Raw genomic sequence first — 72,089 nt, 5'->3', positions numbered from 1 at the left:
TTGCCGGTACATTACAATCATGAATTTTTAATAGATAATTGGTCATGTTTCTTTCATTTCTCTAATGTTTTATTTAATTTTAATCAATTAAAACCAAAAAATTGCTGCATATCTTACTCAACTTTGCTAGGTCCCCTTTTTCATCTTAAGAAATTATAATTATTTTCATACCTAAAATTATTGATTAGTATATTTTTATTCTTATAAAATTTTGTATGGATATAAATTATTTTTTTGCTTATAATTAAATTTTATAGATGTTTTCTGTGCTAGTAGTAATAAATTGAGTGATGGTGCAAAGGAGTTTGAATGGTTTACTTATTTTCTGAGAGTTTTCTATTCTGGTGTCACAGCACTTTACTGTGCTTTGTACCACTATACTTTACTGTGTACCATTTAGCTTTAATAAATGATAATTTCCTGTGGACAGGTGGTCACTTGGAGTTGCTCACTGTGCCTTCTGCTTCTGATTCAGTTATACCTTCTTGTTTTCAGAGGATTATGAACTTGAACAGCATGGTTATTTCTCCCCTTTCACCACAAGCCTCCTTCTTTTTCCTCCTGTTTATTTAGATGTGCTTTCAACATTGCTCCTCTGGAACTGTACACTTTTCAGTTCAGGCCTTTTCGTTTGAGCACGCATCTCACTCATTCTCCGTATTCTTTACCCAGGGCAAGAAAGTACCTCTGGGGCAGTTTTATTCCACCACTGTTAGGGCTCCTTTACACGTCTTTCTCTCTTTGCAATATTTTCTAATCTACAGCTTCTCAAAAATGTGTTCCATTTCTGTGTCTGCTATTTATAAGTGTTGATTTTCCCAATTGTATGTAAAATGAGTCTTGTATAGTGTCCTCTGCTTATTGACTATCATTTAGGATGTGTGAAGAATTCCTGATGTAAGGTTGTTAACATTATACATATACCAAGAAGTCTCAAGACAGTGTTTCTTAAGTAATTACAAGTCAATGGAATTATAAAAAGGCTTCCCTGGTGGCTAGGATGGTAAAGAATGTGCATTCAATGCAGGAGACCCAGGTTGATCCCTGGGTCAGAAAGATCCCCTCAAGAAGGGAATGGCCACCCACTCCAGTGTTCTTGACTGGAAAATTCCATGGACAGAGGAGAATTAAAATATATGACCCTCTCCTAATATTTTTAATAGATTGATCCATGTAATAAAGAACACTTTGATAAAAACTGCTGCTGCTGCTGCTAAGTCGCTTCAGTCGTATCCGACTATGTGCGACCCCATAGATGGCAGCCCATCAGGCTCCCCCGTCCCTGGGATTCTCCAGGCTAGAACACTGGAGTGGGTTGCCATTTCCTTCTCCAATGCATGAAAGTGAAAAGTGAAAGTGAAGTCGTTCAGTCGTGTCTGACTCTTAGCGACCCCATGGACTGCAGCCTACCAGGCTCCTCCGTCCATGGGATTTTCTAGGCAAATGTACTGGAGTGGGGTGCCATTGCCTTCTCCATTGATAAAAACTAGGAAGAAATAAAAACACATATTTCTCCTGGGAGTAAAGATAAAAACTTAGATTTTTGTAAGTAAAGTCTTAGTAGTTTTTGCAGGAAACAGATTTCATGTGAGGTTAATTAGATTATAGCCAATCTGAAAGAACTGAAGAATAAAATAATGCCTCATCTTTCATGATTTATTTATTTATTCAATACTAAAGGAAATCACTATTTTGCCCTTTTATGATATATTTTTAAATTAAATAACACATAGCAAAGGTTATCATTTATTGATTTTCAGTACTCTAAGCCATAAATTTAGTTACTTGGAGTTAACAGTTCTAACACGTGTTATACACTTGCCTCCTGAATTAGAAAGGCACACATCTTACATTATAGATATATCAGTATAGGAAGTATTGTTATCATTACCCTTCTTTTTTATCCTTCTATTCTTTTCTCTTTTTCCTCCAAATTCTTTGTCTTATCACATATGCATGTCTCCTGTTGAAAACACAAAAGTAAATTACTTTGGAAAAAAGATTTTACATCATATGGGACTGCTGTTAAAGACATTCTCATAACCTTTCCTTATGTACTTACCCTGCCTGAAAGGAAAAAATAAATAAGTTCAGTTAATATAAAGAAACCTGGAAAATATAGCTATTGAGCATGACTCTTATGTGCACATGCCAATTATGTGCTTAACTCACACTTCAAGGAGCATATAAGGAACGTAATTTCAGGAAGCTTGCTCTTTAGGTGTTTCATTCTAAAAGACTCAGCAAGGTCTATAGTAATAAAGCATCTGTCTTTCCCTGCTTGAATGGAAGTAAGAAATTGAGAAAAACTGGGAAACTATTCTTTGAAACTCCTTATATTTCAAACAATAGTCTGAATTTTTTTAAGCCAAGTTTCAGAGATGCTTTCATTTCATAACAATGTGCTTTGGTTGGACAGTCATTGCAAGAGAAATTTATTTGTTTATATTTCAGTTTATCAGAATACATTTAAAAAGCATTGATTGACTGAGTGAAAAACCACAGGACCAGGGGTCAAGAGTGTGTGCATTTGTTGGTGGGAGTATAAGGGGTATATAAATAGGTTGAGGAAAACAAAATGTCTTTTCCTTTTCCTGGGGGAAAAAAAACAAAGCAGAAGACAAAGTTACTAGGATGAGCAGTTTTACCAATATTTGCCTAGATTGGATAATTTCTACATCAACATTCCGTTAGTTTTATGGAAAATTGCTATTTACAAATGTTTTTCTAAACAGTGAGCACCATTATACAATAAATTATAGTGGTATTGAAAACTTCAATTATTCTAAAGAAATATTAATTAAAGCCCTGATCCCATGAAATTTCCATATCACTGAATTAGAGAATCAAAACAAACAACAACAACAAAGCAAGACATGAATAAGGCAATGCTTTGTCCAAACAGTTATGAAGAAACTACTTTCCACACAGTTTAGTGATGCATATGCAAATTTGAAATGCCACCAAAAATTTTGCTACAGTTGTAAAATATACATTTTTTATTATTTAAGTCAGTTATTATGCTCTTGATTATATGAATATCAGCATCTGTCAAGGAAAAATACATACAAATATATACAAATATAAAAATCTACAAGTGTAAAAATATGTTTGATGTCCTAGGAAATGGAAATATTTCAATAATTTAATGTGCCCTCAGTATTACATGCTGAAGACACTTAAAAATAGTTTTTAATACAAATCCTGTCATATGATATATATAAGTTGACAGGAAAATATGGGAACTACACCAAATGCTAACATAGAAAACTTTATGAGCCTTGTTTATAAAATTTCTGTATTTTCTGTATTTCAGAAGTGTGATTATATTACATATGAGGTTAAAATATTGTTTTTTTAACTCTGGGAGCCGAACCGTGGATGCATTCAACAGTAGCTTCCACCATTAAATTACTATATAGTTATGTTGTGAACTTTACATTTCCTTGTGAACATGGTTTCCCTTTGAACATCCTTGTGGGTACTTGGTACCACCATATAATTTTTCTTATGAACCTCTTATGTGTGGTTCTTTTGCAGATTAGATGACATTACTGGCCATTTTCAGTTGCTTCTTTATTTCTCTAAATGATTTAAACATTGCAGTTATATAAATTTAGTGTCAGAATTTCTTGGGCGTATGATTCAGCTTTTTAGTTTTTCACCCTTACCAACTTTTTTCTGCAGTCATGTTATACTCTGTGTGTGTGTGTGTGTGTGTGTGTGTGTTTATGGGCGCGTGCACAAGCACGTCTTGACCTCATGTTTGTTACCTGAATGTTTAAAATACTGAGGGACTTGGACTGAAGATCTCTTCAGACATTTTGCTTTACTTCTACAAGTCACAACTTGCTATCAACAAAAAATAATTTGTTGAATTAATAATTTGCTGCTAGAAAATACCATTGATTTGGCATTTCCTTCTCCGGGGAATCTTCCCAACCCAGGGATCAAACCCAAGTCTCTGACATTTTAGGAATATTCTTTACTGTTTAAGCCACCAGGGAAGCTCAGAATGCAAGGAGAGTCTTATTTTCCTACCTTTCCTTCCTTTCTTCTGTCTTATCCTTCCATCCTTTCTTCATTTTCTTTCTATTTTTAAAATGTTCTTTCAATATCAAAATATTTAGTTGCTTTTTGTTCCTGCGGTTGATTTTTTTTCACTGACACATACTTCCTATGAAGCTATATCTTTAGCCAGAGGACCTATGCCTCAATGCACACCTGGAGCCAGTCCACACCTTGCCGCCTGAATCCTGACTGGCTTTTCACATTAAGGCTCTATGTTCCTGTTGTCACCGTACACCTTTGACATATTATGGGTTTTAGTTCAAGCTTATCACTGTGGAATTATGCTTCCTCTTTCTCTTTTAGCACTAGATTTATCTTATGCATCTGTGAACATAACTTGATTTTATTTATGTTCATTATCCTGCCCATCAAAAACTTTATTTCCAGTGAAGGTTTTAAGAATTTCTAATTCACCATTTTGTAGGAAGAGGAGGGCACAAGCTTATGTATAACTTCTGTATTGTTTGACTTTCTCAAAGAAATATTATTACTTTAATATTCTGAAAAAGTAATTCTCTCCTAAACACTAAATATAGAATAAAATGCAAGTTTTCTAATGTGGCAGATAGACTTTTTTTTCTTATTATTTATTAAGACTTTTTAATCAAAGTTTAAAATTGATGGCAAAATTAAGGGGGAAGTATAGAGATTTCTTTTATATCTTTTGTCCTCCCGTATCAGTTAGGCTCTGATAATAGCCCAGGACATTAGACTCTGGTTAACTAGTTTGCCTGTTCAAGGCAGGTCCAGTTAAGAACAGAGTGCTCTGGACACTGTCACTTTGGTTCCTTTTCTCTCCTCCCTGCCAGAGGCAAGATGAGACTTTTATATTTACTGTAGGCATCTGGTTGAGCTCCTGGAGGTAAATATTGTGGGATTCTCTCTAAGACTGGGGTACCCTATAGTTTTAACTCTCAGAGATAATCTCACTGAGCATCCAGCCATTTGTCAAATATAGTTCCCATTTTCTTCCTGGGCATTGGTTGCCACAGCAGTTTTCACTCATGAGTCTCTGCTGCAGTAAATGTGATTGCCTGTATTTTCATGTCTCTCTAATCTTGGGGCGGTGGTTTGTCTTGTCTCCTCCCATACAAGACTTTAAGAATTATGGCCTATAGCTCATTATTGCTTCTTATCTCCCTGTCCTTGAATGCTCCCCTTTCTCCTTACATTCTAAACCTCAGTAATATTAGACTATATATTTTTTAAATGCCTAGAGTACTCATAATTCAACTTAAAAATAACTCCTTGTGATACATTTCATGAACTGTTTAGATATCTAGGCAACATCTTCTGACGTCTACGGGGAAAATTTTGTTATTTATTTAATTTCATTTGAAAGAACACAAGAGCTCTTATTTATTATATTATGCATTTACCTAGTTATTTTTTTAAATTTTATTTTATTTTCAAACTTCACAATATTGTATTGGTTTGCCAAATATTGAAATGAATCCGCCACAGGTATACATGTGTTCCCCATCCTGAACCCTCCTCCCTCCTCCCTCCCCATACCATCCCTCTGGGTCATCCCAGTGCACCAGCCCCAAACATCCAGTATCGTGCATCAAACCTGGACTGGAGACTCATTCCATATATGATATTATACGTATTTCAATGCCATTCTCCCAAATCATCCCACCCTCTCCTCCCACAGAGTCCAAAAGACTGTTCTACACATCAGTGTCTCTTTTGCTGTCTCATATACAGGGTTGTCATTACCATCTTTCTAAATTCCATATATATGTGTTAGTATACTGTATTGGTGTTTTTCTTTCTGGCTTACTTCACTCTGTATAATAGGCTCCAGTTTCATCCACCTCATTAGAACTGATTCAAATGTATTCTCTTTAATGGCTGAGTAATATTCCATTGTGTATATGTACCACAACTTTCTTATCCATTCATCTGCTGATGGGCATCTAGGTTGCTTCCATGTCCTGGCTATTATAAACAATTCTGCGATGAACATTAGGGTACACGTGTCTCTTTCCATTCTGGTTTCCTCAGTATGTATGCCCAGCAGTGGGATTGCTGGATCATAAGGCAGTTCTATTTCCAGTTTTTTAAGGAATCTCCACACTGTTCTCCATAGTGGCTGTACTAGTTTGCATTCCCACCAACAGTGTAAGAGGGTTCCTTTTTCTCCATACCCTCTCCAGCATTTATTGCTTGTAGACTTTTGGATCGCAGCCATTCTGACTGGCGTGAAATGGTACCTCATAGTGGTTTTGATTTGCAGTTCTCTGATAATGAGTGATGTTGAGCATCTTTTCATGTGTTTGTTAGCCATCTGTATGTCTTCTTTGGAGAAATGTCTATTTAGTTCTTTGGCCCATTTTTTTGATTGGGTCATTTATTTTCTGGAATTGAGCTGTAGAAGTTGCTTTGTATATTTGACAAAGGAGGCAAGAATATACAATGGATTAGAGACAATCTCTTTAACAAGTGGTGCTGGGAAAACTGGTCAACCACTTGTAAAAGAATGAAACTAGAGCACTTTCTAATACCATACACAAAAATGAACTCAAAATGGATTAAAGATCTAAACGTAAGACCAGAAACTATAAAACTCCTAGAGGAGAACATAGGCAAAACACTCTCTGACATACATCACAACAGGATCCTCTATGACCCACCTCCCAGGATATTGGAAATAAAAGCAAAAATAAACAAATGGGACCTAATTAAACTTAAAAGCTTCTGCACAACAATGGAAACTATAAGCAAGGTGAAAAGACAGCCTTCAGAATGGGAGAAAATAATAGCAAATGAAGCAACTGACAAACAACTAATCTCATAAATATACCTAGTTATTAATATACAGTGTCTTCTTATTTGTGGGTATGTATGTACAATTCTATGTATTTTTATGTTTGATAAGTTTATGCTTATGGAATGATCACAAACACCAAACCAAAAGAATGAGGAGAGTTGAATGAGCAGCAACTAAAGATGATCTTGTTAGTGCAATCACTTGGAGACGTGCTGGAGTCACGCATAAGGGAGAAATAACAAATAGTGATTTTGTTGTTGTTGTTGTTATTTTATTCATAGTTAATCCCTAGGTATTTTTTGAGAAGAAAACTTGGCCTAATACCAACTTCTAAAAGGAATGTATTGTAAACAAAGTAAAAGGAACAGTGTTGCTCATCACCGAGAGCTATAAGGATTTAGCCATTAGCTATTATTGCATTTGCTGAAGGACACTGTACACCGAGAGGAATTCAGGATGTGGCATTCTCTGCTTTGGGTAAACAGCCCCTATGGAGAGTTAGATGCATATCTCAGAAAGAATTTTAATGAACCCAAATTTTTGCATCTTCCCATACATAGAAAAGCACTGAAATCATTATCCTGAGATACCTGTTCGTTGAAAATAGCAGTGCTATTTTTTACCAAGATGCATGCTTGACTGCATGTATTCCCTAGCCAAAAAATCACAGATAAACTGGCTTCTCTCCTACCGATTCAGACTAGTTTTCTCAGAGCTACTGAGAGGCTGTCTCCCGGGGATTTCATACTCAGTAAGATCCTAAATAAAACTTAAACTCACAACACTTGTGCTGTGCATTTTTCTTTAAGTCAGCAGTATCATATGGATCCTATTCTCAGGGTCATTGCATCTGAAAATGCACAGTATCTTCAACTTTAAAGCTGAAGCTATTTTTCTTTTTTAATGTGTAACATTTAAAAAAAAAAAAAAAAGAGAGCTTCCTATGTCAGACCACGATAGGTTTGCATTTATTTTGTTAAGAGTTTGAAAACTTACTTTAGTAAAAGTGTATGCCCTTGATAATCAAACTTAAAATATGGAGAAGAAAACTTAAAACCTGCAACAATGAATTTTTAGCATATTCTACTGACTACCAAATATAATTTCAAAAAATGAGTTTTTGGCAGGAACTTAAAAGCAGTTGGCTCAGCATCGTGTCCCCTGGCAAATGAGACATACATGGTTTCTAGTCCAAACATAAAGATGGAAAAGCTGTCATTCTATTTTTTGAATTAAACAAATTCATTTTATTTCACTTCAGAAAGCCAACCATATAATAGAGTTTCTCTATAAAAGTAGCTTATGGTGAGGACAAATTTTATTACATCAATTAGTTTTAAATTTGTACAGATGTCTAAAATAAATTTTCCCCAGCGTTTTGTACCATAAATCATGAGAAATATTTTTATTAGGAAAATTATATTATCAATTGTCAGTTGATATTATCAATTAACTTTTTAGTCATACAGGATAATTATTATGAATCCTAATTTTTTATGTGGTTGTGTGTGTACATATATGCTTTTGAGTAAGTCACATATCCACTTTAAAAATAGACTACAGAATGAGTAAGTTAGACTTGCACACTGAGTTATTTGTTAGTATTTCTGTAATTCTAAATAAGTGTTGTTTTACATAAGAGCACCAACCTGAGGAATATGTCAAGGTATTAACTACTAAGAGAAGCTGTGGCTGGTAAGTGGTTTAATTACTCTTATATTAAGATAGTTTCTCTAAAGTCACAAAACATTTATGTATCCCCTTAAGTGTTATGCATTTTGTGAAGTAAAATTTCCCCTAGAACTTTTGATGTGTTCTATTATTTTCTGAGTTTCATCTTCTTTAATTCTTTATTTTTATTGTTGCTGTTGTTTTTATTCCCCTAACTTTTATTGACTTACTAATTTTAGAGTGAGGACTTTTTTTTTCTTTCTCCTTGACCAAAACCTAAAAATCCACAAGTTGCTCTTCTAATTATAGGAGACCTCAAATCAACTTTAAAATAACTGAAGGTTTTTAATTGAAGTAAAACTGATTTTCACCCAACTGCTTTAACAAATGCTTACTACCTCTTGCTTTAAAGGGCTTGTGTCCCTCTTGCCCTCATTTTCTCATGATAGAAATTGCAAGATCTGCAGGGTCTTTCCTCACCCTAAACAGAAAGCTGTTAGTCATCCAGTTGTGAAACCATGAAACTGGTCCAAACGCATAACAATGAATAGATAGCAAACCTTTAATGCTTTATGTTGCAACACGAAAGCTGATATACACAGAGCCTCACTGGTGTCTAATATTGGGAGATAACAGATGTGTTAAGCATTTAGCCTTCTGGGATGTAGGAATAGTTGATGAAGAGCAGTTGAATGACGATTAAAATGTTCCTCTGTGAATTCTTTTAAAAAAGTTAAGTATCCTGTGTTTTCTTTTTTCTTTCATCATTACCAGCACAGGTGAATTTTTTTTGTTAACAGCATTTATGTTATGCGAAGAGTTGACTCATTGGAAAAGACTCTGATGCTGGGAGGGATTGGGGGCAGGAGGAGAAGGGGATGCCAGAGGATGAGATGGCTGGATGGCATCATTGACTTGATGGACGTGAGTCTGAGTGAACTCCGGGAGTTGGTGATGGACAGGAAGGCCTCACGTGCTGCGATTCATGAGGTCGGAAAGAGTCAGACACGACTGAGCAACTGAACTGAACTGAACTGATACTTTCAGATATTTTCATTTAAGGAGACTGCGTGGTTGAAACTACTGCTAGTGTGTAGCTGCTTGCATTATTTTTATCAGTGTTCTTTTTATTAAGAAAATATGTTGAATTGTTCAACCTCTAAAAAATCAAAAAACAATTTCCTTCATGATTTGAGCTATCAATTGAGCTTTTCTAGGGCAGTAAGCCACTAAAAATAATTTTGCAACCTAGAATAATTTAGGAGTGGTAAAAATTATCAAAAGCAACAAAAAGCTCGATTCCTATTGTTGACACTATTTTATAAAAGGGCAGTGGAAAATTTGCCTTACAAAATCATAGTCTCAAGGAGAAAAGTAATATTTGCTAGGTTCAAGTATGGAAACATTAATAAGGCATTTTGCAGTGAATTTTTAAAATTTGGTGACTCTAATCTGAATAGTATATCTATCATCTTTAGTTCAGTTGCTCAGTCATGTCTGATTCTTTGTGACCCCATGGACTGTAGCATGCCAGGCTTCCCTGTCCATCACCATCTCCCAGAGCTTACTCAAAGTCATGTCCATCGAGTTGGTGATGCAATCCAACCATCTGATCCTCTGTTGTCCCCATCTCCTCCTACCTTCAATCTTTCCCAGCATCAGGTCTTTGCCAATGAGTCAGTTATTCACATCAGATGGTCAGAGTATTAGAGTTTCAGCTTCAGCATCAGTCCTTCCAATGAATATCATCTTTAAATGGTAATTATAAAATATATAGTCTTTTAAGTGGTAATTTAAAAATCACTTAAAATATCTCTGCAAAAACCTATTGATAACTACTGAGCAGAGAATTCCCAAATGTAAGTTAATGGGCAAAGCTCTTTTGGGCTTCATCGAGAAATTCATGAACATTTCATTAATTGCGGAAAGGATTCACAATGTGATCAAGATCAAAGTGCTTAAGAAAGCTTAAAAGTCCTCTGCAATTGATTTGTACAAGCACTTCAGTATAGGAACTAATACATTTGCATTGTTCTAATACTTTTTTTAATAAATGAAATTAAAACTTAAGTCAATTATGAAGTGACTGCTTATTGGCAAATACTATCCTTGGTTAGATAGAAACTTTTAAATAAATAGCTGTACTGCTGTCTTCCTGCTTTACAAAGTCACTTCATTAGAGTAATATTGATTATAGCTTTTTTTTTATATCATTTGAAAAATAGATATTTTCAAGAGAAAATACTTTTGCTTCATTTCCTTTATCCAAAATCTTTATTACTTTCTTATTAATGTTTGATACAGTCTTAATTCATATCTTGCACTAAAGGGAAAAAGCGAAATTTTTTCTGGCCAGTAATATTAAGGTTTTATATAAATAAATTATATTGTGTTTCTCATATTTCCAAATACTTAGTCTTCTCTAGTGGCACAGACAGTAAAGAATCCTCCTGCAATGCAGGAGACCCTGGTTCAATGCCTGGGTCAGGAAGATCCCCTGGAGAAGCTTTTCATATCATTATTCAGATATTTTAACAGTCTCTTTTATTACCAAGTTGTTTGCCAATTCAACTTTTACTTCTATTTATTGTAAAAGACTTTTGCAATTAATATTTTTATGAATACCTTGAAAGATATTTTATTTAAAATCTATGGTATGGCTCATGCCAATTAAACCTCTTTGAACCTGATCATTCTGAGGTTATTCAATATTTCAAGTAACTCAAAGATAATTGCTTAATGAACTTCCTTATTATCTTCAAAGGCTTAAAAACCCATATAGCTTTAAAATATGTAATTTGCTCTGAGCAAGACTGCATCTAATTTTCCTTAAAATTACATTTTTTAATGGATAGAAGTAGCAAAATGCATTTCTTAACAGCAGACTTCAGTAAGGTATTCCAAAGAAGGCTAAAAATCTGGACATTTGTAAGAATCACTTATTTATGAGTTGCTGATGGTATTCTTTGGTGACCATTCCATTAATTAAATCTATGTTTTGCAGTGGTTTTAGAGCTTAGTAATATTGCATTGTATGTCTCATTGATCTCCCTCATAAATATTAAAGCAAATGAACTCTTTCCAGTTTGTTAACATAAATAATGTATCTTTGGAATCTGGAAATTTACTGGAAATTTCCTGCATTTTAAGTAAGGCACTTCTAAACTTAAATAGTTGGACACAGGTTAGGAGAACAATTTTCAGATGAACTGTCTTAGTCCAATAAAAAAACTTAATCGCTAGCAAACTTAATAACTTTGATAAATGAAAAATAATGTATTTTTATTCATACATTTCCATTTTTATTAAACCAGTTTAAATTTTTATTGGTGTATGCAATTTCAAGACCAGGTTTGGAAATAGGATATCAGAAATTTATTGAATCTAGACCAGTTCCATTATATGTGTGTGTGTATAATTATATATGTATATATATATATACACATATATACCATATATGCACTAATGTATAGCTAATGAACTTTCAGAAATTTTAGTTCTGTGAATTTAGGAAACTCAGAAGTATTCTTAATATGCATAGCAGTCCATCAAATTTACCTTGAAAAGATAGTAGGGTGCTAATGTACTCCTTGGAAATCTGAACCATGATTCTTCCAATTTGAGTTATATAGAACAAAGATCATAATTTCCAGCAGGTTTTCCTTTACCAACTTCTAGATGAAAGGTAGTGTCATGATGTATCTAACCCAATCACTCTTGCAACACCATATCCGAGTAGTAAGGAACTTTGAATCCTAGCTCTATGTGACCTTCAGTAAACAACTTAAATGTTCCAGATTTGTCTTTTTGCATATGGGACACATATAATGGCTCTTCGAATCTTCTTAGGATTAAATTTAAAAATCTTGTATTTTGCTTCCAATGCATTATAAACACAGTACTTTCCACCTGTTTTTATTCTTTGTGTCTACTTTGAAGGACAAAGACAAATATCACATGATATCACTCATATGTGGAATCTAAAAAAATGGTACAAATGAACTTATTTACCAAACAGAAACAGAGTCACAGATGTAGAAAACAAACCTATGACTGACTGATTTTTAACATCTGATATCTCTACTCTAGGAAGGTCAAATACAAAAAATTGCACTGTTTCTGGTAGCATAACTTTATTTTTGCCAATAGGAAAATTGTTCACATTCTAGGACAATATTATTAGCTTTACTAGATTAGAAACAAATCATAATTATGAGACATCATTAATGAGCAATGTAAAATTATGTAAAATTTTTTCAAAAAGAAGAAAGTTTACCATCTATATACTTTAATTAGCACTTTCTTTTCAAAACTTTTTTTCCTTATGTTGACTTTTCAAATCTTCTGGCAAAGTGTCAGTTGCATGTCAATTTAGCTACCCTGTATTCATTTGCTTTTCTTAAAGTTTCAGTCATTTGTATGCTTTATTTTTCAACTATCAATTTATTTCTCTGTGTGTATATATATATATATGAGCTACTTAAGTACTTAAGTCTACTTAAGTCTAAGATGAGCTACTTAAGTCTAAGAAGGGAAGAGTTTAAGGCTTTGAGTTTTAAAAGTTGAACAATCCAATTTTTAATCAGAGAGCAATAAGGGCTTAAAATATTTGGTTTAAAAAAAAAAGACATCTTTAATAAACACTCAGTTGTTACCAGTCACCCTTCTAATTTGCTAATCCAGAAAACCATTATAACCTCCCCTTTAAAGTTATTCTTTTTTTCATATTTACCTAATTACCATTTACAAAGCACATAACATTCTTTATAAGCCTGATTCACATTAGAAAGAGATGAAGTGGTTATAACTTCACAATAAAAATCAGTCCTGATAATTACAGTATTCAGCCTGAATACAGGGGTATTCATGCATAGCTGGCAAATAATTGTGGACAATTCAAGAGTTTGTAGAATTCATAAAGACTTACTAATGCGAAGAAAAAGTTCAGGAAATAGGAAAAGCCCAGGCTATTTGAATGATGCTATCTGCATAATCTTTCAAATTCATATCATTTCTAAATGAGCATCACATCTTTGAGGATATATACTGTCTGCTTTGGTTTATCATCCTTTAGGCGGAGACTGTACATCAAAGCAAGAGAAAAAGTGATAATCATTCACATTCTGTTCAGTCAGTAAAGAGCTTTACCAAATGATATGTAGGAAAAAAGATTGAATTTTTCTATAAAATGAGCAGTACAATCATTAAGGACAACAGTATTAAACACTTCATGAATATTTATGACTCTTCTCTATGTAGTTTGATTAATAGTCTTTGAGAGGTCTCATTATTTAGATAATTTGTGGAGGGTGAGGTTCTTTTAAAGTCAATAATTCTTTTTTTCTAAAATGTATAAAAACTCTCAGGCTGGAAGTTACATAGTTTCCTGCAATTATAAAAACATTGCTGGCAAAACTCAAGTCAATGAAACATCTCCTAAGTTTCTCGTGTATTTCAAGCACTGTTGTAGATCAGGGTGGAATTAGGAGTAACAGGAATTTTTATGGAATCTACAAAAAGGGCACTACAACCCCTAAAGAAAAGAAATCTAAAACATGTTGGGGAATAATAACAGATGTTTCAATGAAAATTAACCAGAAAAGATAAACTAAAGAAGCAAAGCACTATGAAAAACTTGTGAAGTTCAGATTGTATGCATAAAGTATTAAAAGCACTTATATTATGTTCAGTTCAATTCAGTCAATTAGTCGTGTCCGACTCTTTGCAACACCATGAATTGCAGCATGCCAGGCCTCCCTGTCCATCACCAACTCCCAGAGTTCACTCAGACTCACGTCCATTGAGTCAGTGATGCCATCCAGTCATCTCATCCTCTGTCATCCCCTTCTCCTCCTGCCCTCAATCCCTCCCAGCATCAGAGTCTTTTCCAATCAGTCAACTCTTCGCATGAGGTGGCCAAAGTACTGGAGTTTCAGCTTTAGCATCATTCCTTCCAAAGAAATCCCAGGGCTGATCTCCTTCAGAATGGACTGGCTGGATCTCCTTGCAGTCCAAGGAACTCTCAAGAGTCTTCTCCAACACCACAGTTCAAAAGCATCAATTCTTCGACGCTCAGCCTTCTTCACAGTCCAACTCTCACATCCATACATGACCACTGGAAAAACCATAGCCTTGACTAGATGGACGTTTGTTGGCAAAGTAATGTCTCTGCTTTTCAATATGCTATCTAGGTTGGTCATAACCTTCCTTCCAAGGAATAAGCATCTTTTAATTTCATGGCTGCAATCACCATCTGCACTGATTTTGGAGCCCAGAAAAATAAAGTCTGACACTGTTTCCACTGTTTCCCCATCTATTTCCCATGAAGTGATGGGACCGGATGCCATGATCTTCATTTTCTGAATGTTGAGTTTTTTTTTTTTTTTTAGAAATGTAAGTTATTTATTAATCAATCCACTTACAAAGCAGGTGGCTTAATGCAAGCTTATCGACATCTTCACATATGATCCATGGGAACATGTCTTCCACATACAGACAGTGATGTTACTGACTGATGCATTTGCAATCTGGGGCATATTAAGCATATTTAGACAAATAAAATTAGGCTATCTTGTATATGAAAGTATCTTGATAATATGCATCCTGAAGTGGATTAAAACTTTCTCCAAAAGAGAAATGTTAGTACATTAGTACAACATCACTTTGAATGTTGAGTTTTAAGCCAACTTTTTCACTCTCCTCTTTCACTTTCATCAAGAGGCTTTTTAGTTCCTCTTCACTTTCTGCCTTAAGGGTGGTGTCATCTGCATATCTGAGGTTATTGGTATTTCTCCTGGAAATCTTGATTCCAGCTTGTACTTCTTCCAGCCCAGCATTTCTCATGATATTCTTTGCATATAAGTTAAATAAGCAGGGTGACAATATATAGCCTTGATGTACTCCTTTTCCTATTTGGAACCAGTCTGTTGTTCCATGTCCAGTTCTAAGTGTTGCTTCCTGACCTGCATACAAATTTCTCAAGAGGCAGGTCAGGTGGTCTGGTATTCCCATCTCTTTCAGAATTTTCAACAGTTTATAGTATGTTGGGGTATTATTATTCTAAGAAGTCTGTAAACTGGTTGAAGGATAGCTACCTTGTTGCCTGTAACAAAGGATCGAGTACTTCCATAGAAGAGACAGACCTTGGTTTCTAAAATTAAGGTAAGTGTCTCTTTCCTGACTTTCCATAACCTAACCATCCATATATGTCACGAATTCTGAAATGTCAAATCAAACCTTAACAAATAGTTAACAAAAATGATAAAATGTTACAACATAAAAATTGGCTTTCTATTAGTAAAATTAACCACAAAATTATGTTTGTTTGTTTGTTTTTTTCCCTTCAAAAGTGAGATAGCTAAAGCCTCCAAGTACCTATGATTTAACATTCCTGGTATTATTAAAACACTGTGAAATACAATTTCTGTAAATATTTATTTATCTTTCTATCTAACAGGATGTGCCGCTTTAAGAAAAGTCTGCATACTATCTACTTGAATCTCTGGTAGCCGTAATTTGATAAATTGTGATGATTTATTACTCTGTCAATTTAGTCAAGCTACAAACTATATGGGGGCTCTCCAGTAGGCGCTAGTGGTAAAGAACCTGTCTGCCAATGCAGTAGATGTAAGACACACAGGATTGATCCCTGGGTTAGGAAGATCCCCTGGAGGAGGGCATGGCAACCCACTCTAGTATTCTTGCCCAGAGAATCCCCATGGACAGAGGAGCCAGGCGGGCTGCAGCCCACAGGATTGCACACAGTTGGACGTGACCAAAACAACTTAACATGCACGCACAGCTACGTCGTTCAGAAATTTTTTACTACATGGCTTCAAGTTACTTTAGGCCACACTACAAATTTCTGTGAGATTTTAAAGGCAGAAATGAAGTGAAAGTGAAGACGCTCAGTTGTGTCCGACTCTTTGTGAACCCATAGACTGTAGCCTACCAGGCTCCTCTGTCCATGGAATTTTCCAGGCAATAGTACTGGAGTAGATTACCATTTCCTTCTCCAGGGGATCTTCCCAACCCAGGGCTCAAGCCCAGGTCTCTCGCATTGTAGACAGATGCTTTACCGTCTGAGCCACCAGGGAAGTCTGTGAGACTTTAAAGGCAGAAATGAAGTAGCAGCTATATATTGACACTCTGAAGATTGAGGGAGGGTGCCAATTACTTTGGCAGTTTGATATATTTTCACTAATGTATTTAGTCATCTTATTGGCATGGGGAATCATCTGGACCTGTAGCTTCTCCAGCCCACACTCTATCTTCTTCATCTTCTGTTCTTATGGGCCAGGATAAAGAATGCTGTATGTTCTTCTAAGAGATCCCAACTGCATAGGGCCTAAACTATGTGATAATTCCATATTCTGTTGAACACAAGCTTCCCTGGTGTTCAGTGTTAAAGATTCCACCTGCATTGCAGGAGACACAGATTTGAATCTTGAGTTGAGAAGATCCCCTGGAAAGGAAATGACTACCCACTCCAATTTTCTTGCCTGGGAAACCCCAAGGACAGAGGAGCCTGGTGGGCTATGATCCATGGGGTCACAAAGTGTCAGACATGATTGAGTGAATAAACACACATATTGAATTCAGGGTGGTTTTTGCATCTCTATGAATAAAAATTTATAGTTAGAAAAATAGGTATAGTAAGAGATTCCAAAGGAAAATAACCTTAAAGGAGGTTCTCTGAATTAGTTATGGGTTATCTAGAAATGATTCCCTGATCTGATTATATTTAAAGACATTGATGACACAGTTTCCAGTGGCAATGTAGCTATTGGTAGTGTATTGCATGGATCAGTCAAGAGGTTACTTAAGTGATCACTGTAGACACTTGTATCAAGCATATATAGGAAACAAAACCTTGGAGGATCAATAAGCTGCTATTATAGAATAATTTCATGAAAATAAGTAGTTTAATTGTTTTGCTTAGATTTTTTATATTTGCTAAGTTCACTGGGTGTCATAGGCAAAACTCTAAGATGATCCCCAGTTCATACCACCTGGTGTTCATGCGTTGTATAATCCTTTCCTACTGCATGCCTGCATAAGTTGTGAATGTTACAGGATATCCCTACCATGAATACTTCATCAATCAATTGGTCTTTAATCAAACAGAGATAATAAGGGGTTGTTTTTCTTCAGTCGTTGTGTCTAACCCTTTGCAACCCCATGGACTGCTGCACTCCAGGCTTCCCTGTCCCTTGCCATCCAATCATCTCATCCTCTGTCACCCTCTTCTCCTTCTGCCTTCAGTCATTCCAAGCATAATGTTTTCTTTCCAATGAGTTGACACTTCACATCACATGGCCAAGCTATTGCAGCTTCAACTTCAATATCAATCCTTCCAATGAATATTCAGAGTTGATTTCCTTTAGGATTGACTGGTTTGATCTTGCTGTCGAAGGGATTCTCAAGTCTTCTCCAGCATCACAGTTCGAAAACATCAAGTCTTCTTTGCTCACCCTTCTTTATTGTCCATTTCTCACATCCGAACTTGACCACTGGAAAGACCATAGCCTTGACTATACAGATCTTTGTCAGCAAAATGATGTTTTTGTTCTTTAATATACTGTCTTGGTTTCCCTGGTGGCTCAGATGGTAAAGCGTCTGCCTGCAATGCGGGAGACCCAGGTTCGATCCCTGGGTTGGGAAGATCCTCTGGAGAAGGAAATGGCAAACCACTCCAACTCTTGCCTGGAAAATTCCATGGATGGAGGAGCCTGGTAGGCTACATCCCATGGAGTCGCAAAGAGTCGGACATGACTGAGTGACTTCCCTTTCCCTAGGTTTGTCATAGCTTTCCTGCCAAGAAGAAATTGTCTTCTAATTTCATGGCTACAATCACCATCTGCAGTGATTTTAGAGCTTAAGAAAAGGAAATCTGTCACTGCTTCTACCTTTTCCCTTTATATTTGCCATGAAGTGATGGGACCAGATACCATGATCTTAGTTTTTATAAATATTGAGTTTTAAGCTGGATTTTTCACTCCTCTCTTTCACCCTCATCAAGAGTCTCTTTAGTTCCTCTTCACTTTCTGCCATTAAAATGGTATCATTTGCACCTGAATTTGCTGGTATTTTTCCCAGGAGTCTTGATTCCAACTTGTGATTCATCCAGCTCAGAATTCCCAATGATGAGCTCTGTATATAAGTTAAATAAACAAGATGATAATAAACAGCCTTGTCATACTCCTTTTCCAATTTTGAATCAGTCAGTGGTTCCAAATGAGGTTCTAAGTGTTGCTTGTTGACATGTATACAGGTTTTCTCAGGAGACAGGTAGATGGTCTGGGAGCAGCAGCTGAGCTTTGCTGGAGCAGCCATGAAGAGAGACCTCATGTCCGAGGTAAGAGAAACCCAAGTAAGACGGTAGGCACTAAGAGAGAGGATCGGAGGGGAGACAGACTGAAACTACAATCACAGACAACTAGCCAATCTGATCACATGGACCACAGCTTTGTCTAACTGAATGAAACTAAGCCATGCTGTGTGGGGCCACCCAAGATGGCCAGGTCATGGTGGAGAGGTCCTACAGAATGTGGTCCACTGGAGAAGGGAATGGCAAACCACTTCAGTATTCTTGCCTTGAGAACCCCATTGAACAGTATGAAAAGGCAAAAAGATAGGACACTGAAAGATGAACTCCCCAGGTTGGTAGGTGCCAAATATGCTACTGGAGATCAGTGGAGAAAAAACTCCAGAAAGAATGAAGGGATGGAGCCAAAGCAAAAAACACCCAGTTGTGAATGGGACTGATGACGGAAGCAGGGTTTGATGCTGGTAAGAGCAATATTACATAGGAACCTGGAAAGTTAAGTCCATCAATCAAGGCAAATTGGAAGTGGTCAAACAGGAGATGACAAGAGTGAATATCGACAATCTAGGGATCAGCAAACTAAGATGGACTGGAATGGATAAATTTAACTCAGATGACCATTATATCTACTCCTATGGGCAGGAATCCCTTAGAAGAAATGGAGTAACTATTATAGTCAACAAAAGAGTCCAAAATGCAGTACTTGGATGCAATCTCAAAAACGACAGAATGATCTCTGTTCATTTCCAAGGCAAACCATTCAATATCATGGTAATCCAAGTCTATGCCCCAACCAATAACGCTGAAGAAGCTGAAAGTTGAACAGTTCTGTGAAGACCTACAAGACTTTCTAGAACTAACAGCCAAAAAAGATGTCCTTTTCATTATAGGGGACTGGAATGCAAAGTAGGAAGTCAAGAAACACCTGGAGTAACAGGCAAATTTGGCCTTGGAGTACAGAATGAAGCAAGGCAAAGGCTAATAGAGTTCTGCCAAGAGAACGCACTGGTCAAGCAAACACTCTCTTCCAACAACATAAGAGAAGACACTACACATGAACATCACCAGATGGTTGACACTGAAATCAGATTGATTATATTCTTTGCAGCCAAAGATAGAGAAGCTCTATACAGTCAGCAAAAACAAGACTGGGAGCTGACTGTGGCTAGGATCATGAACTCCTTATTGCCAAATTAATACTGAAACTGAAGAAAGTAGAGAAAACCACTAGACCATTCAGGTATGACCTAAATCAAATCCCTTATGACTATACAGTGGAAGTGAGACATAGATTTAAGGGACTGGATCTGATAGCGTGCTGGTAGAACTATGGATAGAAGTTCATGACATTGTACAGCAGACAGGAATCAAGAACATCCCCATGAAAAAAACATGCAAAAGAGCAAAATGGCTGTCTGAGGAGGCCTTACAAACAGCTGTGAAAAAAAGAGAAGTGAAAAGCAAAGGAGAAAAGCAAAGATATAACCATTTGAATGCAGAGTTCCAAAGAATAGCAAGGAGAGATAAGAAAGCCCTTCTCAGCTATAGAGGAAGTAGAGGAAAACAATAGAATGGGAAAGACTAGAGATCTCTTCAAGAAAAACAGAGATACCAAGGGAACATTTCATGCAAAGATGGGCACAACAAAGGACAGAAATGGTAGGGACCTAACAGAAGCAGAAGATATTAAGAAGAGGTGGCAAGAATACACAGAAGAACTGTACGAAAAACATCTTCAGGACCCAGATAATCACGATGGTGTGATCACTGACCTAGAGCCAGACATCCTGGAATGAGAAGTCAAGTGGGCCTTAGAAAGCATCACTATGAACAAAGCTAGTGGAGGTGATGGAATTGCAGTTGAGCTATTTCAAATCCTGAAAGATGACGCTGTGAAAGTGCTTCACTCAATATGCCAGCAAATTTGGAAAACTCAGCAGTGGCCACAGGACTGGAAAATGTCAGAATTCATTCCAATCCCAAAGAAAGGCAATGCCAAAGAATGCTCAAACTACTGCACGATTGCACTCATCTCACACGCTAGTAAAGTAATTCTTAAAATTCTCCAAGCCAGGCTTCAGCAATATGTGAACTGTGAACTTCCTGATGTTCAAGCTGGTTTTAGAAAAGGCAGAGGAACCCGAGATCAAATGACCAACACCCGCTGAATCATCAAAAAAGCAAGAGAGTTCCAGAAAAGCATCTATTTCTGCTTTATTGACTATGCCAAAGCCTTTGACTGTGTGGATCATTACAAACTGTGGAAAATTCTTAAAGAGATGAGAATCTCAGACCACCTTACCTCCTCTTGAGAAACCTGTATGCATGCCAGGAAACAACAGTTAGAACTGGACATGAAACAACAGACTGGTTCCAAATAGGAAAAGGAGTACATCAAGGCTGTATGTTGTCACCCTGCTTATTTAACTTATATGCAGAGTACATCATGAGAAACGCTGGGCTGGAAGAAGCCCAAGCTGGAATCAAGATTGCCAGGTGATATATCAATAACCTCAGATATGCAGATGACACCACCTTTATAGCAGAAAGTGAAGAAGAACTAAAGAGCCTATTGAAGAAAGTGAACAAGGAGAGTGAAAAAGTTGGCTTAAAGCTCAACATTCAGAAAACTAAGATCATGGCCTCTGGTCCCACCACTTCATGGCAAATAGATGGGGAAAAATTGGAAACAGTGGCTGACTTTATTTTCTTGGGCTCAAAAATCACTGCAGATGGTGATTGCATCTGCAGTGAAATTAAAAGACACTTACTCCTTGGAAGGAAAGTTATGACCAAGCTAGACAGCATGTTAAAAAGCAGAGGAATTACTTTGCCAACAAAGGTCCATCTAGTCAAGGCTATGGTTTTTCCAGTGGTCATGTATGGATGTGAGAGTTGGACTATAAAGAAAGATGAGGGCCAAAGAATTGATGCTTTTGAACTGTGGTGTTGGAGAAGACTCTTGAGAGTTCCTTGGACTGCAAGGAGATCCAACCAGTCCATCCTAAAGGAGATCAGTCCTGGGTGTTCATTGGAAGGACTGATGTTGAAGCTGAAACTCCAATACTTGGGCCACCTGATGCAAAGAGCTGACTCATTGGAAAAGACCCTGATGCTGGGAGGGATTGAGGGCAGGAGGAGAAGGGGACGACAGAGGATAAGATGGTTGGATGGCATCACCAACTTGATCAACATAGGTTTGGGTGAACTCCGGGAGTTGGTCATGGACAGGGTGGCCTGGCTTGCTGCGTTCATGGGGTCACAATGAGTCTGACATGACTGAGTGACTGAACTAAACTGAACTAAGTCAAAGACTTTAGTGTAGTCAGTGAAACAGAAATAGATGTTTTTCTGGAATTCCTTTGCTTTCTCTATGGTCACACAAATGTTGGCAATTTGACCTCTGGTTCCTCTGCATTTTCTGAATTCAGTTTGAACGTCTGGAAGTTCTCAATTCATGTACTGTTCAAGCTTAGGTTGAAGGATTTTGAGCATAACCTTACTCTGTGGGAGATAGTAGTTCTTTTCCAGTAGTTTGAGCATTCTTTAGTACTACCCTTCTTGGGAATTGGAATGAAAATTGACCTTTTCCAGTCCTGTGGCCACTGTTGGATTTTCCAAATATGTTAACGCAATGAGTGCAGCACTTTAATAGCATCATCATTAGGATTTTAAATAGCTCTGCTCTAATGCCATCACTGCCACTAGCTTCATTGGTAGCAGTGCTTTCTAAGACCCACTTGACTTCACACTCCCAAGTCTGGCTCTGGGTAAGTGACTACACCACCATGGTCATCAGGTCATTTAGATCTTTTTTGTACACTTCTTCTGTGTCTTTGTGCCGTCTCTTCTTGATCTCTTCTGTTTCTACCAGGTCTTTACCATTTCTGTCCTTTATTGTGCCCATCTATGGATATTTGATATTTCCAATTTTCTTGAGGAGATCTCTAGTCTTTTCCCTTCTATTGTTTTCCTCTACTTCTTTGCATTGTTCATTGAAGACTTTCTTGTCTCTCCTTGCTATTCTCTGGAAGGTTGCATTCAGTTGGGTATACCTTTCCCATTCTCCCTTGCTTTTCACTTCTCTTCTTTCCTCAACTATTTGTAACGTCTCCTCAGACAACCATCTTCCTTCTTGCATTTCTTTTTCTTTGTTATAGTTTTGTTCACTGCCTCCTGTACCGTACTAGGAACTTCTGTCATAGTTCTTCAGGCACTCTGTTTACTAGATCTAAGCCCTTGAATCTATTTGTGACCTCCATTGTATATTCATAGGGATTGATTTAATTCATACTTGACTGGCCTAGTGGTTTTCCCTGCTTACGTTAGCTTATACCTGTATTTTTCTATAAGGAGTTTATGAGCTGAGCCACAGTCAGCTCCAGGTCTTATTTTTGTATACAGCTTCTCCATCTTTGGCTATAAATAGTGCAATCAATCTGATATCAAAATTGACCATTCTGCTGAATCATGGAAAAAGCAAGAGAGTTCCAGAAAAACATCTATTTCTGCTTTATTGACTATGCCAAAGCCTTTGACTGTGTGGATCACAATAAACTGTGGAAAATTCTGAAAGAGATGGGAATACCAGACCACCTGATCTGCCTCTTGAGAAATCTGTATGCAGGCCAGGAAGCAACACTTAGAACTGGACATGGAACAACAGACTGGTTCCAAATAGGAAAAGGAGTACATCAAGGCTGTATATTGTCACCCTGCTTATTTAACTTATATGCAGAGTACATCATGAGAAACGCTGGACTGGAAGAAACACAAGCTGGAATCAAGATTGCCGGGAGAAATATCAATAACCTCAGATATGCAGATGACACTACCCTTATGGCAGAAAGTGAAGAGGACCTAAAAAGCCCCTTGATAAAAGTGAAAGAGGAGAGTGAAAAAGTTGGCTTAAAGCTCAACATTCAGAAAATGAAGATCATGGCCCCATGGTCCCATCACTTAATGGGAAATAGATGGGGAAACAGTGTCAGACTTTATTTTTCTGGGCTCCAAAATCACTACAGATGGTGACTGCAGCCATGAAATTAAAAGACGGTTACTCCTTGGAAAGAAAGTTATGACCAACCTAGATAGCATATTCAAAACAGAGACATTATTTTGCCAACAAAGGTCTATCTAGCCAAGGCTATGGTTTTTCGAGTGGTCATGTATGGATGTGAGAGTTGGACTGTGAAGAAGGCTGAGCTTCGAAGAATTGATACTTTAGAACTGTGGTGTTGGAGAAGACTCTTGAGAGTCCCTTAGACTGCAAGGAGATCCAACCAGTCCATTCTGAAGGAAGTCAGCCCTGGGATTTCTTTGGAAGGACTGATGCTAAAGCTGAAACTCCAGTACTTTGGCCACCTCATGCGAAGAGTTGACTATTTGGAAAAGACTCTGCTGCTGGGAGGGATTGGGGGCAGGAGGAGAAGGGGACGACAGAGGATGAGATGACTGGATGGCATCACTGACTCGATGGACATGAGTTTAAGTGAACTCCGGGAGTTGGTGATGGACAAAGAGGTCTGGCGTGCTGCAATTCATGGGGTCGCAAAGAGTCGGACACGACTGAGCGACTGAACTAAACTGAACTGAAGTGATGTGTAGAGTCATCTCTTCATTTGTTGAAAAGGGTGTTTGCTATGACCAGTGCATTCTCTCAGAAGAATTCGGTTAGCATTTCATTTTGTACTCCAAGTCCAAACTTGCCTGTTCCTCCAGGTATCTCTTGACTTCCTACTTTTGCATTCCAACCCCCTATGATGAATAGCACATCTTTTTTGGTGTTAGTCCTGGGAGGTCTTGTAGGTCTTCATAGAACTGGTAAACTTTATCTTCTTCAGTATCAGTAGTGGGCCATAAACTAGGATTACTGTAACGTTGAATGTCGTGCTTTGAAAATGAAATGAGATCATTCTGTCATTTTTGAGGTGACACCCAAGTACTGCATTTTGTACTTGTTTGTTGATTATGAGGGCTACTCCATTTCTTCTATGGGATTCTTACCCATCAAACCTGGGTCTCTTGCATTACAGGCAGATTCTTTACCATCTGACCCACCAGGGACACCTTTCTTGCCCACAGTAGTAGATATAATGGTCATCTGAAATAAATTCACCCATTCCCATCCATTTTAGTTCACTGATTCCTAAGATGTTGATTTTTACTCTTATCATCTCCAGCTTGACCACATCCAATTTACCTTGATTCAAGTACCTAACATTCCTGGTTTCTATGCAATACTGTTCTTTACATTATCAGATTTTACTTTCATCACCAGACATATCCACAACTGAGCATCGTTTCTGCTTTGGCTCAGCTGCTTAATTCTTTCTGGAGCTGGTGGCAGTTGTCCTCTGCTCTTCCCCAGCAGCATATTGGACATCTTCTAACCTGGCGGGGGGAGGGGGGTTATCTTTTGGTATCATATCTTTTCGTCTTTTTACAGTTCATGAGGCAGTCTTGGCTTAATTTGTTGAGTCAAACAAAATGAAACATCAGCCAACTTGCCTACTAGCCTTGAAAGAGCAGCTGTGGGGTCACATCATTGGGAATTCCAGTAGCTGAAAACAGCTGCTTGTGGACAACCAGCCAGAAAGCAGGGAGCTTAGTCCACAGGGAAGTTGGTTTTGCCACGAATCCAGATAAGCTTAGAATAAGACCCTGAGCCTCAGATAAGGATGAAGATCTCACTGAGACCTCAATTTTAGCCTAGTGAGACCCTAAGAGATTCCAGTTAACCTGTGCACAGATTCCTGATCCAGAAATATTTTTTAATATAAATTTATTTATTTTAATTGGAGGTTAATTACTTTACAATATTGTGTTGGTTTTGCCAAACATCAACATGAATCTGCCACAGGTATACACGTGTTCTCCATCCTCCTGAACCCCCCTCCCTCCTCCCTCCCCGCACCATCCCTCTGGGTCTTCCCAATGCACCAAGCATCCAGTATCATGCATGGAACCTGGATTGGCGATTCTTTTTATATATGATATTATACATGTTTCAATGCCATTCTCCCAAATCATCCCACCCTCTCCCTCTCCCACAGTGTCCAAAAGACTGTTCTATACATCTGTGTCTCTTTTGCTGTCTTGCTTACAGGGTTATCATTACCATCTTTCTAAATTCCATATATATATGTTAGTATACTGTATGGGTGTTTTTCTTTCTGGCTTACTTCACTCTGTATAATAGGCTCCAGTTTCATCCACCTCATTAGAACTGATTCAAATATATTCTTTTTAATGGCTGAGTAATACTCCATTGTGTATATGTACCACAGCCTTCTTATCCATTCATCTGCTGATGGATATCTAGGTTGCTTCCATGTCCTGGCTATTATAAACAGTGCTGCGATGAACATTTGGGTACATGTGTCTCTTTCCATTCTGGTTTCCTCAGTGTGTATGCCCAGCAGTGGGATTGCTGGATCATAAGGCAGTTCTAGTCCCAGTTTTTTAAGGAATCTCCACACTGTTCTCCATAGTGGCTGTACTAGTTTGCATTCCCACCAACAGTGTAAGAGGGTTCCCTTTTCTCCACACCTTCTCCAGCATTTACTGCTTGTAGACTTTTGGATCACAGCCATTCTGACTCGTGAAAAATTTTGACATAATAAATTTGTGTAGCTGTAAGCCACTACTTTTGTAGCAACTTGTTGGGAAACAGTAGAAAATTAATAGAGTGCTATTGCCTAGAAGTAGGGTGCTGTTATAACAAATATCTAAAAATGTAAGAGTCACTTTGGAATCAGGAGTTGGGCAGAGGGTAGAAGAATCTTGAGGAAAGTGATACAGAAAGCCTAAATTTCCTAGAATAGACTGCTAATAGAAATGAGGTTGTTGCAGGGGAGGTCTCAGAGGAAGTGTGGAACATGTCATTGTTAAGGCAGAAGCATCCTTTTTAAGCAGAGGCAAAAGCCAATGTTTAGAATGGGATAGGACACTGGAAATTATGATAAGCATATATTTCAGATTGTGTTAGCTAAGGACTTTGAATTCATAAAATTCTACTGAGCCTCCTTTGGCAATAGAAGCGCTATTTTCTCCCTGTCTGAAGAAGTAGTCTACTTTCGTCTGAGACAACTTGAGTCACCTCCCCCGTGGCGCTGTTTTTCCTGAGACTTCTGATCTTCATCAAGGCATAACTCCCCACAATTCATTCTCTAGATCTATAATTGCACTTAAATTTCAGATAGGCCAGAGAGTAAGGTACAGAGTATATCTCATGAGAAGGTCTAATGCCTGCAAAGTAATTAACAAGATTTTGCAAATTTCTATAGCTAGAAACCTGAGAAACATGTCCTGGGATTAATTCTAAAGCTGTTAAATCAGATTTAAAAATATAGTGGGAGAGCAGATTGAATTTATACTCCTTAGATAGATATTTCACATTCAATATTCATATCAACATTCCATAGATATAAGCAGTCACTGCCGTAGTGAAACAGGCTGAGAGAGACTCTAATATTTCACTTGGTCGATTGATTTGGATCCAAATGTGCATCACACTAAATGAGAGGAAAATACCAGCACATTTTAATATGCTGTAGATTAAGGTATTCAAAGCTAAAGGAGATTGGGATGCTTAAATGGATTTACCTATGCCCCACAGAGGTCATAGAGGACAGTCCTTTTCACATCTAGAAAACACATTCCTGAGTGGAACCCTTTCATGCTTGAATAGTTCTGTCATAGCTGTTTTTTAAAGCCAGAAATGATAGTGGAAACTTGCCACTGATCTGAGCTTCCAAATTTCATGAAGATAATCAGATCTGGTTGTGACTCTTAATTACGCACTGTCAAAGGCAGCGCACGTGTGTTTACCATAATGGGTGACAGAACCAACACAAATCAGACTCAACTAACCTGCAGAAATTTTTGGCATTGGCCAGAGGAACATTATATTTCTAAACTGAAATAGATGTATAGCCTACTAAATTTGTGTAAGTAACATATTTCAAGTTTGATTAAGCAAAGTATTTCAATTACTGTAATATAAAATCATAGCCTCTGAATGAATTCTCAGACTTTAGCCAGTTTACTAAACTCTAGTCTCTTGATTAGAGTGGAGGCCAGGTCCCCTTAATGAAGAATCCTTCCATAAACCCCAAAAATGAATGCCCTAAATTTCTCTCTGCCTTTACCCAAATACACTGTAGTCATTTACAAGGTTGGTTATGCATAGGCACAGCAGAAATAATCAAACTTTTAGGGGATTACTGGATTGTGTCTCCAAAAAAGATCTTAAACCCGGAGGCCTGAAATGCCTTTCTTGTCCTCTAGTCAGATTTGAGGTTTATGAAGGTCAAGTGAGCAATGGAGTTTTGGCTTGTTCTTCTTTCACAGAGGATCTAACAAATCCCTGAATACAACTGATGGTTATCTCTCATAATTTGAAATAGTCATACTTTGCAACTGGTAGAATTTGCACATTGATTAACAGGCCTTTTTAATAAGAAAGGTCAAGTGGAAGCCAGCAGAACTGGCTCTGTCTAGCAAAAGAATAACTCTAGATCAATCATGTGGGCATTGCAGAGATAAGTGACAATCTAAAAGACTCGAAAAGTGTAAGAATGGTGATTCATGCTACATTCTCATTCAACTTGCCGATTTGGGTCATGCGCAATCCAGATGGATCTTGGAGAATAATAATGGATTATCATCATCTCAATCATATATTGACTCCAATTGCAGCTGCTGCTACAGATGAAGTTCCATAGCTGGAATACATTAACATATCCCTCAGCCAGCACCTGTTATGTAGCTATTGATCTGGAAAATGACTTTCTCTATATTTGGTTGTAAAGCACATCAAAAGTGCTTTTCTTTCAGCTGAACTTACCAGTAACATGTCCTCACCACCCTACCTCGTAACTATGTAACTCTAATCCTGTCTGCACTGGAACAACCTTGATTACCTCTCCATTCCAGAAGGGTCATCCATTTTATTGATTTATTGAATTGAGGATATACTGATTGGACCTGATTATTAGGAAGTAGCTACTATTTTAGACATCTAGTGAAAACATATACATGGCAAAAGATGGAAAATAAATCCCCTCAAAATTCATTGGTTTAGAAAATGTTGAAAGGTCTCTTCAAAGTTAAAAGCCAACTTGGTCCTCAAGCCTCTTCAACCATCATAAAAGAGACAAAATTCTGTCTCAGATCTTGGAAGTACTATTTGTGCACTGATTAACTCCAAAAAGTTATCATTTTTGAGTAGGTCACAGAATAGGAATACGCCTTGGAAGAGGTTTAGGATATAATGCATGGGCATATAAATTAGCTCATTAGATGGTGTTTGAAAATCATGGCAGAATGGTATTATATTGCCTTCTCTCTCTCAACTCACATATATGGACTTTGGGGCAATTTCATATATGTAGCAGCTGATGACCAAAAACTCGGGTTCATTTATAGGTGTTTTTACATAATACTTGAAAGTACACAAGTGTGTGTGTGTGTGTGCGTGTGATTAATACTACCTGTAAGTACACAAGGGCAATACTATATAGGGATTACCCTTGGGTCACCATAAAGGAAGATAACATTAGATGTTTGTTACCTTATAAAGAAATACAAACTTCAAGCATTGTATCTGGTTGTTGATTTTGTGTAGAAAGAGAAATAATCAGAAACGTAGATCTTCACTGATTCATGGACAGTGGTTAATGATTTGGCTTAATGAGTTGAAAAGAATGAAATGGGGAAATCGATACAAAAGGGAGTATGGGTAAGTGGTGCATGGGGAAAAAAAGTTATGAAGGGAGTTGGAAATGAAGATATGCTTGCCTCATGTGAAAGCTCACCAAAGTGCAAGGAAAATAATAGTAATTAAGTGAACAAGTTCACCCATTGTAAGGATATCAGTAAACTGATCCCTCTAGCTATATTGTTCCTTATCCATTGAGCTCATCAGTTAAATGTTCATGGATGCAGTGATGACAATCCATAGGGTCAGCAAACTTGGCTGACTCAACAAAGATATCGTGGTTATAGGAACAAATACTCTACCAGCTGCCCAAATCAGAGACAACAGTAAGCCCTGAAATAAAATGGCATCATAATCTGGGTTTACTGCTCAGCTACTTGGTAAACCAAAGGTAAATCAAATGCTTAATTAAATAAGATGTGTCCAATCATGGAAGGGACAGCATTTTATTCTCACTGGAATAAAGTTTATACTGCATATGAGTTTGCCTTGCTTTTGCAGAATGCTTCTGCCAAAGCCACCATTCACAAACATAAAAAATGCCTTCTTTTCCATCATAGTATTCCACACAGCATTGCTTCTGACCAAGAAATTCATTCAGAGTAAATGAAGTATAGTGAAGGGCTGATGTTCATCAAATTATGGGCCTTTCCATGTACCCCATTATCTGGAAGAGGGGTCCTGAGTGATGGTATGACCATTAGACGATTCATAGCTGCCATATATTGGGCAATAACAGCTCTACAGAAAAGAAGATAATGTTTTTTTAATTTTTTAAATTTAGAAATAAAAGGACTTTCCTGGTGGTACAGTGAATAGGAACCTGTCAGCCAGTGCTGGGGAAACAGATTCGATCCCTGCTCCAGGAAGATTCCACAGGCCACAGAACACCTAAGCCCGTGCACCACAACCACTGAGCCTGTGCCCCATAAGAGAAGCCACCCCAACAAGAAGCCTGCGCACCTCAGTGAAGAGTAGCCCCCCTCATCGCAACTAGAGAAAGCCTGCACACAGCAACAAAGACCCAGCAAAACCAAAAATAAGTAATACGCTTTAAAAACTAAGAAAATTTTTTTTTTAATCTAGATTAAGAATTTTCTGGGAGGGGCTTTCCGGGTGGCTCAGTGGTAAAGAATCCACCTGCCAGTGCAAGAGACAAGGTTTGATCCCTGATCCAGGAAGATCCCCCATGCCTCAGAGCAGCTAAGCCCATGTGCCACAACTAGTGAGCCTGTGCTCTAGAACCTGGGAGCTGCAACTACTGAGTCCTATCTGCCTAGATCCTGTTCACCAACAGCCTGTGCTTTGCAAGAGGAGAAGCCGCTGCAATGAGAAGCCCATACACCACAACTAGAGAGTGGGCCCCTCTTGTCACAACTAGAGAAAAACCCACACAGCGATGAAGACTTAGCACACCCAATAAATAAATAATTTTTAAAAAATAATTTTCTGGGAATTCCCTGATGGTCCAGTGGTTAGGACTCTGTGCTTTCACTGTTGAGGACACACATTTGATCCCTGGTTAGGGAACTAAGATCCCACAAGCCATACCATTTTTTTTTTTAATGTGATAAAAAGAAGTATTTTCTATAAGTCCCATAGATAATTATGCGATGGCATATTAGTCAGGATTTCCAGAGAAACAGAAATATTATAAACATTATTGTACACATACATACACACAAGTATAAAAAGATTTATTACAAGGAATCGGTTCATGTGAATATGGCTGTTGAGAAATTTGATAATTTGCTGTTTGCAAGTTGGATACCCAGGAAAGCTGGAGCTATAATTTTGGTTCAAAACAGAAGGCCTGAGCACCAGAAGAACCCAAGTGCAAGTCCAGCCTGAGTCTGAAGGCCAGAGAATGAGAGGTGCTGGGGATGTAAGTCCCAGTCCACGGGCAGAGGAAGACTGATGTTCCAATTCATTCAGGCAGCCAGAGAGAATGAATTCTCTCTTCCTCTCTCTACCTCTTTGCTTTCTTTGGGCCCTGGATGGACTGGATGATGCTGACTCACATTAACAAGGGCACTCTCTTTACAGAGTCTACCAATTATGCTAATCTCAACCAGGAACATCCTGACAGACACACCCAGAAATAGTTTAACCAATTATCTGGGCACCTCATTAGTTGGCAAGTTGACCCGTAAAATTCTCCATCACAGATGGGAATAAAACTCAGTAATATTGGTATTCAAAGCACATTCTCTTACTTGTTTACTATACCCCTTCTCTTATAACTGAGACTATAATTACATTGTCTACTAGGTACCTGTGTACTTCTATAAGAAAACTTGTGGAACTCATTGTTAATTACACCCTTTATTCAAGTCAAACTAAGATAGCCTCTATTCCTTTTTCCCCCCTCTCCATGGGAACAGAATTTGAAATACTTATAAGAACATCTGTTTTAAACAAAGATGTATTTCAGCATTTCCTCCTTATCCTCTTGGAAACATTGCAAGTCCAAAATTACTTTTTTTAATTTTTAAGAATTCAAAAATTCCATTTTTAGAGACTTTTGGAGATAAATATAATCCCCAAACTCAAAAATACATGTCAGGGCTGCCAAAAGCAGCTGAGTCTGAGCAGAAGTTATCTAAATAAAAGTGAAGACAAGAAACACAATAAATGATGAGAGAACTATCCTTGACACCACTCAAAAAACTACAGGTCAAGAAAATCTACAGCTGAAATGCTCATTCTGAAGTCCAAAGCACTTAGGGAAAAAGTAAGCAAAGGACGTATAGCTACACAACGAATTATAAAGACGGGCCATATTTATAGGAACCAGCTTGTCTTTCTAGCAGCAAATAGTTTCCTAATCTTTATGTGAGCACAGTTGCCTAGATAAAGATGAGCATTCCTTTAGTCGTTCTGCCTGGCCACATGAATACGTACTGACTAATAAGATGTAAGCTGAACTTCCTGAAAAATTTCAAAGATGATTCAAATGTTCCGTTTGCTCCCATCCTCTCCCTCTAACCCCATGCCTCCAATTCAAAAGTTATGCCAGAGTACGAGAGAAGATAGGAAGAGTTTCATATAACATAAATAAGCTTCTCTCTTATTGAAGCCAGTATTGTTTTGGATTTTCTTTTTGAATGGCAGCTAAAACTAATTGAAATAATTCTTCACAAATACACATGGGTTCAAATTTCATATGATGATATCTCCTCAGTTCAGTTCAGTTCAGTAACTCAGTTGTGTCCGACTATCTGTGACCCCATGAATTGCAGCACGCCAGGCCTCCCTGTCCATCACCAACTCCTGGAGTTCACTCAGACTCATGTCCATTGAGTCAGTGACGCCATCCAGCCATCTCATCCTCTGTCGTCCCCTTCTTCTCCTGCCCCCAATCCCTCCCAGCATCAGAGTCTTTTCCAATGAGTCAACTCTTCACATGAGGTGGCCAAAGTACTGGAGTTTCAGCTTTAGCATCATTCCTTCCAAAGAACACCCAGGACTGATCTCCTTTAGAATGGACTGGTTGGATCTCCTTGCAGTCCAAGGGACTCTCAAGAGTCCTCCAAACCACAGTTCAAAAGCATTAATTCTTTGGTGCTCAGCTTTCTTCACAGTCCAACTCTCACATAAAACTAACAATTCTAACCATTTATTGCAATTCTAACCAATAACATGGACAGTTGCTTTTAAAAAAAAAAAAAGAAGAAGAAGAACTCTCAGTGAAAAGGTTGTTATTGTCTCATACAAAAATTCAAAATGTGGTATCTTCATAAAAAAAGTAGCATGTAGATTTATATTTTTAACCCAAAGTTTTCAATAATTTCTTTGCTAGGTCAATATTGGTTTCTACAGAATTGGAATGTTGTCAGGAATAATGAGTATGGGTCATCTCTCCATTTGTGAGTTCAACCTTATGATACACTTGCTTTTCAAATAAAAAGCAAAGAAGAAGTGAACAATGAAATCCAGTATTTGTTGAATCTGAAGGTTGTTGGCAGCTAAGAATAAATAGAGTAAGTAATTAAATTGAAGTAGGCTTATGTAGCAGAATATTATGCATACATGCATAACTTAAAACATATTGCTGATCAACAAAAGTTACAAATGCAAAGAATTATAGAGTTAGAAAATATATGTATATCTACATATATAAAAGTATTTTGCTTTGTTTATCATCTTGTAGAGGCAACTGCTCAATATCGTCTAGAACAGAGAAACAGGGCCATCTTCTCTGCTTACTGTGTTGAGTTGATCTATGCATTTTAAATGGCAGATGCTCACTCTGTGTGTATGTGCATGCGTGTGTGCATTCTTTGCATAAAAGAGAACACAAAAAGCCTTAAACAGCATCTAAGCCTTAAGTTTTGTAGACATCTATTCAAACTTTTTTGCATCACTGGAATATTACTCCTTTTCTATGATCACAAATTGTTCTTAAATTCTAGTTTTTATTCCAAATTATATGTCATACTTTAATCCCTGGTGCTCAGATATGGATCGTTCCGCTCTCATATGTAGTATAGCTCCCTGTGACTATCACTCTTACTATCATTATCATAACCAGACTTGAATTTTCTTTCTTCAGGAAAACTTATTTGACATTTCACTGATATGACAAATGTCATACACAATTCCAGGAGTAGCACATCAATGACAAGGGTTCTCACTTTCTAGATTTAAAACTGATAGTGCAAATGAGTTATTACATATCTGTTCAACTTATTAAAACTGTATGCCTAGTCTTGGGGTGTTTCTGTCACAGCTGAGAAATTATCCCTTCTGTATTACGTCAGTGTAGATTTATATTCCAAATGATAGGTATTTTGTAAAGCATATTACAACTAGTTTTAGGAAAAATATAAATGATGTAATAAGCATATGTACTGATTAAAATATTTTGAAAAATACTGATCAACAGACAAAATATCAACAGATATTGCCATTTCAACAGAAGAAAAGCTCCTCTACCTATTATTTTATGATATAAAGTAGAAGAAGTAAATCTTAAAGGTAGGCTGCTTGGGTAAACCACGCAGGTCTGAGCTTTGTGCGAAGGGGTAGAGTGGTAAAGGCCTTGACCCCAATGGTGAGGCCTTTCTGCGACCACCACGTTAGAGGGCTCTGAGACTGTGCCAACAGATTAATCAGAATTATAAATGTTCAAAATTGGAAGAGACCTTTGAAGCCATTTTATTCAACATCCTATACAATGCATGAATTCCTTTTTAAGCATTTAGAATCCAGGTAGAAGAAAATTTAGGCAAATTCTCAGATAAATCCCAAACACCTGATAGTTATGCTGAAATTTTAAAAGAATATTTCCTAAGGATCTGGAAAGAAGATAGATAACAAAAGCCTCTAGAATGCAGACCTGCTCACTGCACATCAGGACAGTGTCACAACCAGTGTCACAGAACTGAGACATTAGAGCAGAATTTACAATGAACACTGAAGAGTCAGGAGGCAGGCAGAGGAGGTTCAAATTAAAATAAGGTAACATCTGTGTAACCAGGGACCACTTAACTGACAAGTCTCAAGCAGCAGCTGGTTTAGAAAATGTATAACAAAAACATGAAGCAAAGTGCCATAAAGACAAAAATCCATTAGCAATGATATTGAGCAGCAAATTTGCATTCTTGTGGTGCTTGCTGTAAGGCTACATAGTAAGCTTCTTGATGATGTTAACTTACGGTTAAATTAAAATTGCAAATAAATAAGAAAATATAAGTGATTTATTTGATTTGGGTTAAAAGTGTGTTGTAATCTTGGAGAAGCAAGAAATTTTTTTTCAGTGGACCTTAATAAAGTCATCTGAAGAATACAAAAGAGGTGAGTTCACCCTCTTCTTTAAATGGTCTGAATAGTAGAAGAGGCAAGCCACAAGGTTAATATAAAATACATGTCTGATTAGGTCTTTTATCACACTCTCAAAAGTCATTTTTCTAAACTCTTTCCTTTGACATTTGGCAAGGAGAGAATATGTCATATTTCACTAAAAATGTCAAACACATATATTACAGTAACATATACTGAGATGGTATAAATATGCTCTAACTCTTCCTCAGATTTAACTTTATAGAATGGATAACTAGGTAATACAATCTCTAGCACACTTATTCTTTATCCCCAAAGCATTTAAAATAAGTTTACAGTGTGGGTACAGGACAAACATCAATCACTTGATAGAAAAAATAATTATCGTGGTTGTATAACCTCTTATAAGTACATTATATTTGTAATTTCATTATATTCTAATACAGCAAAATGACTCATTAAAATTTTAATTTGTAATTGTTTTCCATGTTTATTAGACATTTTCCTCTTATCTTTGATTCCAAAGGAAGAAACAGGCCTTTTACAAATCCTTGCCTAAAAATGTTTGGAAGACAGGGAGGGAAAGCTACTAGAAACAAGCCTCATTTTTGTGGTAATATGAAAGCCCATGCTTCTTTATGGAACTTTGCTATGTGTCCCATTGGGAAGTGCCTTTTATTATTTCGCTGTTAGTAAATTCACTCAGAACAACTCATTATGCTTGCCAAGCTACATAGTATTACAAAACATGTTCCTGTTAAATACTTACAAAGTTTTTTATTTTTTTTTGTTTTTTTTTAAATTTTATTTTATTTTTAAACTTTACATAATTGTATTAGTTTTGCCAAATATCAAAATGAATCCGCCACAGGTATACATGTGTTCCCATCCAAGTTTTTTAGCAAATTTTACTGGATGGGAAGGTTTCAAGAATCTGTGAATACTTTTGAGGTTTTAGTTCAGTTTACTTTTAATATTAATTTTTTTTTTTAAATCTCAGGCCTTTGGTTCAGTCACTTAGCAAGGACTCTGAGGGGTAGCTGAACTGAATGCCAGGCTGTTCATATTTCAGACACCATCAGCATGAACATCATCTCATGCTTTTTCAATGTACACAAACTAGACATCGGGTTGATTTTGTTACAGTTTTAGAGCAGGATTCAAAATGTGTTAAAATTGAGAAAATTTCATGATTTATAAAGCATTGACATTCAACATTCATAAACATTTTAAAATAAGAACACACAAGAAATGCATTTCTAAAAGACATGATAAGTCCAAAGTCTAGGAAAAAATCAGTGTATACTGTACTTTGTTAACAGTGGAACGGGTGTGGAAAAACTGCTGCAGGCAAAGAGAAAAGAAACTAAAATTAAACTAAACTGTAAGTCTGAGATGACCAATTATAATTCAGGATGAAGACTCAAAAGCTTTTAAAGCCATTATATTCTATATAAGCAGTCATTTTTTACAAATATTAAACTTCAAAAATGTACCATTTTGTAGATAGGTAAGTTGTATAATTTAATGACCTAGCCACCTGGTAAATTGTCTTTCAGCCATTTAAATTTTATTATAGATTTCACTAGATTTTTGGCCACCCAGCATTTGGTATTTCCCTGAGTATAGGTGGTATATCCTAACATGGAATATACCTTCTTGTTACCTAAGGAGGCTGGATACTAGGAGAGTTTCCATTCTCTCAAGAAGAACCCAAAATTTGCACAGTCATATTTGGCTTTTAAGGGAGCAGCATCATGGGTAGAAGAAATATGAGACTTCTTTGGAGCTTTGCTAGGTTGCAAAAACCCCAGGATTTCCATAGGAATATACAAGTGTTATGGCAATAAAAAGAGGAGAGAGAGAGAGATAAAGAGAAGAAGTCAGGAAAGGAGAAAGGGAGGAAGGAAGGAAGGGAAGATGGAAATTAATAACTGAAACCAGATTAATAGGATTTAAAATTAGATTTGCATTTTTTTCAAGCACTGTTGACCAAAATGCCATTTCTTCTGCTTCCCTGATTTGTATATTTTACAACTGATTTCCATGGATAATAGGAACATAAAATGGCAGAAATTCTAAATGATAGCCCACCAATACTTGGCAATGAAGCCTAAATAAAAGGAGACCCTCAACAGAAAGAAATGTTACACCATATTACTTACAACTGTAATTTGGTTAGTTTAATTTTCTAAGAACATTTCCCAATTTGTCTCACTATGTATTATGATGGGAGGTAAAATTCTGATATTTAAAGGCTAAAATTTCTTTAATAAGACTGTATTATTATCTATTAAATATTATGAAATCCTTGCTTGTTTTATTTATTTATTTATTTTTGGCTGTGCTGAGTCTTTGTTGCTGCACAGGCTTTCTCTAGTTGCAGCGAGCGGGGCTGCTCTCCAGCTGCAGTGGTTGGGCTTCTCATTGTGGTAGCTTCTCTTGTTGCAGAGCATGGGCATGATGGCTTGAGTAGTTGTGGTACATGAGCTCAGTAGTTGTGGCTCGAGGGCTGGCTCAGTAGTGATGCACAGGACTTAGTTGCTTTGCTGCATTGTAAATCTTCCCAGCCAGGGATCAATCCCGTGTCTCTTGCATTGGCAGGTGTATTCTTTACCACTGAGCCACCAGGGGAGCCCCCTTTCCTCATTTTAATATTTTAATATCTAGAGTTAATAACCTTTAACTGGTAGACAGTTTAATGTTAACGATTAGTACTAATTAGTAACTTTGTTGAATATAGCAACGTTGGAAGGTTGATACTGGGAAAAGATAAGACAGATGACAAACCATAAAAGAACCAAGGTCTGGTCATGAAGTATGGTTATAGCACATATCATACAGCAGTTCTTTAATATTTCAACGATACTTGAACCCTTTATGAACGTTCTGATATAAATCAAGGTGTTAGCATTGGTAGAGGTCTAGCATAATCTTCTGGTCAACAGAACTTGTTAGCATTCCATTTATTTTCAAGTATTGATATATCTAGTCTAAGGGTATTGTACAGGGCTTTGGGGTTATGACTGTAAAAACTGGAGAAATAGGCCATTGTTGCAATTTTACCTTTGTTCACAGCAATAAATTCCTGAGATTGTTGAATGCTATTTATCCATAATCATGGTAAAAACATTTTCCATTACCTTAAATTTCTGATCTACTCAGTCTTTTACAAAAAATACATACCTAGTGTATAGAAAATGCCATATACAACATTGCTAAATTTTCCAATGTCATCCAAAAATTAAACTCCATGAAAACAGAGCTACATCTACTTTTCTTGATGCTATATCTCATTGCCTTACCTGTTTTCTAACAAGGAGCTCAGAAGATACTCCATTAATTTTATTAAAATTATTTCAACCAAAAAATGTGTCAGATCAGATCAGATCAGTCGCTCAGTCGTGTCCTACTCTTTGCCACCCCATGTCCATCACCAACTCCCGGAGTTCACTGAGACTCGCGTCTCCTGCCCCCAATCCCTCCCAGCATCAGAGTCTTTTCCAATGAGTCAACTCTTTGCATGAGGTGGCCAAAGTACTAGAGTTTCAGCTTCAGCATCATTCCTTCCAAAGAAATCCCAGGGCTGGTCTCCTTCAGAATGGACTGGTTGGAACTCCTTGCAGTCCAAGGGACTCTCAAGAGTCTTCTCCAGCACCACAGTTCAAAAGCATCAATTCTTCGGTGCTCAGCCTTCTTCACAGTCCAACTCTCACATCCATACACGACCACAGGAAAAACCATATCCTGACTAGACGAACCTTTGTTGGCAGAGTAATGTCTCTGCTTTTGAACATGCTATCTAGGTTGGTCATAACTTTCCTTCCAAGGAGTAAGCATCTTTTAATTTCATGGCTGCAGTCACCATCTGCAGTGATTTTGGAGCCCAGAAAAATAAAGTCTGACACTGTTTCCACTGTTTCCCCATCTATTTCCCATGAAGTGGTGGGACCGGATGCCATGATCTTCGTTTTTTGAATGTTGAGCTTTAAGCCAACTTTTTCACTCTCCACTTTCACTTTCATCAAGAGGCTTTTTAGTTCCTCTTCACTTTCTGCCATAAGGGTGGTGTCATCTGCATATCTGAGGTTATTGATATTTCTCCCGGCAATCTTGATTCCAGCTTGTGTTTCTTCCAGTCCAGCATTTCTCATGATGTACTCTGCATATAAGTTAAATAAACAGGGTGACAATATACAGCCTTGATGAACTCCTTTTCCTATTTGGAACCAGTCTGTTGTTCCATGTCCAGTTCTAACTGTTGCTTCCTGACCTGCATACAAATTTCGCAAGAGGCACATCAGGGGGTCTGGTATTCCCATCTCTTTCAGAATTTTCCACGGTTTATTGTGATCCACACAGTCAAAGGCTTTGACATAGTCAATAAAGCAGAAATAGATGTTTTTCTGGAACTCTCTTGCTTTTTCCATGATCCAGCAGATGTTGGCAATTTGATCTCTGGTTCCTCTGCCTTTTCTAAAACCAGCTTGAACATCAGGAAGTTCACGGTTCACATATTGCTGAAGCCTGGCCTGGAGAATTTTGAGCATTACTTTACTAGCATGTGAGATAAGTGCAATTGTGCAGTAGTTTGAGCATTCTTTGGCATTGCCTTTCTTTGGGATTGGAATGAAAACTGATCTTTCTAGTCCTGTGGCCACTGCTGAGTTTTCCACATTTGCTGGCATATTGAGTGCAGCACTTTCACAGCATCATCTTTCAGGATTTGGAATAGCTCAACTGGAATTCCATCACCTCCACTAGCTTTGTTCGTAGTGATGCTTTCTAAGGCCCACTTGACTTCACATTCCAGGATGTCTGGTTCTAGGTCAGTGATCACACCATCATGATTATCTGGGTTGTGAAGATCTTTTTGTACAATTCTGTGTATTCTTGCCATCTCTTCTTAATATCTTCTGCTTCTGTTATGTCCATACCATTTCTGTCCTTTATCAAGCTCATCTTTGCATGAAATATTCCTTTGGTATCTCTGATTTTCTTGAAGAGATCCCTAGTCTTTCCCTTTCTGTTGTTTTCCTCTATTTCTTTGCATTGATCACTGAAGAAGGCTTTCTTATCTCTTCTTGCTATTCTTTCGAACTCTGCATTCAGATGTTTATAACTTTCCTTTTCTCCTTTGCTTTTCACTTCTCTTCTTTTCACAGCTATTTGTAAGGCTTCCCCAGACAGCCATTTTGCCTTTTTGCATTTCTTTTCCATGGGAATGGTCTTGATCCCTGTCTCCTGTACAATGTCACAAACCTCATTCCATAGTTCATCAGGCACTCTATCTATCAGATCTAGGCCCTTAAATCTATTTCTCACTTCCACTGTATAATCATAAGGGATTTGATTTAGGTCATACCTGAATGGTCTAGTGGTTTTCCCTACTTTCTTCAATTTAAGTCTGAATTTGGCAATAAGGAGTTCATGGTCTGAGCCACAGTCAGCTCCTGGTCTTGTTTTTGCTGACTGTATAGAGCTTCTCCATCTTTGGCTGCAAAGAATATAATCAATCTGATTTCGGTGTTGACCATCTGGTGATGTCCATGTGTAGAGTCTTCTCTTGTGTTGTTGGAAGAGGGTGTTTGCTATGACAAGTGCCTTTTCTTGGCAAAACTCTATGAGTCTTTTCCCTGCTTCATTCCGTATTCTAAGGCCAAATTTGCCTGTTACTCCAGGTGTTTCTTGACTTCCTACTTTTGCATTTAAGTCCCCTATAATGAAAAGGACATCTTTTTTGGGTGTTAGTTCTAAAAGCTCTTGTAGGTCTTCATAGAACCGTTCAACTTCAGCTTCTTCAGCGTTACTCGTTGGTGCATAGACTTGGATTACTGTGATACTGAATGGTTTGCCTTGGAAACGAACAGAGATCATTCTGTCGTTTTTGAGATTGCTTCCAAGTACTGCATTTCGGACTCTTTTGTTGACCATGATGGCCACTCCGTTTCTTCTGAGGGATTCTTGCCCATAGTAGTAGATATAATGGTCATTTGAGTTAAATTCACCCATTCCAGTCCATTTCAGTTCGCTGATTCCTAGAATGTTGACATTCACTCTTGCCATCTCCTGTTTGACCACTTCCAATTTGCCTTGATTCATGGACCTGACATTCCAGGTTCCTGTGCAATATTGCTCTTTACAGCATTGGACCTTGCTTCTATCACCAGTCAAATCCACAGCTGGGTATTCTTTTTGCTTTGGCTCCATCCCTTCATTCTTTCTGGAGTTATTTCTCCTCTGATCTCCAGTAGCATACTGGGCACCTATTGACCTAGGGAGTATCTCTTTCAGTATCCTATCATTTTGCCTTTTCATACTTAGCAACTATGGTGAAGATTTCTTGTAGTCTTACTGAGTATCTTGAATTTTTGTGTGTGTGTTTTTGCCTCCATGATAGGTAAGCAATAGAATTTTAATATTCTGGACCTCCAATAGCAAGTGTTTCTTCACTAGATGCAGTGTCTTTACAGAGTGCTACCTCTGTTTATATTGGGGTTGTTGCTAAGGCTTGTCCAACTCTGAGACCCTGTGGACTGCAACACACCAGGCTTCCCTATCCCTCAGTATTTCCTGGAGTTTGCTCAAATTCATGGCCATTGTGTCAGTGATGCCATCCAACCATCTCATACCCTGTTGCCTCCCTCTCCTTTTGTCTTCTGCATCTTTCCCAGCATCAGGGTCTTTTCCAGTGAGTTGGCTCTTTGCATCAGAAGGCCAAAGTAATGGAGCTTCAGCATCAGTCCTTCCAATGAATATTCAGGATTTATTTCCTTTAGGATTGACTGATTTGATCTCCTTACAGTCGAAGGGACTCTCAAGAGTCTTCTCCAATACCACAGTTCAAAAGCATCAATTCTTTGGTGCTTAGCTTTCTTTATGGTCCAACTCTCACATCTGTACATGACTACTGGAGGAGAGTGCTATTTACTCTGCTTGAGAATAGTTATTTTCTTATGACCTATGAATTCTGAAACTTGTTTCCTTCTATTTTTCCCCATCAAGATTCCAATAGGTGCCTCTTTTTTTCCAGCTCACCATCATCTCCCTAAAACAGGTACCTTTCTAAGACTGTCATCTCTGTTTCCACACACTTTTATCCATTTCCTTTCTGTTGAATGAAGGTTACTTACCGCTATAATGGAAAAAAAAAAAAGTTCTGTTCCAATATTTCGCTATTTAAGATAGGATATTGGGATAATTAACAAAGTCAACATAAATTTTTGGAAAGGTAACATTTTGGCAATGATGTATAATAAAAAGAACAAAAGAGTATTATCGTCATAATAATAAAATTTGTAGCTAAATTTTTTTAAGGGTAAGAATTAAGGAATTATCAAATGCTTTTGCTAGTCTCATATAATGATGGATGACTAAAAGGTAGCACCAAGTATTTATAGCCTTCATGGATACAGAAATGCCTTCAGTTCAGTTCAGTTCAGTCTCTCAGTCGTGTCCAGCTCTTTGCGACCCCATGAATTGCAGCATGCCAGGCCTCCCTGTCCATCACCAACTCCCGGAGTTCACTCAGACTCACGTCCATCGAGTCAGTGATGCCATCCAGCCATCTCATTCTCTGTCGTCCCCTTCTCCTCCTGCCCCCAATCCCTCCCAGCATCAGAGTCTTTTCCAATGAGTCAATTCTTCACGTGAGGTGGCCAAAGTACTGGAATTTCAGCTTCAGCATCATTCCTTCCAAAGAAATCCCAGGGCTGATCTCCTTCAGAATGGACTGTTTGGATCTCCTTGCAGTCCAAGGGACTCTCAAGAGTCTTCTCCAACACCACAATTCCAACGCATCAATTCTTCGGCACTCAGCTTTCTTCACAGTCCAACTCTCACATCCATACATGACCACAGGAAAAACCATAGCCTTGACTAGATGGACCTTTGTTGGCAAAGTAATGTCTCTGCTTTTGAACATGCTATCTTGGTTGGTCATAACTTTCCTTCCAAGGAGTAAGCATCTTTTAATTTCACAGCTGCAATCACCATCTGCAGTGATTTTGGAGCCCAGAAAAATAAAGTCTGACACTGTTTCTACTATTTCCCCATCTATTTCCCATGAAGTGATGGGACCAGATGCCATGATCTTCATTTTCTGAATGCTGAGCTTTAAGCCAACTTTTTCACTGTCCTTTTTCCACTTTCATCAAGAGGCTTTTTAGTTCCTCTTCACTTTCTGCCATAAGGGTGGTGTCATCTGCATATCTGAGGATATTGATATTTCTCCCGGCAATCTTGATTCCAGCTTGTGCTTCTTCCAGTCCAGCGTTTCTCATGATGTACTCTGCATTTAAGTTAAATAAGCAGGGTGACAATATACAGCCTTGATGTACTCCTTAAATATATGTAAATAACTCTACAAGCTTCATTCTGTACGATAAGTTACCCATAAGCCAGTAGTCTCTACAGGATGCTACTGAGATGTTTAGTGTTAAAAGAAGAGAAACTTAAAACAAGGTAAAATGGTATGAGGAATAGCTAGTGTCATCATATATAATTTATAGCAATAAGAAGACTTTGTGTCGATCACAAAAAACTGGAAAATTCTTAAAGAGATGGGAGTACCACAGCCACCTTACCTGTTTCTTGAGAAACCTGTATGAGGGTCAAGAAGCAACAGAACTGAACACTGAACAAAAGACTGGTTCAAAAATGGAAAAGGAGTACATCAAGGCTGTATTTGTCACCCTGCTTATTTAATTTATGTGCAGAGTACATCACGTGAAATGCCGGGTAGGATGAATCAAGCTGGAATTAATATTTCTGGGAGAAATATCAGCAATCTCAGATGTGCAGAAGATACCACCCTATTGGTAGAAAGTGAAGAGCAACTAAAGGATTCTTGATGAGGGTGAAAGAAGAGCATGGAAAAGCTGACTTGAAACTCAACATTAAAAACACAAAGATCATGGCATCCAGTCCTATTACTTTATGGCAAATAGATGGGGGAAAAATTGGAAGTAGTGACAGATTTTATTTGGGGGGGCTCCAGAATCACTGCAGACAGTGAACGCAGCAAGGAAAGTAAAAGATGCTTCTTCTTGGAAGGAAAGCTATGACAAACTTAGACAGTATATTAAAAAGTAGAGATATCACTTTGCTGACAAAAGCCTGTATACTCAAAGCTCTGGTTTATTCATTAGTCATGTATGGATGTGAGAGTTGGACCCTAAAGAAGACTGGGCACCAAAGAATTGATGCTTATGGATTGTGATGCTGGAAAATACTCTGGAGAGTCTTTTGGACAGCAAGGAGATCAAATCAAGCAATCCTAAAGGAAATCAACCCTGAATATTCATTGGAAGGACAGATTCTGAAGCTCCAGTATTTTGAACATCTGATGCGAAGAGTGGACACATTGGAAAAGACATGACTTAGCAACTGATCAACAACAACAAAAATGAGAAATATACAAATTCCAAAAGACTAGTAAGACTGCACATAAAATATTTCATTTGACTTGAAATATTTAATTATTTATGAAATATAAAGAAACTGAAGACAGTTCAGACATAATCTCCAAACATAATAGTGAATAAATAATATTGAAAGAAGACAAAATCATTTCAAATATAAAATTTGATTAGTGACTTTTCATAGTAATAATTTAAAAATGTGTCTTGATTTCCAAATTAAAATTAACATTGAAAATATGAATAACTGAAGATAACATTCATAGGATGAGGAGTAATTAAGTAAATGAAATGAAAGTTACTAATGAAACATTGAGGGATGCATAAAAAAAGGCTGAACATATTATAAAATAGTTTTCATTGGCCTTCCATTTTTATTTTAAAATATATTTGTGAGAGTCCATTTACGAGTATTCTGTAGAAAAATAATTAGAAGTTACTTTCTCAGATGTAAGTGTAAACAGCCAATTATAAAATATAATATGACAAGCAACTTCAGCTAATTGCAACAGTGTAACTAAGTATTCTCAACTCCACAATACCAACATTCTTCCATGTGACATTTACAAAACATCACAAACAAAGGGGAATGTGGAAGGATAAACACAAAAGAATCCAACAATTGAAATTTTCGAAGCCACGTATAAGTCCATAATACGTTTTATTAGTAACAGAAACACTTTAATGAGTAAATACTCAAATCACAGGCACAAATCAATGTATTACAAGTAAGTTTTGACACTTGTAATTTTTTCAATGTTTTTATTTAAAAAATTGTTAAGTATAAAAATTCTCTCTCATAAATATTTACTTTAAAATCAGTATCTCCATTTGACAGATGAGGCAATTATGTATTTCTCATGTAAAGTTGATCAATTTTACCTATTTAACAAAACTAAAAAAGTAGGGCTCTTTCATTTTGTACCTAATATTGTTTACTATATAATAAAATAATCCATTTTGCAATCTAGAATGAGTTTATGCACATTGAAATTAACTTTCAAATATTGTTGCAAATTTTATTTAGACATCAAAAGCAAAAGTTAAATCAAAGTAACTTTTATCAAAATGATGGTTTTCTGAGACAGGTTTTCCACATCATTGGTTGTCAGCCAAGGCAATTTGTATCCCTTGCAGGATTCAATTGGCAGGATCTGGAGACATTTTTAGTTGGCAAAGACTGGGGAGTGGAGGTGGGTAAACTATTTTAATCTAGCATGTGGATACTCGAGACACTACTAGTTATTCTATGATGCATGAAGAGACCTTTTCAACAGTTATCCAACCCAAAATGGGAATGGTCAGGGAGACACTGCTTCTAAGTGGTTTTGAGATAATAGTTATTTATAAAATGTAAATTAGGAAGTCAGTTGCTTTATTTTCTCTCAAAGCAGTAAAAAATCCAGGGGTGATGACCAAATTATCAATACTTCCCTGAACAGATTTTGATTTCTTTGCCTCTCTAATGATCAATCATATTTTAATGATTTGCTGAAGAGATAACGTTTAAAAATTAAATAAAATTTAAAAGGTCTTATTCACAGAACATAGTTTAAATTGAATCCAACCATTAAAAATTTATCTTGCACCCCTTATGCAGAATTGCATACTCAGATACATAGATTAAGAAAAAATATTATATAACATTTATATAATCCCTTAAAATTTGCTGTTATTCCAGGTGGCCTCATCATACTCCTGAGTCCAGTATGTTTGTTGTGTCTAACAATAATCTTTCCTCCTAAGCTTCAGACATGTTCAAAATATTGGTCAGTGTTTAGAGACATTCAGTATACTGCTCAGCATATAGTAAATATGCAGTCAATTCTATTGAATAGACAATAAACAGCTTGAGAATATGAATAAGGCTGCTTAGTTCACCAGTGTGTCCAAATGCCTAATATAATATTCAAAACATTTGAGTCTCAATAAATATTTATTAAATGATTGGATGAAATGAAACCTTCTTGATTCACTTTCAATTCTATATACTATCTGCTCTTCTTAGCAAAGTCAAAAGATATAAAGTGATATTTTGTATAATTTGAAAATTAAATATTATTTTAATATAACATAGTTGAATTAAGTGATCAAACGTATCCAAATGACTTTAATTCTTGAGTCACACAACGTAAAAATATGGTAACAAAATTAGTGAACTGGAAAGTCGATTATGGTGGAGTAGCAGCAGCAGCAGCAGCAGCCTATGGTGAATAGTGAAAGGTTGAAGGAAATTCTGTTTAAGTTTTGTGTTGCAAACTGCAGAACTGAAGTTGCTTGTTTGAACATTTCTTTTATTATTGAGAAAAAAATATTTCAATTTCTCAAAGGCCATTTGAATATATTTTTTAAATTTGTTTACAAAACAGAAATAGGTTCAAATGGGGTTTAAAAGTACCAATATTTGGATGTTACTAGACCTTTACAAGAGTAGGGGCAACTATAAATCAGAAGTTTTTGTCTTCATCTCCATAATATCTTATATTCTTAAAATACTACTATAGTAAGCAATATTGTATGTTTAATTTTACCTAGAACTGTGATCAAGAGAATATATAAAAATAAGTTTAGAATCTAAGTAAATGCTATAACAATTCAGTTAATAATGGAAAAAATATAAACTTTATTTTGCTTTTAGATGCCATTTTCATGTTCTTTAAGCAATTTTGAGTTATTATAAGTAAATACTAAAAGTTGGTAGGTAGGAATTCATTCTTGTTACAGTTACTGGACTGATGACCTTGGATTTAGATATGAACTCATTACTTAATAGCTTACTGAAAATAATAGATGTTTTTTGCCTTATATTACAGTATGTTTGTGCAAAACTCACATGTAATTATGTGAATGACCTTTGAAAACCAGAGATATAAAAATTTCAATGTCTATTTGTGTTCTCTATAAGAATATACAGATTCATTTTGAAGATACTCTCAGAAGAATGTACCACGTTTGTTGAAATTTTCTTTAAATTATATGGTTCTATAATCCCACATTTTTTTTTCACTGCTGCTGCTAAGTCACTTCAGTCGTGTCCGACTCTGTGTGACCCCATAGACGGCAGCCCACCAGGCTCCCCAGTCCCTGGGATTCTCTAGGCAAGAACAATGGAGTGGGTTGCCATTTCCTTCTCCAATGCATAAAAGTGAAAGTTAAGTTGCTCAGTCCTCTCCGACTCTTCACGACCCCATGGACTGCAGTCTACCAGGCTCCTCCACCCATGGGATTTTCCAGGCAAGAGTACTGTATATTAAATTATATGGTTCTATAATCCCACTTTTTTTTTTTTCACTAGCAGTGGTAAGTTAGAATGGAAGAACTATGCTCTGTGCAATGTCTACCTTACAAACGTAGGAGTATTTTCAACCAATCTTTCTAACTCTGCTCTGCTAAGTCACTTCAGTCCTGTCCGACTCTGTGCGACCCCATAGACGGCAGCCCACCAAGCTCCCCCGTCCCTGGGATTCTCCAGGCAAGAATACTGGAGTGAGTTGCCATTTCCTTCTCCAATGCATGAAAGTGAAAAGTGAAAGTGAAGTCGCTCAGTTGTGTCCGACTCTTAGCGACCCCATGGACTGCAGCCTACCAGGCTCCTCCGTCCATGGGATTTTCCAGGCAAGAGTACTGGAGTGGGGTGCCATTGCCTTCTCCGAATCTTTCTAACTACACCGTATTTATTTCATATCATACAATAAGACTTTGAAATTTTCTGCAATCCCATTAAGCATTGTAGTATATTTCCTTCCTGATTTATGAAAGTAATAGGATGAAAATTATTTTATCAGATGCTACATTTTGGAAACGAATTGTCTGTGTTTAAAAGACTAACTTGATGTGAAACTTGAAAGCACTGAGTCCATTTGTTTTTTTTTACTAACGCAGAGATAAATCTCTCTGTGCAAACACAAAATACCCAGACATTTATGAACTGTGGATAGCTAAGAATCAAGTCATAAATGGATATTTAAGTGGCAGTTGGAGTAGAGGTTTACTACTATAAATGGTTTCCCTAATACATGCAATAAAGTTTAAAGTGTGACTGTTCCAAACTTCTATTCACAGTCTATCTTTACCTACCCAAAGAAGACACACTATTTATAGGCATCTAGGAAGGCAAAATGCCCCTATCCACAATTACAAGTTATTTTATATATTAAAATATGTATTGACTTGTGATGATGTCTTCATCTTCATTAAGTGGCAGAATAAAAAAAAAAACAGGTATGTGGCTCAGCTGGTAGAGAATCCACCTGCAATGCAGAAAACCTGGTTTGATTCCTGGGTGGGGATGATCCGCTGGAGAACAGCAACCCATTCCAGTATTCTTGTCTGGAGAATCCCATGGACAGAGGAGCCTGGTAGGCTACAGTCCTTGGGGTCACAAAGAGTCAGATACAACTGAGCAACTAAGCATGCACACACACTTAGCTTGCTCCATTTGGGTTGAAATCAGTTTCTATCCAAAAGTGCTTATAAGAAAAAACTAGTAAACAATTTTACTAGAATCTGTTTTTGTTTGTTTGTTTTCTAATTTGCACCCAATTTGTCACAATGAAGATAAATTTGGTAGCAGTGATTTAAATTTGGGGTAATGGTTTCCCGGTGACTCAGTGATAAAGAATCCACCTGCCAATGCAGGAGATGCTGGTTGAATCCCTGGGTTGGGAAGATCCTCTGGAGTAGGAAATAGCAACCCACTCTAGTATTCTTGCCTGGAAAATTCCATGGACAGAGGAATGGGTTCTGGGAAATATTTTAAAGATTGAATTTTTCTCCAAATTCTGAATGTCACTGAAACCTGAGAATGTTTTAGTTTTTCAGTTCTGTTCTTTAAAAGGACATGTCCTTTTGCAATCAGAAATCTCTGATATTCATTTTTTTCAGTGAATAATTCAGGGTACTCCTTAAAATGCAATTCAGATCCCATTATTGCTCTGCTCAAGCTTTCCAGTGCTTCCCATCTCCATCCATAGATAATCCCACATCTTTTATACAGAATATAAGATCTATAGTGTCACAGTTTCTCTGACCTTGTCCCACACTGCTCTGCCCCTTTCTCAATGGGCCACAAATAAATTCTGTCAAAGTCCTGTTGGGATTTTCATTCGTTCACCTTGTCTGGAACACTCTTCTTCCAAATATCCCCATGGATACTAGAAAGGGACACTTGAAAATGTGAATGACTTAATATGCATTTTATTTTTCAAGTATATTTTGAATTTTGGGAAGGCTTAAATTAAAAACTATTTTAATTGCAAGTGATTCATTGAAAGGCTATTACATTTTCTAAAACAAAGTTGATATTTTAAATATCTTACTGTGAACTTTTGATATCTTACAAACATGCCCTTTACCATGTATTTTGAATAAATGCTCAAAAATATGTAGAAGTAATTAAAAAGCATGTTTTAACATTTCTAAGAAACTGGTTACATTTCACACAATCAGATAATGTACAACTTTTTAAAAATTTATCAGAAATAACAAAATCTAAAGGAAAATTCCAAGGTAAACATCAACAGTATTTACTGATTTTTAGAAGAGATGTTCCTTGAACTTAACCACAAGATACTGCTTTTTTCATTTTGACTAATTCTCATACAAGTCACATTTACTATACTTCTATTTTTAAAAGCATGTTACTTTCAACCCACTAAGCTAGTATAAAGAGACAACATTTCTTCTCAGAGGAAAAAGTTTATATTTTACTGCAATTATATCTTTTTCATGCCTCATTTATTAATAAATTGAAAACAGTAGATAATTCAATTAAACATCCAGCAATATATTTCAACAAATAAATTGAAAAATATATCTTTTGATCATTCAAGTGTATCAGCCTACTCAGGTGTATCAAGATTATGAAAACATCTGGATAAATTACTAGCATTTTTTATTTTTGTGGATTTACAAGGCTTTACAGACTATTCTTCAAAGAAATGAACTGTACAAGCAAATAGTTTGTTAGTCTTAAATTTTTTTCTCATTAAATGCCAGAAACTGGATATATTTATTGTTATATCAAGGAAAGACTGTACTATCTCAAAAATAATTTTGACCAGCAGCAATCACATAATTCCTACTACAAAGAGAAAAATCGTATACAATGTACATATTGAAAGTGATTTATTTCTTACATACAGCTTATGACAAAAAGCTGAAATAGAAAATATAACTAATAAGCAATACTTTGGGGGAATTTTGTATATGTAATGTGCTACTATTTGTCAATATATAATAAGAATAGTAATTTATCAATTATCTATCTGGTTTCTTGTTCATAAAATTGTAGCATATGCTAGATTATTTCTAATGTTCATGCATGTGAATTCAGTGAAAACATAACAGGGTCTGATAGCAAACAGACCTGGATCTGAATGTCAAATCTGCCATTTCTATAATAAAAAATAAGGTAGGTTGCCTAACTTTTAAGTGTTTCATTTTGCATTATTAAGAAAGGGATGAATAACACCTGCCTTATAGGATTGCTGTAGTTTGTGTAGAGACTGACACGTGGTATGTGAATATTAGGTGAAAACTATATGAATTTTCTATATTTAAGTTATAGTTAATGTACAATAATATTATGTTAGTTTCAGATGTACAACATAGTGATTGGACATTACATATATTACTAAATGATAAGTCTGGCAAAGGTATGCCATCATACACAATTATTGTAGTATGACATTTATTTTATAACTGAAGTTTGTGGCTCTTAATACTCTTCACCAGTTTCACTCATTCTTTCACATCTCTCCCCACTGGACCACTTGTACATTCTCTGTACCTAAGAGATTTTTTCTGTTTTATTTGTTTGCTTATTTTGTTGTTGTTGTTGTTTTAGATTTCACATATAAGTGAATCATATAGTATTTGTCTTTCTCTATCTGACTTAGTTCATTTGGCATAATGCCATCTAGATGCACCCACATTTTCACAAATGGCGTGATTTCATTCTTTTATATGGCTGAGTAGTACTTTATTGTATATTTGTCCATGGATAGACACAGGCTGTTTCCATATCTTGGCTCTTGTAAATCATGCTGCAATGAACATAAAGGTGTACCTATCTTATGAAATTAATGTTTTTGTTTTCTGTAGGTAAATGCCCAGAAGTGGAATGGTATGATCGAGTGATACTTCCATCTTTAGTTTTTTGAGAAACCTCTATACTGTTTTATATAGGACTGCACCAATTTATTTTTCACCAACAGTACACAAGTATTCCCTTTTCTCCACATCCTTGCCATCACATCTCAGTAGTAACATTGCCATTTTTATAGGTGTGAGGTGATCTCTCACTGTGGTTTGGATTTGCATTTCCCTGATAAATGCGATGTTGAACACCTTTTCATGTGCCTATTGGTCATTTGTATGTTGTCCTTAGAAAAATGTATATTCAGGTCCTCTGTCCATTTATTGATGAAATTATATGAGATTTTTGTTATTATTATAACAAAATTGTATGATTCCTTTATATATTTTGGATATTAACCCCTTATCAGCTATAGTATTTGCAAATATGTTCTATCATTGAGTAGACTGCTTTTTCATTTGTTAACGGCTTCCTTCAATTTGTGAAATCTTTTTATTTTGATGCAGTTACCTTTATTTTTGTTTTTGTTGCCTTTGCCTGAGGACACCAGTACTAATAAAATTAATGCTAAAGAGCATATTGCCTATATTTTTGCTAGGAGTTTAATGGTTTAAGGTTTTACATTTAAGCTTTCATTCTATTCTAACTTAGTTTTGTACATGGTATAAGAAAGTGATCCAGGTTTATTCTTTTGCTTGTGACTATATAGTTTTCTCAACTTAATTTATTGAAAAGGACTTTCTTAGTCTTGACATCTTTGTCAAGATTAACTGATCATATAAGCATGGGTTTCTTTCAGGGCTCTCTATTCTGTTCCATTGATCTGTGTTTCTTCTATTGTGACAGTATCCTGCTGTTGTGACTCCTATAGTTTTGCAGTATAGTTTGAAGTCAGGAAGTATGATACTCCTAACTTCGTTCTGCATTCTTAACACCACTTTGATGGTTTGGGGTCTTTTGTAGTTCTATACACATTTTAGGGTTATTTTTTCTAGTTCTGTGAGAAATACTATTGATATTTTGATAGAGTTTACATTGACTCTGTATGTAGCCTTGGATAGCATGAATATTTTAGTCATATTGATTCTCCCAACCCATGAGCATGATATATCTTTCCATTTATTTATGTCATCTTAAATTTCATTCCTCAGTATCATATAGTTTTGAGAGTTCAGATCTTTTACCACCTTGGTTAAATTTATTCTTAGATACTTTATTCTCTTTGGTGTTATTATAAATTGAATTGTTTTCCTCCTTTGCAATTTGGATGATAGGAATATGGTTCCCGATAAGACTGCATCTTCTTGCCTCCTATCTGTCTCAGTTTGGCTTTTTCTTTTTACTCAGTTGTGGAAAATCTCTTCTGCTAGTTTTCAGGTAATTCTCAGAGATTGTTGCTTTATATGTAGCTTCAAATCTATCATGGAAGGAAGTGAGCCTAGGATAAACTACTCCATCATTTTGTCCTGTCTGTCAGCCTATGTATTTGTATAAATTATCTTGTTGAGAAGATGAAGAGATAGTAGCTCAGAAGCAACATCAGAAATAGAAGAAATAAAACGGGTTTATTAAAAATATGAAAGAAATTAAAATAAATCAGAATTTTCATATAGCATATAATTTATGTAAGATAACCAACTGATCGGAGAAGGCAATGGCACCCCACTCCAGTACTCTTGCCTGGAAAATCCCATGGACTGAAGAGCCTGGTAGGCTGCAGTCCATGGAGTTGCTAAGAGTCAGACACGACTGAACGACTTCACTTTCACTTTTCACTTTCATGCATTGGAGAAGGAAATGGCAACCCACTCCAGTGTTCTTGCCTGGAGAATCCCAGGGACGGGGGAGCCTGGTGGGCTGCCATCTATGGGGTCGCACAGAGTCGGACATGACTAAAGTGACTTAGCAGCAGCAGCAGTAGCAACCAACTGATATTTTTTCAAAATTTTAATGTAGGAATTCTAAAATTTATGATCTTCTGATCACAACACAGTAAATCTAAGAGAGCAATTTTAAGACAAATGCTAAAAGACAGTAGTCATAAATAGCAGGTATAATCACACTAGGGCATTCTAAATAACTATAAAATTTTGGTCACCAGTTTTACTGCTTCCAGTCTCCCTGCTTCCATATTTGCCCTCAGTAGCTTATTTTTAATAAAGTAAGAAGAATGTTCTTTTTAAGACAAATATTAGACATGTTCCTTGACTTAAATAAACCATCCAGTGGCATCACAGTTTATTCAGAATGAATGCTGAATATACCTCCATAGCTAGATGGCCCTGCCTGATGTTGTGTGAGTCCACTTCTCTGATCTAATAATACATTAGTCTCTATCTCACTGATTTTATTATAGACATACAGGTCATCTCGTGTTTATGAAAAAGTTCAGGGCTGTACTGGCACAGGGCCTTTGCCCAAATTGTTCCCTCTACCCCAAACACTCTTCCCTCAGTTACCCAAATAATTTGCTCCTAACATCAAGGCTTTGCTCAGATGGACCAGTTGAGCCCAGTTCGCATTTTCTCTTTTAACTTGCTTCATTTCTCTTCATTCATATATCACTATTGGATACTCACTCATTCATTTATTTATTCATTCATCCATTCATGTTTGAATGGGGTTGTTCTTGCCCTACTCACACCACAGAGTAAATTGAAAACAAAGGGTAAATAAATTTTGTATTCCTCATAATTGATATATAGAATTTTCCCCCAAATATTTATTTAATGAAAATGTGATTTAATATTTAATTCAGGATTTTCAGTGAGCTTCTCTGTAACTCCTTTATAACCCCAACAAGCTATAACATTTCCATGTACAATTAGTTATTTTTAGTAACTTTTAAATTTATAATAGATAGTAAAACTCTTAAATGCTTTAAATTCCGCTTTTAAACATTCTACATTTTTTAAAAAAATTTTATTAAATAAAGAATAATTTTTTTGTAATTTAACTTGATAATTCAAATTGAAATTAATGAGCAGTTCAGAAGATAGTGACCAAAACCATCCCCAAGAAAAAGAAATGCAAAGAAGCAAAATGGTTGTCTGAGGAGGCCTTACAAATAGCTGAGAAAAGAAGAGAAGCAAAAGACAAAGGAGAAAAGGAAAGATATACCCATTTGAATGCAGAGTTCCAAAGAATAGCAAGGAGAGATAAGAAAGCCTTCCTCAGTGATCAATGTAAAGAAATAGAGGAAAACAATAGAATGGGAAAGGCTAGAAATCTCTTGAAGAAAATTAGAGATACCAAGGGAACATTCATATAAAGATGGGCCCAATAAAGGACAGAAATGGTATGGACCTAACAGAAGCAGAAGAAATAAAGAAGAGGTGGCAAGAATACACAGAAGAACTGTACATAAACGATCTTCACGACCCAGATAATCACAATGGTGTGATCACTCACCTAGAGCCAGACATCCTGGAATGTGAAGTCAAGTGGGCCTTAGGAAGCATCACTACAAACAAAGCTAGCGGAGACGATGGAATTCCAGTTGAGCTATTTCAAATCCAAAAAGATGATGATGTTAAGGTGCTGCACTCAATATGCCAGCAAATACGGAAAACTCAGCAGTGGCCACAGGACTGGAAAAGATCAATTTTCATTCCAATCCCAAAGAAAGGCAATGCCAAAGAATGCTCAAACTACCACACAATTGCACTCGTCTCACACGCTAGCAAAGTAATGCTCAAAGTAATGCTCAAGCCAGGCTTCAACAGCATGTAAACTTTGAACTTCCAGATGTTCAAGCCGTATTTAGAGAAGGCAGAGGAACCAGAGCTCAAACTACCAACATCTGCTGGATCATCGAAAAAGCAAGAGAGTTCCAGAAAAACATCTACTTCTGCTTTATTGACTATGCCAAAATCTTTGACTGTGTGGATCACAACAAACTGGAAAATTCTTCAAGAGATGAGAATGCCAGACCACCTGAGCTGCCTCCTGAGAAATTTGTATGCATGTCAAGAAGCAGCAGTTTGAATTGGACATGAAACAATGGACTGGTTCTTAATAGAGAAAGGACTACGTCAAGGTTGTATATTGTCACCATGCTTATTTAACTTATATGCAGAGTATATCATGTGAAATGCCGGGCTGGATGAAGCACAAGCTGGAATCAACATTGCTGGAAGAAATATCAATAAACTCAGATATGCAGATGACACCACCTTTATAGGAGGAAGTGGAGAAGATCTAAAGAGCCTCTTGATGAAAATGAAGAGAAGAGTGAAAAAGTTGGCTTCAAGCTCAACATTCAGAAAACTAAGATCATGGCACCTGGTCCCATCACTTCATGGCAAACAGGTGGGGAAACAACGGAAACAATGAGAGACTTTATTTATTGAGGCTCCAAAATCACTGCAGATGGTGACTGCAGCCATGAAATTAAAAGACACTTCCTTCTTGGAAGAGAAGGTATAGCTTCCCTAGATAGCCTAGATATTAAAAAGCAGAGACATTACTTTACTGACAAAGGTCCATCTAGTCAAAGCTATGGTTTTTCCAGTAGTTGTGTACGGATGTGAGAGTTGGACTATAAAGAAAGCTGAGTGCCGAAGAATGGATGCTTTTGAACTGTGGTGTTGGAGAAGACTCTTCAGAGTCCCATGGACTGCAAGGAGAAGGGAATCAATCCTAAAGGAAATCAGTCCTGAATATTCATTGGAAGGACTGGTATTGAAGCTGAAACTCCAATACTTTGGCTACCTGATGCAAAGAACCAACTCATTGGAAAAGACCCTGATGCTGGGAAAGATTGAAGGCAGAAGGAAAAGGGGACAACAGAGGATGAGATCGTTGAATGGCATCACCGACCTGATGGACCTCAGTTTGAGCAATCTTCAGGAGTTGGTGATGGACAGGTAAGCCTGGCGTGCTGCAGTCCGTGGGGTCACAGAGAGTCAGACATGACTGAGCTACTGAACCGAACTGAAGCAAACTCAGAAGATAATTCTTTACAATTAAGGCACATAAAAATTTGCTGTATTCTGACAGTGAATAAGTCTACTGTTTACCTTTTAGAATAGCTGAACTCTAATAACTTTGTTTTAAAGTAAATTGTGGTTAGTGCGGTTTCCCAATGAATCTATTTAGTTGGAATGTAAGTCTGATAAATCCTTATATTTATTTAGTATAGTAATAAAGCATTTTTATTTCAAGTAATCAACTTTAACTAATAAATATAACCCTTGTACTAATATTTCTTATGTATTTAAAAATACTAATATATTTAAGTAAAATATCTGACAATAAAAATAAACTCTAAGAATTTATTTATCACTTCTTTCTTCACTCAGTTTACATAAATGTTCTACTGGGTAGCAGGACTCTGATATGTCACTTAAAGTGATGTGTAAAGTTGAGGCATATACAACAAAGATAAATATTTCCTGCTCTCACCTGCAAAAAATAGTAGTCTCTTGTAGGAGAAAAAAATAAAAGTAAGTAGTTTCAAAATTAGGGTAAGTATCAAAAATATGCTTAAAAAGAAAAAGAATATGCTTAAAGTGCTAACAGGAAAAAGCAAGTAATAAACCAAAGAAATCTGGGAGATACCAACTAAAGGTAGCATTTACCTTCAGCCAGGATGGAAAGTATTTACCACCTAGAAACCTTTGGTTTGAAGGGTGTGAAAATAATACTTGGTAAAGAAAATTCCTGAAGAAGGTCAATAAAATATTCATAGCTTCAATTATATTTCAATAACAAGTTTTAAAGTATTATCAATATTTAAAACCCAAAATAAATTTAAAAATTTAAATGCTCTTTTTTTTCCTCTTCCAAACTCCTTATTTTCAAGCCATTTAAACTCAAGAGATACAATAGGGAATAAAAATGGCTGTAGAATATTCAATTGCTTATTCTAGAGTAGTTTGTAAATAACTATTCAGCTGTACATGTATATGAGGCTTGAGTTTGCCAGATTGGCAAGCTATTCCTTCTTCTTTACAACTTCATTGCTAAAAATTCACCAGTGTTTTTATAAATGAAATAAAAGTTTTTAGACTTATCTTTAGGAGTAGAGTTTTTTTTTTGTTTTTGTTTTTTTTTTTATTTGAAACAATTAGGATTTTGTTTCTATAGATCACACTGAGTTTGGCAGTAAAACCAATGCTACAGCTGCAGTCACTTCAGTGAATTACTTTTTAATTACCAACAATTCTCTTCACTTGGCTTGGATGACCAGACAGGCAACTGGGAATTTTTTAAAAAGAGATCTTTCCAAAATAAGATCTTTCTTAGCTTCACAAGTCTCTTTTTTGTTACTATTATTTTTAACACAAATAATGCCATCATTTTTCTCTTTTAATGCCACCAAATAAATTTAAGCAGGATTCCACAGCAGCATTCAGTACAGCAAAATCTAAACAAATAAGGTCAGACAAAGCCTAGTAGTTAAATCAGCAGAAATGAGATCTCTCCCCAATGGACTTTTAAAACTACAATGCCAGTTGGCACAGCCTATTTTAGAAGAGTTTTTCGCATCTAAGTTACTTCAGTCATGGAGGGCTGGGTTATCTTTCAGGGTTGAAACAGTTCCACATTTCCAAAGCCTTCAACCTCTTCCAGAGAGCTGAGAAATATCTTTCTTGGATAATCTACCAAATTGGAAACATCTCTCCTTTTTCACAATCATGCTGGACAACCTGAAAAGATACGAGCTTCAGAGAATGCTTAATCCATCTTAGAATTTGGAAAAAGAGAGCCTGTCACACGGGTTTTAACATCTCAGATACTCTTCTCATAAAAGAGCCTCATACTGGGTATGTTGGTTAGTTCCCAAATTACACTATGTTATGGGAGCTTTGCATTTCTCTTCAGTTACAAAAGGATAGTTATTAAGTTCAGCATCTGCCAGTGCTACTCTTCAGTCTGTATTGTAAAACATTTTTCTAAAAAAGCCATGCCTTTCTTTTAAATATTTCTTTTTAATATTTTAAAAATATTTCATGTCAGGTCCTAATGGCAACATATAATCTTTTCTTTACTTTAATAGCCAAGAAAGCACAGCACCATTTAATGTTTCAAAATCAGGTAAAATTATTTACCATTCAACAATGAGTTATTAAATATTTATCTTTGGCCTCCAACTACTCTCAAGCAGGGCTTCGCTGGTGGTTCAGCTGGTAAAGAATCCACCTGCAAGGTGGGAGACCTGGGTTCGATTCCTGATTTGGGAAGATCCCCTGGAGAAGTGAATGGCTATTCACTTCTGCCCTGGAGAATTCCAAGGACTTTATAATCCATGGGGTTGCAAAGAGTTGGATAAAATAAAAAAATATCTTTGGCCTCCAACTACTCTCAACGATAGGAACTCAAAACTGTCTGCATTATTAAAGGTCCCAGAACCTATTGATCCTATATTCTAGAGGAAAGCAGTAGAAGTCACAAAAAAAGCAAGCAAGAATAGTCTTTGGAGACATATGTAATAAGAACAAGAGAATTAAGTTAGGATTAAAAGCAAGAATATTCCAGAAAAAACTAAGAAGTAAATTTTATATATTCAAAGAAACTAAAAGGATGCTAATATGGTAGAAGCTTAAGGAAATGTACAAGGGCAGCTTAAAGCCAGTTAAAAAGGCAGGAGCAGGTCATGAGAGGTATTGTAAGCAAGGGCTAAGAAATTGGGTGGGGTTTCTTGCAATGCTAACAGAAACCCATTCAATAGTTGTATATTGGAGAATAAATTATATTCTTTTTATTTTAATAACATCACTGTGACTACAGAGCAAGGATGGAGTCAGGAAAGTCATAGACATAATAATACAGTGCCAGGTAAGTAATGATTGTAGATTGGTTTACATTGGATTGGATTGGAATAGTAGAAATGGATTTTTTAAAAGTGAATAGAAATTTATGTTTTGCTTTGAAGGTAAAGTTTAGCACAATCAACTGATGATTTTATTAGCTGAATGTAGAATGGTCAACTGAAATTCTAGTTTGGCCTTTATTCATTGTTTGGATAGTGATACAATTTACTAGGACAGAAAACAAATGAAAACAGATTTGGATTAAAGAAGGGGATCTCTTTTGACCTCATTAATGTTAAGATGGCTACTTGTCTTGAAAGTAAAAATGTTAACTAGCATTAGGAAATTTTGACTTGAATTCACAGGTGAGGTCAGACCTGGCCATTAAAATTAAGGAGTTATTAATATTTTGATGATATGTAAACTGTTAACACTGGATGAGTTCATTTTGCATAAGTTAGAGAAAATACAGGGTTAATAAAGGGTCGAAAGGTCTTGAGGCTCAAGACTAAGCCCCAAGCATCCCAAATACGGTTTAATCAGACATTGCAGGATCTAGCAAAGAAGACTGAGCAGTAACAACCAGTGAAGTAGATGTAAATCCTGGAAGCAAAGAGTAGGAACATTTGATGAAAGAGTAAATGGTACAGTTAAATGCTGCTGTAAGACCAAGAAAAAAGCAGTGGCTTTGGATTTGGCAAACAAAGGTAGTAAAGTGGTGGGGCAATTTTAAGGCTTTTTCTTTGTTTAATTTTGTTCTTTGGAGAGAAAATAGAAATAGGGAAGGAAGGACCTAGAGAGAAATGTGGATTTCAACCCTTTTCATAATGATTGTTGATGATACTATTTAAAATTTAAAATAACCTCAAGTTTTCATTTACAAAACAGCAGCTTCAATGGATATCAAAATCATGATAGGAATAAGTGTCGTAGTAACCACTGCCAAAGTACTACTTAAAATTCCTCAAGTAAACGTGTAGTCATCAGCATGGAAGTAATTTTGCGTCTTAATTCTGTCAGAGTATCTGTACTATACTTCAATTCAACAGTATTTATTGAATGTAGAATGAGTTCAAAGTTAAAAGCTCTGAAGAATATTCAAAATGTTGGCGCTATGATCTATATTTTACTGACCTATTTCTATTTATGGTATTGCACTTTATTAAAGTCTCAAATTTAACGTTGCAGTTTCTGCTATCCATAAAGGGCACCAAAGTTCTAAATATAAATTTTTCCTTCCCCTAAATATCATAGGTTATGAACCCAATTAACATTTTGCTCCCCAAATCCATCTTAGTCGTTCTCTATCCTCAGACAGCCTCACTTGTGAAAATATTTTCAAAGGTAGTATCGTTTGTAATGACCACACCATGGCTTTGTTATTTGTTATCAGATCAGATCAGATCAGATCAGTAGCTCAGTCGTGTCTGACTCTTTGCGACCCCATGAACCGCAGCACACCAGGCCTCCCTGTCCCTCACCAACTCCCTGAGTTCACTCATTAAAAATAAATGAGTCCTTATTTTGAAATAAGTATCATTTCCTTCAGAGTTTTTAGTAAGTTTCTTTGATTATATTTTGTTCCCAACACTTCTAGTTCAGTGAGTCAGGTGTCTATCAGATGAGGATATTTTTAGCATTAAGTTCAGATGTTTCTTTTTTTCCCTTAGTCTCCATTATTTTATCCAAATCATGATACATATTGATTTATTTCATATTGAAGTATGATTTTTCTTAAACATTTGTGTTTATTCCTGATTTTGTTTTTTTACTGATTTTTCAGTTTTATTGTTGGGAGAGACATAGTTTCCTTCTTTGCCTAATTCCTATCATCTTCCAATTTTCTATATTTAACTGTGGTGAAGAATCCCTTCTGTTTTAAGAAAGTTTGTTCATTTGATTTTCCAATATGGAACATTTGCTTCACGTTGGGACCATGTATTTCCCCCTTGAAATTTCTAGTTGCTGTGTGTGTGTATATTATTTTTTTCATACTATGTTTTTAACTCATCTTACTTTTTCCAAACTGCCTCTTGTACAGTGAAGTATATGGCATCTTGACTACGCATTCTCTCTTTAAGAACAGACACAAACCCACACACTCTCTCTGTCTCTCTCTCTTCTTTCCTGGAATGTTTGCTCTTGCTTCAGTCTGGGCAGAATGCTCAGTAGGCTGCTGATAAACTGTCATCCTGCAAACCTTCACTGCTTCCTATATTGGAAACATTGTTTCCTTGTCTCTTAACTTCCTGTCCTTCATTTTATCCTTCAGTTGTCTATGTACATTTGCTCTAATATGTTTTCAAGAATAAACATATCGAAGATAAATTTCCAAGTCCTTTCCAGTGTAAACGTACAGATTGCACAGCAGACACGACTGAAGCGACTTAGCAGCAGCAGCAGTATTATTAATACATAGTAAGCACTTATTATTTTGAATCAATATTTTTATCATTTTTTTCTTTTCTGAGTTATTTCCTTGACCTAGTATAATCCTTTTATTTATCTTTTTTCTGATGAGCATTGAATATGGCAACTTGATTTCCTAAAATTTATTCAGAAACTTATAAAATCTTCTTCAGAAGCTCCTTCTAGATATTTAAAAAGAGTCGAAGAAGGGCCTAAAATGTGTAGGACATAACACAAAAATGTTCAGCTTTAAGATAGCCGTCTTTAAATACCTATTTTCTTGTCTCAGTGGTTAAATTCTATTCTGGGCTGATTCAATCTTTGTCTTTCTCCTACCCTACATGCTATGTGGGCAGAGAGGTGTGTGGGAAATGGGCTTATAGCTTCTCATACCAGCCAGTGCAAGGGGCACACGTCCTCTGAGTCTTCATTGTTCTGCATTGTGATGAGGACAGGCTAGGTGTATGAGTACATTATCTGTTCCCCCAGTCTGGGGTATACCAGTGATGCCTGTGTGGAGAAGGAAATGGCAACCCACTCTAGTGTTCTTGCCTGGAGAATCCCAGGGATGGGGAAGCCTGGTGGGCTGCCATCTATGGGGTCGCACAAAGTCACACACGACTGAAGCGACTTAGCAGCACCAGCAGCAGCAGTGATTCCTGGGACTATAACTTCCTGGTTTCTTATCCTGGTATCAGTTCAGTTCAGTTCAATCGCTCAGTCGTGTCTGACTCTGCACCCCCAAGAATTGCGGCATGCCAGGCCTCCCTGTCCATCACCAAATCCCGGAGTTTACCCAAACTCACGTCCATTGACTTGGTGATGCCATCCAGCCATCTCATCCTCTGTCATCCCCTTCTCCTCCTGCCCCAATCCCTCCCAGCATCAGGCTCTTTCCCAATGAGTCAACTCTTCATATGAGGTGGCCAAAGTATTGGAGTTTCAGGTTTTAGCATCAGTCCTTCCAATGAACACCCAGCACTGATCTCCTTCAGAATGGACTGGTTGGATCTCCTTGCAGTCCAAGGGACTCTCAAGAGTCTTCTCCAACACCACAGTTCAAAAGCATCAATTCTTTAGTGCTCAGCATTTTTTATAGTCGAACTCTTACATCCATACATGACTACTGGAAAAACCGTAGCCTTGACTAGACAGACCTTTGTTGGCAAAGTAATGTCTCTGCTTTTCATTATGCTATCTATGTTGGTCATAACTTTCATTACAAGGAGTAAGCGTCTTTTAATTTCATGGCTGCAATCACCATCTGCAGTAATTTTGGAGCCCCAAAAATAAAGTCTGACACTGTTTCCACTGTTTCCCTATCTATTTCCCATGAGTGATAGGACCAGATGCCATGATCTTTGTTTTCTGAATGTTGAGCTTTAAGCCAGCATTTTCACTCTCCTCTTTCACTTTCATCGAGAGGCTTTTTAGTTCCTCTTCACTTTCTGCCATAAGGGTGGTGTCATCTGCATATCTGAGGTTATTGATATTTCTCCTGGCAATCTTGATTCCCGCTTGTGTTTCTTCCAGCCCAGCGTTTCTCATACTCCGTATATAAGTTAAATATCCTGGTATGGGCATGTGTATCTCCCTCCCTGACATTCTCCCTCTCTACTCTGCTTCTATGACTCTACCCCTTGTACCTCTCTCTAATCTAGATGTTGTATAATCTTTTATACATCATTGGAGTCAATTAGCTAATATTATGTTGAGTGAAGTTTTTAAAGAACATAAGTGTGTTTTTATTTTTCTTTACCAATCATAGCTCCAGTTTCAGTATCTCTGTACCTGAAAATAGCATTCATGCTTCCCATTAGGAGCCCAAGACCAGATAATAGAAAGAAATAAAAATTACTTTTATTCTACTGTTTACAAAGAGACTATGTGCATTTGCACTGTTATATGGGGAACAGTGTAGAAATACTGAAAGAGAATAGGCTTATAAATAGTTTATTCAAATGATAATTGCACTTAAGCCTTTATCAAAATAGCTTTTTGATGTAAATGTAGTACCAAAAACCATGATAAAAGTATTAAGAAAATCATTCATATAATTAATTTTAGGCTATGGGTATAATTAGATCTCATATATTCACTGATTGAGAAATATATATATATATAATACTTGATCACAAACTATGCATTCTTTTATTTTGAAAAATTCTGAGTTACAGATTTAAAAACATTATTTGCTTTTAAGCATTGTACTGTGTGAAAGGTAATATTCTTTGACATACCTGTGTGAAGTATTGCCAGTTTCACGTCATGATGTAAAAGTAAAACTGTTTACAAGTCAAATGATCCTCTTACAGCTCAAACTCTCAAACTGTGAATACCATGGGAGGCTTCTTGGCATACAGACTTCTTCCACCTGCTCTTAGATGAAACATAAATGTGAACCAGAGGAGATGTGATTTTCAGTGCTAAGTAGGAAGCATTTAGGTTATGACTTTGCATTGGAAAACTACCAGTGTGCCCAATTACATGTTGATACTTTAATATTTCCCTTTACCAATCTGAGGCTTTGGCCTAGATTCTTTGGCTAAAAAAAGAAAAAACAAGCAAAACAAGACTCTCAGTTGTTTGATTTACATACTGAAAGTAGACAAACAATAGAAAATTTAAGGCAAAAATATAGGAAATTCAAGTTAAATAAAATGCTATTGGGTTTAATATTGTTTAGCTTTTAAAATTTTATTTGATTGACTGGAATCTTTGGATCCAAATGCATTTTCATTAACTATAGAAGCAAGTTTAAAAGGAAGTAGTTGAATAGAACCATGGTACCCTGAAATAGTTCATTATTTTTTTCATATATATTATTTATATGTACAGATGACATAGGAAGTGGTAAAAATGAGTTGTATACCACCTTAAATTATTAATTTAAGACTTAGAACACTCAGCACTGAGCACCTTTTCTTGAACTGTTCCATTCCCTCCAGACTTTTTACAAAGGAACTATCTTGTTAGTAAAGTTGATTCAATTAGATTCAGAACTTGGAAGTAGATTAATATTGAAAACAATGTTTTGTCCAAAAAAAAATGTTTTTTCACTGGAAAAAGAAACTAAAAATAAAACTTGGAGTTTTTGATATCTCTCAACATAATTATAAAGCAAACCTTAACACATTCTAAAGGAGATCAGCCCTGGGTGTTCTTTGGAAGGAATGATGCTAAAGCTGAAACTCCAGTACTTTGGCCACCTCATGCGAAGAGTTGACTTATTGGAAAAGACTCCGATGCTGGGAGGGATTGCGGGCAGGAGGAGAAGGGGACGACAGAGGATGAGTTGACTAGATGGCATCACTGACTCGATGGACATGAGTCTGAGTGAACTCCGGGAGTTGGTGATGGACAGGGAGGCCTGGCATGCTGCAATTCATGGGGTCGCAAAGAGTCGGACACAACTGAGCGACTGAACTGAACTGAACACAACAAAAGAAGATATTAACCTAAACAAACAAGAAAAATATGACTTTAGAATATGACTAAAATATGACTTTTAGATACTATGACTTTAGAAAAAAGTCATAGTATCATACAAAACATGGTTTCTGAGACATAACTCCTTTTATCTAGTTTGGTCATTAAAACTTTTCTTGGAGTCTGAGATCTACTATATTTCCCTTATTTCTTAACTTTCTTTAAGAAGGATTTCTATTTTTTTACAACTACGAGTACTGATATATTTTAGTTTAAACAAGATTCTCATTTTCCTTTGTTTTAATAGTAAAATTCAAACCTAGCTCAATCGTGCCTAAGTCTTTGTGACCCCATGCACTGTAGCCAACCAGGCTCCTCTGTCCATGAAATTTTCCAGGCAAGAATACTGTAGGGGGTTGCCGTTTCCTTCTCCAGTGTATCTTCCTGACCCAGGAATTGAACCTTGCATCTCCTGCATTGGCAGGCAGGTTCTTTACCACTAGCACCACTTGGGAAGACCTTGTTTTAATAATAAAGGACCCATAATTTTGAGGTGCATTTCATTCTCTCAAATATGTGAATTTATACTTGGAGCATTAATAATTCCCTTTAAATATACCCTTAAAATATTAGTACTTTAATCAATAAAGACAAATCTTGGGAACCAAACTGACAAAGTAAAAAATATCAACACAGGAATATCATTAGACTACAGAATTATTTTATAAAATAATATAGCTTAACTGTATGAAAACATTTAACTTTTTCTATTTAGATGTTGTAAAGAAGCTATGCCCAAATATTTGGTATAAAAAACTGTGATTAATAGCATTTACTATTGGGACTCATTCTAAAGATAAACACTGTAATCATTAATTGCAGGATTTTGGCAACATTTGGAAATAAATATTATGGAAGCATTTAGAAATAAAATTAACTATCTAATCATGCAACTGTTCAAAATGATGATAAAATAAAAGTAGATTCAGCTGTTAATTATTACTTAGAGGATAGTATCAGTTCAGTTCAGTTCAGTCGCTCAGTCGTGTCCGACTCTTTGCAACCCCATGAATTGCAGCACGCCAGGCCTCCCTGTCCATCACCAACGCCCAGAGTTCACTCAGACTCACGTCAATTGAGTCAGTGATGCCATCCAGCCATCTCAACCTCTGTCATAACCTTCTCCTCCTGCCCCCAATCCCTCCCAGCATCAGAGTCTTTTCCAATAAGTCAACACTCCCCATGTGGTGGCCAAAGTACTGGAGTTTCAGCTTCAGCATCATTCCTTCCAAAGAAATCCCAGGGCTGATCTCCTTCAGAATGGACTGGTTGGATCTCCTTGCAGTCCAAGGGACTCTCAAGAGTCTTCTCCAACACAACAGTTCAAAAGCATCAATTCTTCAGTGCTCAGCCTTCTTCACAGTCCAACTCTCACATCCATACATGACCACAGGAAAAACCATAGCCTTGACTAGATGGACTTTTGTTGGCAAAGTAATGTCTCTGCTTTTGAATATGCTATCTAGGTTGGACGTAACGTTTCTTCCAAGGAGTAAGCGTCTTTTAATTTCACGGCTGCAATCACCATTTGCAGTGATTTGGGAGCCCAAAAAAATAAAATCTGACACTGTTTCCACTGTTTCCTCATCTATTTCCCATGGAGTGATGGGACCAGATGCCATGATCTTCATTTTCTGAATGTTGAGCTTCAAGTCAACTTTTTCACTCTCCACTTTCACTTTCATCAAGAGGCTTTTTAGTTCCTCTTCACTTTCTGCCATAAGGGTGTTGTCATCTGCATATCTGAGGTTATTGATATTTCTCCCGGCAATCTTGATTCCAGCTTGTGTTTTTCCCAGTCCAGCGTTTTTCATGATGTACTCTGCATATAAGTTAAATAAGCAGGGTGACAATATATAGCCTTGACATACACCTTTTCCTATTTGGAACCAGACTGTTGTTCCATGTCCAGTTCTAACTGTTGCTTCCTGACCTGCATACAGATTTCTCAAGAGGCAGGTCAGGTGGTCTGGTATTCCCATCTCTTTCAGAAGACTATAGTAGTTATACTCTATACTGTAAAAACCTGTAGTTAACTTTCCTTTATATTTTAGGGTACTTTAACAGGCTCTAAACAGTAATGCTGAAGAAGCTGAAATTGAACAGTTTTATGAAGACCTACAAGACCTTTTAAAACTAACACCCAAAAAAGATGTCCTTTTCATTATAGGGGACTGGAATGCAAAAGTAGGAAGTCAAGAAACACCTGGAGAAACAGGCAAGTTTGGCTTGGAGTACAGAATTAAGCAGGACAAAGGCTAATAGAGTTTTGCCAAGAGAACACACTGGTAAGAACAAACACCCTCTTCCAAAAACACAAGAGAAGACTCTACACATGGACAATGATCAACACTGAAATCAGATTGATTATATTCTTTGACCAAAGAAGGAGAAGCTCTATACGGTCAGCAAAAACAATACTGGGAGATGACTGTGGCTCACATCATGAGCTCCTTATTGCCAAATTCAGACTTAAATTGAAGAAAGTGGGGAAAACCACTAGACCATTCAGGTATGACCTAAATCATATTCCTTATGATTATACAGTGGAAGTAAGAAATAGATTTAAGGGACTAGATCTGATAGACAGAGTGCATGATGAACTATGGACGGAGGTTCCTGACATTGTAAGGAGTCAGGAATTAAGACCATCCCCATTGAAAAGAAATGCAAAAAAGCAAAATGGCTGTCTGAGGAGGGCTTACAAATAGCTATGAAAAGAAGAGAAGAGAAAAGCAAAGGAGAAAAGGAAAGATATAAGCATCTGAATGCAGATTTCCAAAAAATACCAAGGAGAGATAAGAAAGTCTTCCTTAGCGATCAATGCAAATAATAAAGGAAAACAACAGAATGGGAAAGACTAGAGGTCTCCTCAAGAAAATTAGAGATACCAGGGGAACATTTCATGCAAAGATGGGCTCGATAAAAGACAGAAATGGTATGGACCTAACAGAAGCAGAAGATATTAAGAAGAGGTGGCAAGAATACACAGAAGAACTGTACAAAAAAGATATTCACAACCCAGGTAATCACGATGGTGTGATCACTGACCTAGAGCCAGACATCCTGGAATGTGAAGTCAAGTGGGCCTTAGAAAGCATCACTACGAACAAAGCTAGTGGAGGTGATGAAATTCCAGTGGAGCTATTTCAAATTCTGAAAAAAGATGCTGTGAAAGTGATGCACTGAATATGCCAGCAAATTTGGAAAACTCAGCAGTGGCCACAGGACTGGAAAAGGTCAGTTTTCATTCCAATCCCAAAGAAAGGCAATGCCAAAGAATGCTCAAACTACTGCACAATTGCCCTCGTCTCAAATGCTAGTAAAGTAAGGCTCAAAATTCTCCAAGCCAGGTTTCAGCAATATGTGAACCATGAACTTCCTGATGTTCAAGCTGGTTTTAGAAAAGGCATAGGAACCAGAGATCAAATTGCCAACATCTGCTGGATCATGGAAAAAGCAAGAGAGTTCCAGAAAAACATCTATTTCTGCTTTATTGACTATGCCAATGCCTTTGACTGTGTGGATCACAATAAACTGAAAAATTCTGAAAGAGATGGGAACACCAGACCAGCTGATCTGCCTCTTGAAAAATGTATATGCAGGTCAGGAAGCAACAGTTAGAACTGGACATGGAACAACAGCCTGATTCCTGATAGGAAAAGGAGTACATCAAGGCTGTATATTGTCACCCTGCTTATTTAACTTATATGCAGAGTACATCATGAAAAACACTGGGCTGGAAGAAGCACAAGCTGGAATCAAGATTGCCAGGGGAAATATCAATAACCTCAGATATGCAGATGACACCACCCTTATGGCAGAAAGTGAAGAGGAACTAAAAAGCCTCTTGATGAAAGTGAAGGAGGAGAGTGAAAAAGTTGGCTTAAAGCTCAACATTCAGAAAATGAAGATCATGGCATCTGGTCCCATCACTTCATGGGAAATAGATGGGGAAACAGTGGAAACAGTGTCAGACTTTATTTTTGGGGCTCCCAAATCACTGCAGATGGTGATTGCAGCTGTGAAATTAAAAGATGCTTACTCCTTGGAAGGAAAGTTATGACCAACCTAGATAGCATATTCAAAAGCAGAGACATTGCCAACAAATGTCCGTCTAGTCAAGGCTATGATTTTTCCAGTGGTTATGTACGGATGTGAGAGTTGGGCTGTGAAGAAGGCTGACCACCAAAGAATTGATGCTTTTGAACTGTGGTGTTAGAGAAAACTCTTGAGAGTCCCTTGGCCTGCAAGGGGTCCAACCAGTACATCCTAAAGGAGATCAGTCCTGGGTGTTCATTGGAAGGACTGATGCTAAAGCTGAAACTCCTATACTTTGGCCACTTCATGTGAAGAGTTGACTCATTGGAAAATACTCTGATGCTGGGAGGGATTGGGGGCAGGAGGAGAAGGGGACGACAGAGGATGAGATGACTAGATGGCATCATCAACTCGATTGACCTGAGTTTGAGTGAATGCCGGGAGTTGGTGATGGACAGGGAGGCCTGGAGTGCTGTGATTCATGGGGTCGCAAGGAGTTGGACACAACTGAGCGACTGAACTGTACTGAACATGCTCTAAATAACATGATACTAATTTTGGTGTTGAGAACATTACCCAACTATCTAAATAACTCTGGGAATAAATTTGTAAATATACTAATAATTTTTTTCATTTTTCCCATAAACCCAACCAACTTTTCTTATTTCTCTGGCATTACAACACCAATTTTTTACTTTGTTATTATTTATTTCCAATTTTGTTTCCATATTTTTCATGTAAAGCCAGTTTCATCTGTGGCTACAGGGATAGGAAGTATTAGCAACACAGAATAACCATGACCACATGTAAAATAGGTCATGTACCCCAATTGGAAGCTCCGAGACACCATCTCTAGACTTTCCTTGGCAATGTTTATAGAGCACACACTCTCCTTTTCACATGAGCTTCTAGTCTGGAGATCACAATTGGGAAGTGGTTTGGTGTCACAGCGTGCTGTCAGTGCACATTATCTGATGAATGTTCAGCCGTAACACCAAAAGAGAAGGTACTGGGGACACAGTGGTGCATCTAGGACCAGTTTCATTAAACTCTGGATTTTGAGTTCTGTAGCTTCAAGTTCCATCTCACCTTAAGGAAGCTTATATAGAGTTTTCCTTTCACTTGAATTTTAAAAATAATATCAGAAACCTAAAAATCCAAGAGCAAGGTAGGCTCTAAGACATCAATTTCTAAGATCATGAGCTAAGGTACCCTTTAGGGTACTGGTCTCTTTCTCAACTATCCCTTCTTTTTTGCCTTTTGTTGGTTCCCTGCTTCCAAAGGATTTTATTATATACCCCCAAATCATATGTGCATAAAATAGCCTACCTCCTCAATACTGCAAGTTATATCTCAGAAAGTGAAAGTGAAGTTGCTCAGTCATCTGACTCTTTGTGACCCCATGGACTGTAGCCTACCAGGCTCCTGCCTCCATGGGATTCTCCAGGCAAGAGTACTGGAGTGGGTTGCCATTTTCCTTCTCCAGGGGCTATTCCTGACCCAGGGATCAAATCTGGGTCTCCTGCATTCCAGGCAGACGCTTTAACCTCTGACCACCAGGGACTCAAATATATTCAAATTCAGAAATAATTGAATATAACATTAAGAGGTCTCAGACTATTGTCTGTTTGCAATATAGCTTAAAAAAAACAAATGAGCAGGAAGTGAAGGAAATGTATACAAGTTCATGTAGCATTATTACAAATTTATCTCCCCTCTTTTAATATATATATATTTACTTGACACCATACTGTCTACCAAATATATTAAGCAACTTCATTACTTTTGAGGCTATACAGGAATCAGAAACCATAAGACGTGGAGGATTTGTTTGTTATTCTGTATAGCATGACATTTTCTCTGTTCATTTTCTCTGTTTTCCTGCCTTATTTCTCCTCTTTCTCTTTCTCATCTTAGACTCCTTTACCCTGCTGAGTTTACTCTATGGTCTTCCAGCAGCATCAGAGGGAGCTAGAATAAAAATAAAAATTTTATAGTGTAGTAATTAGAGTAACAGGTAGAAAGATCACTGAGTACATGGCTCAGTCTAAATTCTTGCAGATGTTTCTGACTGAATTCTTGCCAACTGAGTTTGAAAGCAATATATGACTATTTCAGGATGCCACAGACAATCAACTCTCCCTTTCTGCACTTTTAAGGCGAAGCTACTTGCAATCAACATAATAAAACAACTTACATCTCTCCAGTGTATTGAGCCGAAGACAACACTTCAAAATTGGGTGACTTTTTCAAAAACTCTCACTCTAAACTTTTTCAAAAGCATGACTGTGTTATTATTATAAGCAAATGTAGCCTTTAAATCATAATTATCTACATTTCAAACATCTGTTGATAATTAGCACTCTCATTCATACAAAATTATTTTTAGTCCAAAATTGTCCCAGGCATTTTGGATTGTGAGATTGTCTAGCGACTTAAATAAAAGTATAGATATTCTTAGATCCATCCTAACACTAATACACCAGAGTTTACAATGGAGGGTCTTGTACCCATAATTTTATA

At 36.9% G+C, this 72,089-nt stretch overlaps 1 non-coding gene across 1 annotated transcript; it reads left to right on the top strand.

Moving 5' to 3' along the window:
- Positions 1 to 18,109: 18,109 nt before the first annotated feature.
- On the top strand, positions 18,110 to 18,181 carry TRNAC-GCA (transfer RNA cysteine (anticodon GCA)). The gene has a single exon. It is a non-coding gene; the product is annotated as a tRNA-Cys (tRNA).
- The last annotated feature ends 53,908 nt before the right edge of the window (positions 18,182 to 72,089 follow it).

This window comes from Bos javanicus, chromosome 12 (assembly GCF_032452875.1).
Source record: "Bos javanicus breed banteng chromosome 12, ARS-OSU_banteng_1.0, whole genome shotgun sequence".
NCBI classification, from domain to species: domain Eukaryota; kingdom Metazoa; phylum Chordata; class Mammalia; order Artiodactyla; family Bovidae; genus Bos; species Bos javanicus.
This window is presented reverse-complemented; position numbering and strand designations above follow the sequence as displayed.